This window comes from Phyllobates terribilis, unplaced genomic scaffold (assembly GCF_046119375.1).
Source record: "Phyllobates terribilis strain yellow unplaced genomic scaffold, ASM4611937v1 Scaffold_329__1_contigs__length_2103183, whole genome shotgun sequence".
NCBI lineage: Eukaryota > Metazoa > Chordata > Amphibia > Anura > Dendrobatidae > Phyllobates > Phyllobates terribilis.
The window spans coordinates 1,125,818-1,197,906 of record NW_027363089.1 but is presented as its reverse complement, the minus strand read 5'-3'; positions in this window follow the sequence as shown (position 1 = coordinate 1,197,906).

Below are 72,089 nucleotides of genomic sequence, written 5' to 3'. Positions count from 1 at the left end.
TCTGCTCCGGCTTCTGTGCTGGTCCCTGTGAGGAAGAGGAAACCCTCTGCCCTTCTGCTCTCAGTCCTCTGCGACTTTTCACAATCGCTCAGTGCACCCATTATATGTAATAAGGATCATTCTTCATCCCTTGTCCAGCTTTCATCCCCCCCAGTCTGACCAGCGGACAAGATAATAAACATGTGAGTGGAAGGTTCACAATTATTAGATGTGTTGTGAAAAGTCTCCACAGCATTATCCGGAGAAAACTGCAGGGTGACCGCTTGTGAAACCAGCACAAAATCCAGCGGACAGCGCTTCCCTGTCCCCCGCCGGTCTCCGTATCCTGGCATTCAGCTATTCCATTTGGTGCTTATTCTGGAAGGAAAACAAAAATGTGATGTTCTTACACAGACGCCTGAAGACGCAGCTTTTCATCATCCATGTTGGGCTGTTGTATGACGTGTGGATTACTCTGCTTGCTGGATTCTTGCATTACCACAAACACTGCCTTTATTTTGTGATTTATGTGCCGCTTCCCACTTCTATTGGCACTGTGATATATCAGCACGTGAGGGCTGCCACAATCATGTGTCAATAGGTTATTGCTGGAGCCTGTGATATAGAGACCATCCTGGACCAGGGAAGACTTGGTACAGAAGCACCTAGAGAGGGGGGTACAGGGGCTTCATTTCAATTTTAAACTTAGCTGGATTGTGTTTAGCTACAAGAATGGAAAGTAAAATAATAAAATCTTAATTTTTTTTTTCTATTTGGCAAAATCGTCCATCAGAGGTTTGGCCACTACCGAAAAGTTTTTGATGAACTTACAGTAGTAGCTGGCGAAACCCAAAAAACTTTGTAACGCCTTTAAGTCTTGAATATAATACCAATCCAGTACCGTCCGGACTTTGGCCAGATCCATGCAAAAACGGTGAATGATAAGAACTAACCCTGAATGGAGAATACATTTCTCTGGTTTGACAAATAATTTATTATCTTTGAGTATCTGTAAGACCTGCCTGACATGTACCTGATGTGACTGGAGGTAAATAAATTAATATGTCATCAAGATTGGTTTGCTGTGATCTACCTGCCAGATGACACTAACAATGTTGAAAGAAAGCGGGAGCATTAGTCAACCCAAATGCCATCACAAGCTTTTCATAGTGCCCCTCAGGAGTATTAAAGGCCATCTTCCACTCATCTCCTCAATGTGAATGAGATTATAAGCCCCCCTGAGGTCTAGTTTAATCAAATCGTAGGAGCCAAATTTTTTTCTAAAGAGGTCGGGGATGAGAGGGAGAGGATATGCATCCCAGACCGTGATCCGATTAAACTCGCGAAAATCAAGGCGGGGGCGCAACCCCCAGTCTTTTTTTTTGACAAATAAAAACCCCACTGCAACGGGAGATGAAGAACGTCTTATAGGGCCCAATGGTAGACTGACTGACCATTCTGTTCTGAACTGCCACCCTAAGATGGCTTCCCATTATATACCTACTGTATAAGTGCTCCCTCTAACGGCTTCCTCCACCCACACCCACTACTGGTTCCCCCTACCTTTGGGTTCCCCCCACTCCAGCCAGGGACAGGGCTCAGCAGCTGCACTCTGCATGTTGGATGCAGGTGTTTTGGGGGGTTCTGTGCAGCACTCCCATCTTACCTGAGTGAAGGGAGACACCACACCTCTGGGTGAGGTGCAGTACCACTGTGGCGACTGAACACTCAGGGGCGCCACATTCCCCCCCCGGTAAAACACAGCACGTCCGCGGGCTGGAACAGAGCAAAACCAGGCATAACTGACATGCAAAATTTTTAAGATGCATCAGCATATTTGACCATAAAACAACATTTCTTCCCTTTATGGGAGGCACATTTCTTTTAACGTTACTGGTTACATTATAAAACATCATAAGAGTATTGTCATATAAAACAATTTTCAAGACAGTTCCAGCACCAGGGTGCAACAGTAGCAGCATGAGGGACCCGTCCACAAACCCTCAACGTAGGCCCTGGGCATGGCTGCAGGGCATAGACGATCCAATCCTGGACCTCGTCTTCCGCCACGCCAAACGGGTTTTTGTTCTGAGGTATATTTGTAATTATAAAACCAATAGGATGCACTTTAAGAAGTGCTAAACTATGTACAATGTCAACGTCCAGCTTCTCACAGTCCTCAGCCTGTCAGTCTCTGTACCCTGACGGGTAACTGGGTAGCAAACATGAAGTCAACTGCACCCTTCCGGGCAACTTATGTACAGTCCAGTTAACTAAAACAGTTTAACAGTGGGGCCCCCTCCGGGGGAACCCCTGGTTTCTGCAGGCTGACCCAGCCTGGTCATCAGCCTCAGGCTGCAGGGTGACCAGGGATGGAGCAGCGCCAGCCGCATTTGGGACAGGGACATCACTCCGACTTGCTCCCGCGACTGCGTCAGCTCGGCCTGACACCTCCCGGTCTTTACGCAGCTTCTCTCCACCGCCTCTCCTCTTTCGGGGGCGGTCCCATGGCACTTTGCTGTCGGTCACTCCCTGTGTCGGCCTCCCCGCTTTGACGGACACATCTATGTGGACAGTCACTGTTGCAAGGGGCAGGGCCTGCTTTTGGAGCCATTCTGGGACCCGGCCCACGACGGGAGGTTCCATTCTGTTGTTCTTTAGCAGGCACATAATGGCGCCCGTTCTTCTGGGGCGGGCGCCACATTCAAGGCAGAAAACACTTCTTTAGGCGCACATTACCCGCAGATGGCAGGCTGGTCACGTATCCTGTTCGTGACGCCAAGTGGTGACTCGCTGCCCCCTGGGCCGCGGGGCACACGGCAGCCGGGCCGTATGGCTGCTTTGGGGAATATCACGGTGGCTGGCCCGGGGCGGTCAGTGCAAAAGGGATTATTTATAGGAATTGTCGTGAAGCCACCTGTGGTGTCTGGTGAGGATCACCAGCGCTGCAACAGTCCTCTGAGGCAGATGTTAGGGCAGCTAGAGATGGAACGGCTCCCCACAGGTGGAGCGGGCCTCAGGGCAGTGTAAATAGATGGAGGGTGCGCTGGGCGTTGTAGTGCAGGGAGGGAAATGGCACCAGTGAAGGAATAGACGGAGGCAACTCAGTGCAGTCGTCCAAGATTTTAATACACAGTTCTTCAGGAAACACAAAAGTGCAAGTTACAGGTGAAGGCCTCCCACGTTGCGCCGTGTTCACCCTGGCAGGGGTTCAATCCTTCCTCAGGAAGTTTAGGAATGCTTGGCAGAACCCCACTTTCTCGTGTTCCTACTTTGACCGTCTTCACACTAGGTCCTTCTCCCTGCTGCCCTGCGCTGCCCACTCTCAATCCCGCTCGGGTATGCTGAAGTCCTTCCTGTACGTCAGATCCGGGACCAACCTGACCCCCTGGAGATTAGAATGGGGCAACCGATCCCTCTGTCTTCTGACAGATGCGGGGCGTATGGGTGCTGTCCTGCACGCGCCGTACCCCTGGGATCCCTTCTTAGAATGGAGCCTACTCCCTTCTCCCCTCCGGGGCCTCTATCCCGGGCCCTTCTTGTGGAGCAGAGCTCCTGCTGAGCCTCTGCTCTCAGACAGTCCTCACTGACCGTCTGTACTGTACTGACTGACCATTCTGTTCTGAACTGCCACCCTAAGATTTCTTCCCATTATATACCTACTGTGTGCTCCTTCTAACTGCTTCCTCCACCCACACCCACTACTGGTTCCCCCTACCTTTGGGTTTCCCCCACTCCAGCCAGGGACAGGGCTCAGCAGCTGCGCTCTGCATGTTGCCCTTCCAGCCGGTCTGAAGCAGTGTAATGTTGGATGCAGGTGTTTTGGGGGGTTCTCTGCAGCACTCCCATCTTACCTGAGTGAAGGGAGACACCACACCTCTGGGTGAGGTGCAGTACCTCTGTGGCGACTGAACCCTCAGGGGCGCCACATGCCCACGATGCAGAAATGCTCCGGATTTTTCCTGAGTGTTTCTGCATCTCCCTGGCAGAAAAAACGCATGCAGATTTTACATGCGTTTTTCCTGCCAGGGACAAACGTAAGTGAAGCATTTTTCACATGCATGTCCGCATGCGGGTTGTCAACCGCTTTCCAAGCGATTTTAGCATCACTTGGAAAGTGCTTGACAACTTGGTCACACTATATAAATCCTTGCAACCGGCATGTATTTATATAGTGTGAACAAGTTAATAGTAGAAAAAAAGAATAAAAATGGTAAAAAAAAAAAAAATAGAATTAGACTTACCGGTAATTCTGTTTCTAAGACCCTCCACGACAGCACACCTGGAGGTAGCCTCCCCATCCTAATTAGGGACAGGAAAACAAGATGTTAAATAGCCCCTCCCTGCTACAATCCCCAGTGTTTTCAAAGGACCACACAGTATGAATGCTCTAAATATTTATTAACACTAAGGATTTTTCCAATCAAAGAAATGGAGGGAACTACCCATGCTGTTGTGGAGGGTCTTAGAAACCGAATTACTGGTAAGTCTAATTCTATTTTCTCCAATCCCCTCCATGACAGCACACCTGGAGTAATACCAAAGAATGAATTTTAGGGAGCGACAACAGCCTGAAGGACTTTCCTTCCAAATGCTAAGTCTCTATTAGATATTACATCTAGTCTATAATGTTTAGCAAAGGTATGGACAGACGACCATGTAGCTGCCCTGCAAATCTTCTCAATGGATGCACTAGCTTTTTCCGCCCAGGAGACCCACATAGCTCTAGTAGAAAGAGCTTTCAAAGATTTCAGAGGAGGCAAATCTTGAACTATGTATGTTTCACAAATTGCTTTCTTAATCCAATTTGCTAGCATATTTTTGCAATTTTCTTTCCTTTATTGGGCCTTCCATATTGGACAAATAGGTTCTGATCCTTCCTCCAGGCTTCAGTCTGCCTCAAATAGCGGATTATAGTCCTTCTTACATCCAACGCGTGGAATTCTTCTTCCTTGCTATTTGATGGATTTTGACAGAATGACGGAAGAATTATTGGCTGAGACATATGAAAATTAGACGACACTTTAGGTAGAATAGAAGGATCCAACTGGAGGATGATCCTGTCCTCCAAAATACGACAATAAGTCTCTCTGATAGACAGGGCTTGGATTTCACTCACTCTTCTGGCTGTAGTCAGAGCTATAAGCAATGCCGCTTTCCAAGACAATTTGTCTATGTGTGCCTCGGCTATTGGCTCGAAAGGATGCATAGTTAGGCCTCTAAGAACTACGTTGAGATCCCAAGGTGGAACTATTTTAGCTCTTGTTGGATTAATCCAAGAAGCAGCTATCATGAACCTCTTAATCCATCTGTTTTGGGCCAAATCAGCATCAAAATAGGAACTTAAAGGCGAGACTTGGACCTTCAGCGTGCTTGGTCTTAATCCTTTAGACAGACCGTTCTGTAGGAAATCCAAGATTCTGGCCACGTCAGGCCGAAAGGGATCTAATGGACGAGGCTCATACCATAGCTTGAAAGCTTTCTAGATTTTTCCATAGATGGAAATTGTGACTGGTTTTCTGCTTTTCTGCAGTGTATGTGACTCGCCCCCAGGGGTGTCGCGGGGCACCCGGCAGCCGGGCCTAAGACTGCCTGCGGGGATTATCGCGGTGGCTGGCCCAGGGCGGTCAGTGCCAAAAGGAATTATTTGTAGGGAATTTGTTGTGACGCCACCTGTGGTGTCTGGTGAGGATCACCAGCGCTGCAACAGTCCTCTGAGGCAGATGTCAGGACAGCTTGAGATGGAACGGCTCCCCACAGGTGGAGCAGGCCTCAGGGCAGTATAAATGATGCAGGTTGCGCTGAGCATTGTGGTGCAGGGAAAGCGATGGCACAGCAGGAGTAACGGACAGAGACAGGGGATTTGCTTCATTTCCTTTACTGGTACAGCTGTTAGGTACGGTCCAGGGTACTCCAGATGAAGGGCGCACTTTTGGACTTCTCCCCAGGGAGCAGGTATAGGGCCTCCTGATCCGTGTCTGTCCCTATGTATGCTCCTGGCCAGCCTGCAACTGGGCCTAGCTTATGTGTCCTGCTTTTACTTCACCAGATGCTCAGAAATAGGACCTCTGGTTGGTAACCACTTTCCCTGGACGTCGGGGCCTTCGTGGTTCCTGATCCTGTGTGTGTCTAGCCTTCAGGTTTGTCAGGCACTTGTAGTCCTCCTGGGATTCCGGTTATCCCCACTGGGTGTAAAGGGTCCCTGTAGGCGCGGATCCGGTGTCCGGTAGATATAATGGGGTGAGCTTATTGTGCTTCTCTGCCCCCTTGGTTTCACTCCCCTTTTTCTCCTTGCCGTCGGCCACACTCGGGGCCCTCACTACTAGGCAGCTGACGTGCTGCATCTTCACCGCTATCTGAGTGTCGGCACGCTCTCAGGCTCTCTCTCAGCCTGCCTGCTCTGCTCTGACTCTGAGCACTCACTAATCAACTGAGCTGTCTGGCTCCACCTTCCCTATATATATCCCTATCTGGGCTCCCTCTGCTGGTATGAGTTGGAAGGTAGAGGTGTTTGTATCTAGTGAGGGCCTCTTGTGGAGAAATCCATCCATGCACCCTTCTGGGTTCTGTGGCACCAATGCACAGCAGGGCGCCACATTTGGATCACCTGTACTGAGAAGCCTCTGGCTTTTCAGAGGGTGGTCTCAAAAGCCAAGCTGCTAGAGCCAAATTCTGAGGGGCCGGATGGAAAATCTGGCCCTAATGCAGCAGATCGTGGATTCGAGGAAGCATCAATGGATCATCCATTCTTAGACTGCTCAATGTTCTGAACCATGCTCTTTTTGGCCACATTGGAGCTATTAGGATAGTCTTGAGCCCTTCCGACCTGATTTTTTGTAAAGTCCTTGGTATTAACAGAATCAGGGGAAAAGCATTAGCGAGCCCAACTTTCCAAGGGTAAGCGAATGCATCTATCCCTGTTGCTGAATCCTCGGGTTTCAAAGAGAAAAAGGCTCTTACTTTTGCGTTTTCCTGGTTCGCAAACAGGTCCACATCTGGGTATTCCCACTTTTGAACAATCATCTGAAATATCTTCGAGTTCATGCTCCACTCCCCTGGATGAATGTATTTTCTGCTCAGAAGATCTGCATGATAGTTGTCGGAGCCCCTCAGATGCAGAGCCGATAAGGATAGTAGATTATGCTCCGCCCAGTGGAAGATCCTTTCGGAGATCATCTGTAACCTCCTGTTTCTTGTACTTCCCTGCTGTCTCAAGTGGGCTATAGTTGTCATATTGTCCGAGTAGACTCTGACATTCGACCCCTGAAGCACAGTAGTGGCTGCCCATAGGGTTTCTTCCACCACTTTCATTTCTTTTAAGTTTGAGTACTGCTCTGCTATTTCTTGCGACCAGACCCCTTGGAAGGCCACGTGGGAGACTACTGCTCCCCATCCTCTTTTGCTTGCGTCTGTTTTGACGGATAACAAGGGAAGTTGAATCCATGCTGAACTTTTCTCCAGATTTCCTGGACAGAGCCACCAATTTAAAGATGCTTTCACCTTCTCTGGCAGATGAATTCTGTTGGAGAGGGAACTTGGAGATCTGTCCCAACAGGAAAGGATGTAGTTTTGAAGGACCCTTGAATGCGCTTGAGCCCAAGGTACCGCCTAAATAAATGAGGTCATGGACCCGAGGACGGACATGGCGAATCTTAATGACACTCCTCTCTGGTTCTTTAGTGCATAAACTTTCGACCTCAACTGAATCTGCTTCTCTTTTGGCAGAAAAGAGGCTTGTTGCTGAGAATCCAGGAGAATTCCCAAGGAGGTCTTCCTGGTGGAGGGAATCAGATCTGACTTTTGGTAGTTTATCAACCATCCCAAGGATTCCAGGATCTGGAGGGTCATCTGGAGGTCTCTTTCCAAACTTGAAACCGAGGGAACCATCACCAAAAAATTGTCTAAATATGGGACGATGCAGATATTCAGTTTCCTTAGATAAACCTACTACCTCTGCCATGATCTTTGTAAACAGGCGGGGTGCTGACGAAATGCCGAAGGGGAGTACATTGAATTGAAAATGAAGTACCTCTCGGTTCTGAGTTACAGCAAATCTGAGAAATTTTCTGTAATCCGGATGAATTGGCACGTGGTAGTAAGCCTCTGGCTGGTCTACTGTTGCCACGACAAATCCTTTTCCAATCAATAAGCTGCCATTGAGGAAGGAAGCTCGCAATTCTGCCTCCTACCTTCTTGGTGTCATTGTCTGTCCTGCCTAGAATCTTGAAAGATATTCCTACCTCTTCCCCCTTTTGTGTAACTCCAGCGACCAGTTTTACCCTTGCCTCTGTACTGAAATGCTTGCTGCTGTTGTTGTTGAGGGAGAAGAAATGGTCTCTTTCTGAAACTTTTTGGATTCTTTGGCTCTGGCAGAGACTTCTTCTTGTCGGATGCTTTCTCCAACAACTCGTCTAGCACCGCCCCAAACATATACTCTCCTTTAAATGGAATGGAACAAAGCTTAGATTTTGATGCGTTGTCCCCACTCCACATCTTCAACCACAGAGCTCTTCTCATAGAATTTGATAATGCTGCCGATCTTGCCGCAATCTTGACCGACTCCGCCAAGGCATCCGCTAGGAATCCAGTGGCCTTCTGCAGAAAAGGAAGAGATGCTAGGAGGTCCTCTTGAGTGGTACCTTTCCAGAGATGTTCCTCTAGTTGTTGGAGCCAGAGGAACATGGAACGAGCTACACAAGTTGAAGCGATATTAGTCTTCAGTGAAGCCGCCGATGTTTCCCATGCCTTCCTTAGAAGGCTGTCCATCTTCCTATCCATAGGATTTTTGAGCTGTGACGAGTCTTCAAAGGGAAGGGTTGTTTTCTTCGCAACCCTTGCCACCTGTACATCAACCTTCGGGACTTCCATCCATAGCTTAGCCGCCTTTTCATCTAGAGGGAATCTATCCTTCATTTCTCCTGCCATACTAAGCCTTTTCTCAGGTGACTCCCATTCATCCAAAATAAGACTCCAAATGTTGTCATGCACAGGGAACACTACCTTCTTCTTGGATTTCAGACCGCCAAACATTTCACCCTGAACTGTACGGGTTTCCTTCTCCTATTCCACCTGCATCGTGTCTCTCACCTGCGACAACAATTCCTCCATATTCTCAGACGAAAAGTAATATTTCCTATCTTCCTCATGATCTTCACTTAGGACCCCTTCTTCCGGTTCCTCCATAGACCCTAATTCTGAATCAGAGGTCTCCCTAACCGTATATTTTCTCCTTTTGGGGGGAGATGGACCTTCAGCTCTGGCTTGTGAGAAGGAGGCTAGGGAAGATTGTATTTCCTGCCGAACCATTCCCCTGACTTCTTCCATAAGGGAAGGCTGTTCTTCCTTCACAATGTTGTCAGTGCATTTCCAGCATAGGGGTTTCTTATGCCCTGAAGCCAGCTTTTTTATACAGATGGCACATTTGCAAACTGTAGTGCTTTCTCCCACTGTCGATGCCGGATCCTTGTCTCCCTAAATTAAAAATAAAAAAAGGGGAGATTTAAAATATATTTAGGATCCTGCTCAAAAGAGAGTGGGGAATAACCTAGGACCTAGTACTTACTGGGGCCGGGTTAGCGCTGGGCTCTGCAGACGCAGGCTTTGGAACAGCACCCTCCATAGTAGCAGAATATTCTGTCCTACCTTAATGGAGTCTTCTCATCTGGGTCTTTTATAGGGGAGACCGAGATCCAGTGCCAAATTTTCACCTATCTGGTGAAGGATCCTCATTTTCAGGGCAAACCGCGGCTTCTCCTTTTGAATTTCCCGCCGCGGCCCCATGCGTTCCACGGTGGAACGCACCAGAAGTGACGTCCCGCTGGCCAAAAGCCTGACTTCCGGCACGCCGCCATGGAGGACAGAGGAGACTCCGGCCGGGGAGCTACAGGAGGCCCCCAGCCCCCAAAACCCTACTCGGCTTTACACGCAGGCGAGTGTGTGTGTGGGGGGTCCCGCTCTCAAGGAGACACGGGAGCTGCAAAGGAAGGAAGGTCGGAGGCGATCGCTCCCTGCAGCCCGGCAGGTAAATTTAATAGGGCCCTGCTTGCCGGCTGCAGGCATCCCAGGTAACCTCTTCATCCCATAGGGACAGGAAAACACTGGGGATTGTAGCGGGAAGGGGCTATTTAACCTCTTGTTTTCCTGTCCCTAATTAGGATGGGGAGGCTACCTCCAGGTGTGCTGTCATGGAGGGGATTGGAGAAAATAACATTATACTTACCTTCTGATGGCCCCCGGTCTTTTCTCCACTGCGTCCGGTCTCTTGTACGGCTCGCGGTGGTGTGAAAGGACCTTCCATGACATCATTTAGTTATGTGACAGGTCACGCGACCGCCGTGACCAGTTGAACATCCGCAACAAGACCACAGAGAAACAAATCAAGAAGAAACGTCACACTCACCGGAGTGTTGATCAGGTTCAGGAGATACTTCTTTCCCTCGTAAGTGTAAAACAGAGACGCAGTCAGGGCCTTCACCGTAATCCCGCGCTCCCTCTCCACCTGCAGCTTGTCCAGAACTTGCTTATTGGAGGAGGCTTTTGGAGTACACCCTGAGGGAAGGAGCGAGACACCAGAATCCACACTGTTAGCTCGTAGTGGCAGTGTCTCCCTCCATACTAGTCTGTCAAAGGTAGCTTATTTCTTTGTTTTATATATGTATTTTAGGTGTGTAAACCCTCTTCATGTGTACAGCAGCCTGGAATGAACGCTGCTTAAAAAATAAATAATAGAGTAAGGCCTCATTCAGACTTTCATCAGCTTTGTTTTGCATCCGAGAAGCTCTAAACTTTGATTTGGATCAAAGTCCGACAGGTCAACGTGTTTCGGTGAAAAATACGCGGTCCACAGAAATATGTGAACAGCCCTAGACTATAATAGATATGAGCTCTGTGAAAAACATGGATCGAGCTCGTACGAAATCCAACATTTCATTCTATAAATCTACATAAATTAAGTAACGTGCCAAATTGCTTTTTTTTTGGTTTATGTTTTGTTTATGTACGGAGGGAAAGTTCCCAGTGCTAGTGTCTAGCTCACTGATTTTCCTTGCTTGGTGCCTGACGTCCCAAAAAACTGACAGTGAGCTATCAATCAAGATAAAGAGGCTGGTGCTGGGCAGGGAAGCAACCTTGGAAGGCTAAGGCTTGGTTAGTGCTCCGTTACACCCAGAGCACTCAGAAATGCAGCAACAGATAAAAGATATAGAGGTGTCTATGGATTTAGCTTTCCAAATCCTGCATGGTCATGAATGGGAATTGGATGGAGGGGTATATCTGATGGATACCCTTAAATTGTTAATTGGCAATTGCAGTTCACATAGTTGCATATTACTTAATCATTAGAGCTACAAAAATTTGCACTTCAAGCACCAGTAAAACAGAGGCCAAAAAAGATTCCTTAGAGGCATCTGGTCACTATTAGTGATGATCGAGCGTGTTCTATCAACCCCTTCGGCGAGCACGCTCAGGTGCTCGCCGAGTATTTTGGCATGCTCGGCATTTCTTTTAAGGTCGCCGTGCCTGCAAGTGTCACGGCTGTTAGCGTGCTCGCTGAATGGGTTCATAGAACACGCTCAATCATCACTAGTCACTATACATTAGTATACAATAAAAAAACACATATCACATAGTGAATAACACAGACACTATTCAATACAGCAGGGTTGAGGTGTACTTTGTGGGACAAAATTACAGCATTTTTGAAAGACGCCATTCACTTTACTGTGCAACATATAGAAAAAAAAGGGCAATGAATTCCAAATAAAGTGAAATGGTGCAGAAGAAAACGAAAACATTTTACTGCTTTTAAAAAATTCTAAACTTTGCAAACAAATTGTTTGGCTTGTGTTTCAATTTTCTAAGACCGTTTTTAATACCATTTTGGGGTACAACTTTTTGATTGCTCCATCAAATGTATAGTCGTAAGTTACTTACCGGTAACGGGATTTTTCAGAGACAGAACCACGAGAGAGGGGATCCGCCCAGCAAGGAGAGGAAACCTACAGGCTTAAAAGGGCGCCACCTCTCTCCCGCCTCAGTTGGGATTACAGAGCATTGAGAGGACTGCCAGGTTAATAAACACAGCAAACAATCACAAAATTGCCATACCAGACGACACCTATTGAGTGTGATATTATAATTAATAAAAGGGGAGTGTTCCCACAAACGTGAAAGGAGGGAATATAAGGGTGCTGTCATGGTCTCCGAAAAATTCCATTACCGGTATGTAATTTAAGATTTTATCGGTCGACCATGACAGCACCACGAGAGAATTACAGAGATGAAGTAATCTATTGAAGGACCACAGCCTGGAACACTCTTCTCCCAAAGGTGAGGTCAGCCGATACACCCATATCTAACTTATCGTGTCTATGGAATGTAGAGGGACAGGACCAGGTAGCAGCCTTACATATGTCTTCTATCGAGACACCTGTCTTCTCAGCCCAGGAGGGGTGGGGTGGGATGAGCCTTCAGCCCTTCTGGCACTTCCTCGCCGCTAGATGTACAGACCAAAAGTTTGGACACATCTTCTCATTTAAAGATTCTTCTGTATTTTCATGACTATGAAAATTGTACATTCACACTGAAGACATCAAAACTATGAATTAACACATGTGGAATTATATACTTAACAAAAAAGTGTGAAACAACTGAAAATATGTCTTATATTCTAGGTTCTTCAAAGTAGCCACCTTTTGCTTTGATGACTGCTTTGCACACTCTTAGCATTCTCTTGATGAGCTTCAAGAGGTAGTCACCGGAAATTGTTTTCACTTCACAGGTATGCCTTGTCAGGTTTAATAAGTGGGATTTCTTGCCTTATAAATGGGGTTGGGACCATCAGTTGTGTTGTGCAGAAGTCTGGTGGATACACAGCTGATAGTCCTACTGAACAGACTGTTAGAATTTGTATTATGGCAAGAAAAAAGCAGCTAAGTAAAGAAAAACGAGTGGCCATCATTACTTTAAGAAATGAAGGTCAGTCAGTCTGAAAAATTGGGAAAACTTTGAAAGTGTCCCCAAGTGCAGTTGCAAAAACCATCAAGCGCTACAAAGAAACTGGCTCACATGAGGACCGCCCCAGGAAAGGAAGACCAAGAGTCACCTCTGCTTCTGAGGATAAGTTTATCCGAGTCACCAGCTTCAGAAATCGCAGTTTAACAGCAGCTCAGATTAGAGACCAGTTCAATGCCACACAGAGTTCTAGCAGCAGACACATCTCTTCAACAACTGTTAAGAGGAGACTTTGTGCAGCAGGCCTTCATGGTAAAATAGCTGCTAGGAAACCACTGCTAAGGACGGGCAACAAGCAGAAGAGACTTGTTTGGGCTAAAGAACACAAGGAATGGACATTAGACCAGTGGAAATCTGTGCTTTGGTCTGATGAGTCCAAATTTGAGATCTTTGGTTCCAACCACCATGTCTTTGTGCGGCGCAGAAAAGGTGAACGGATGGACTCTACATGCCTGGTTCCCACCGTGAAGCATGGAGGAGGAGGTGTGATGGTGTGGGGGTGCTTTGCTGGTGACACGGTTGGGGATTTATTCAAAATTGAAGGCATACTGAACCAGCATGGCTACCACAGCATCTTGCAGCGGCATGCTATTCCATCTGGTTTGCGTTTAGTTGGACCATCATTTATTTTTCAACAGGACAATGACCCCAAACACACCTCCAGGCTGTGTAAGGGCTATTTGACCAAGAAGGAGAGTGATGGGGTGCTACGCCAGATAACCTGGCCTTCACAGTCACCAGACCTGAACCCAGTTGTTTCACACTTTTTTGTTAAATATATAATTCCACATGTGTTAATTCATAGTTTTGATGCCTTCAGTGTGAATGTACAATTTCCATAGTCAAGAAAATACAGAAAAATCTTTAAATGCGAAGGTGTGTCCAAACTTTTGGTCTATACTGTATATGATAGAGAAATGGCCTCCTAATTCCATCTAGCTATGGTGGACTTCGTGACCTTAGACCGTTCCTAGCCCCTTGGTAGGATGCAAACAACGAGTTATCTTTCCTAACGCTTTTGGTAACTGAATGGTACCTAACCACACATCTCCTCACTTCTAACGTATGTAACTCCACCTCTTTCTGGTTACTAGGATGTGGACAAAAGGAGGGTAGGAGGACTTCCTGAAGTCTGTGGAAACGAGTAGCTACCTTAGGGAGAGAGAGTGATTTTTAGACCAGATCCTGCCTATCATCCAGAATTTGAGTAAACGGCGAGGCCATTGACAGGGTCTGGATGTCACTAATGCTCCTGGCCGAGGTTAAAGATATTAAAGCGGTCTTAAGAGAGAGGGATTTAAGGGTTGCTGACTATTAGCTCAAACGGCGAGCTAGTCAAGGCCTTTAGAACCAAATTTAAATCCCAGGGAACCAAGCTGCTTTTAATAATGAGTCTAGATCTAAAAGCTGCCTTAATGAACCGAGAAACCCAGTAGCTACCAGCTACATCACAGCTATATAGGGCACCCAAGGCAGAAATCTGTACTTTAAGGGTGCTGGTGGATAACCCTAGTTCAAGACCTTTTTGTAAAAACTCCAAAGATTTGTCCTATTGGCACCCCTTCCCCATCAACCCCAGAACCAGAGAAAGACAAAAACTTTCTCCAACTTGTGGCATAAATCTGGGTTGTAACAGGTTTTCTGCTGTGCAGGATGGTTACTAGACCTTTGGAAAAACCTTTCTGATTTGGCAGTGTCCTTTCAAGTTCCACACCGTCAAGTGGAGGCCAGTTGCTTGAGGATGGAATATCGGACCCCGGAGAAGGAGATATGGAATCTCTGGAAGAACCCAAGGATCAGAGATGGACATGTTCCTCAGGCATGAGAACCAGGGCCTCCTGGGCCAAAAGGGTGCGATCAGCAGAACCCTGGCCTTCTCCTCCCTGATCTTTCTTATTACCATGAGAAGAACAGCCAACCAGGGGGGGAGGAGTCATACGCCAGGCTGAAATACCAACGTATCAGGAAAGCGTCCACAGCTAGAGGATTTAGGGAACACAAGATCTTTGTCTTCCGATTTAGTTTTGTGGCAAACGGATCTACCTGACCGGAGGCCCCCCCATCTTCGGCTATTTGGGTAAAAATTCCTTGATTTAGTTCCCATTCCCCTTGCATCAGAGGATAGCAGCTTAGGAAATCTGCTCTCATGTTTTCTTTTTCCATTATATGGAGGGCCATCAGGGAAAGGAGGTGACTTTCTGTAATCTGGAAGAGATGATCTGTCACTCTCATCAGCGATCTTGACCATGTATCCCCCTGGTGGTTCACATATGCTACCGCAACTAGATTATCCAAGAGGATCTTTACATTCTGGCCCTGAAGGAAAGGTAAGAAATTATTCACCGCCTTGTCTACCGCCAGAAGTTCTTTTGAATTGGAGGAGAGACCCTTTTCAATATCTGACCAGGTCCCCTGGGCTACCATATCTCCCAGATGACCTCCCCACCCTCTCGGACTCGCATCTGTGGTAATTGTTCTAGTGACCCTAAGTACCCAGGGAACCCCTCGAGATAGGTTAGGCTCATCCTGCCACCACTATAAAGATTTTACTGACCGGGGTGATAAGGACATCTTCCAAGTGCCCCTTAAGAGAAACTTCATTATGTAGCACATCCCACTGTAGAACTGTGGCGCCCCTGAAGGTTCGACCGCCACAGGGATGCTGCACTTCTGTAATGGAGTGTAGTGTTCCTCCTCCGAGGTAAGAACAGCGTGATGGTCGGGACCCAACCTTTGCATCCAACACCACATTTCTCCACCAGGGGGGCTAGTATGCACCAGGTGCTGCCCTCCTGGTTACAGGGAGACTGGGGAACCAAGAGTGAGGGGAACCAGTTAGTGGGTGAGGGTTGAGGACTTACAATTTAGTGACACTTTAAATTTCATATTTAATAAAAAGCCATCTTTGGTTTTGGTCTTTGTGCTGTTAATTACTGTGAGGTATTGTGATCTCCCACCCTGAACGTGGATCCTGTGTGGACCTGCAGTGGATGGAGACACAGCCCTGATACCCCAGCCTTGAGACGGGGGGCAGGTTGCAGACGAGGAATGTCTCAACCCGGTCAAGGACCACGACCAAGAAGGCCCGGAGCTTAAGAGTGTAGCTCCACAGCTAATGGATCCCGGGGAGGATGCAGACGGAGCAGTGTACGCCACCTGTCCTCACCATCTGATATATTCAGAGGGAGTCCGGCTGCAAGAGGGGTACCGGCCCCGACACCCGACCTTGCTTCTCCATGTCCTGGTTGGTAAAGCCTGGTAGGCCCAGAGGATCCCATCGGGTATCGGAAGGAGCGGAGCTGCCACCCGTGCCCTTGTTCTGAGAGGAGTTCAGAGGGAGACCCGGCCTATCTACACACACAGACAGGAGAGGATACGGTCTGTAGTTCAGGAACACTCTGGTGCGGGGTCCCGATTGAATGCTGGACTTGCTCGGAGGTTGTTGGACCCCCATCCCTGGTGACTGCAGGACTCTGTGGGGATCAGGGAGTCGCCTTCCTTCTGCCATCTCTAATGTGAGTAAAGCCTTGGAAGTTCACCCCTATGGCCTCCGGACTGTTTATTCTGCGCTACACCGCGCGACGTGGCATCTGTTCTTCCTCCACTACTACCCCTCCATCCTTCCTGTCCCTCTGCCCTGAGGCCTTGCTCCGCCTGTGGGGAGTAGTAATAACTCTGGCCGCCGTAACACTATGCCTCAGCGGACTGCAGCGGCGCTGGTGGCCTTCACCAGGTGCCACAGGTGGCGTAGTCGTAAATCAGCCACTCAACCCGGGTAAGCCCACACCATCTCTTTTAATGTGACGGCCCTGAGCACGGGTCGGGTCCGGGCCACGGCTGCACCCCATCTCTCCATCACAGGACCCGACTCCGAGTCCCCCATCTCCCAGGGTAAAGAAAAGGGCTTTTTCGAGTAAGAGACGTCACGCTATCACTTGTGGGGGGTTTCTGCTGTTTTCGCATGTCAGGGGCTCTCCAAATGTGATATGGCATCCACTTTTTTCATATGGCATTTTGTTTTCATAATGGCATTACGGCATTCATTTTAATATGGTGATATGGCATTCAGTCTTTTTTGCGTTCAAAAAGTCGAAACGGTGCTCCTTCCCTTCCGAGCCCTGTCATGTGCCCAAACAATAGTTTTCCCCCACATATGGGGTATCAACATGCTCAGTAGAAATTACACAACAAATTTTGTGGTTCATTTTATCTTGTTACCCTTGTGAAAATAAAAAAATTGGGGCTATAGTAAAATTTTTGTGAAAAAAAGTAAAATGTTCATTTTTCTTTCCACATTGCTTTAGTTCCTTTTGGGTATTTTCTGTCATAAAGGCCCCTCAAAGTCACTTCAAATGTGATGTGGTCCCTAAAAAAATGGTTTTGTAAATTTTGTTGGAAAAATTAGAAATCGCTGGTCAACTTTTAAACCTTCTAACTTCCTAACAAAAAAAATGTTTTAAAAATTGTGCTGATGTAAAGTAAACATATGAGAAATGTTATTTATTAACTATTTTGTGTGACATAACTCTCTGGAATTAAAAGTTTGAAAATTGCAAAATTATCAAAATTTTCACCAAATTGTCGTATCAAAATTGGTTACCACTATCATGAAGTACAATATGTCACTAAACACAATCTCAGAATCAGTGGGATCCATTGTAAAATAAGAAAATAATAAAATCCTTATACTCACATGTCCTATGTGTCCCTAGCTGTAATTCTCTGACCGCTGACGCTGAGGAGCCGAGGAGAATGAGCTGCTCCGGCGAGCGGGCCCCGAAGCTGAGCTCAGGAGCGGTGTCCTGTCACTCAGTGAGCGCAGCTCCGGGGCCACTATCCGGGGAACACTTAGGACCATAGGCAGATTATATTGAGGGCAATCTGGGCTACCGCCCGGGGCCCCGGGGCTCCGGGGAGCCCCGGGGGGTCCATGGCCAAGCTTAAAGGATCCCTCACTTTACACACTTAACATCTTTTATCCATTGTTAAAAAGCGTCATAGATTTCAAGCTTTTTTCATAGTGTTTTTCACCCTTGAATTTGTTCCAGAAAATGAAGTATTGCTCCTGGAAAATTAATGTAATTACACATGTGTTGGTATAGATATGTTTATTTCATTTGTATGTAATGGAACAACACAAAAAAACAAACAAAAAAGGCAAATTGGACATAATTTCACACAAAACTCCCAAAATGGGCCAAACCAAAATGTTGGCACTTTTCCAAAGTTGTAGGTAAACAACTTTGTTTCAAGCATATGATGCTCATTCAAACTCACCTGTGGCAAGTAACAGGTTTGAGCAATATGAAATCATACCTGAAACCAGATAAAAAGGTGAGAAATTTACATATTCTTTGCATTGTATGACTGTGTGTGCCAAACTAAGCATGGAGAACACAAAGAGGAGAAGAGAACTGTCTGAGGAGTTGAGAACCAAAATTGTTGAAAAATATCAACAATCTCAAGGTTACAAATTAATCTCCAGAGATCTTGATGTTCCTTTGTCCATGGTGCGCAACATTATCAAGAAGTTTACAACCCATGGCACTGTAGCTAATCTCTCTGGATGTGTACAGCCGAGAAAAATTGATGAAAGGTTGCAACGCAGGATAGTCCAAATGGTGGATAAGCAACCCCAATCAAGTTCCAAAGATATTCAAGCTGTCCTGCATGCTCAGGGTGCATCAGTGTCAGCGTGAACTATATGTAGTCTTTTGAATGAAATGAATCACCATGGCAGGAGACCCAGGAGGACCCCACTGCTGACATAGATACATAAAAAAGCTAGACTACAATTTACCAATATGTGCGTGAGTAAGCCTAAATCCTTTTGGGAAATCATCTTGTGGACAGATGAAACCAAGATAGAGCTTTTTGGTGAAGCACATCATTCTACTGTTTACCAAAAATGGAATGAGGACTGCAAAGAAAAGAACACAGTACCTACAGTCATATATGGTGGAGGTTCAAAGATGTTTTGGGGTTGTTTTGTTGCCTCTGGCACTCATTGCTTTGACTGCGTGCAAAGCATCATGAAATCTGAAGATTACCAAAGGATTTTGGGTCACAATGTAGTGTCTATTGTCAGAAAGCTGGGTTTGCGTCCTAGGTCATGGGACTTCGAGCAGGACAATTACCCCAAACATATTTCAAGAAGCACCAAGAAATGGATGGGAACAAAGTGTTGGAGAGTTCTGAAGTGGCAGCAATGAGTCCGGATCTAAATCCTTTTGAACACCTGTGGATTTAGATCCGGACTCATTGCTTAGTCCGGATCTAAATTGCTCTTAAAATTGCTCTTGGGAGGAGACACACTTCACATATGGGAGACCTGGGACAGTTTGCAAAAGAAGAGTGGTCTACATACTTTTATATATATATATATATATATATATATATATATATATATATATGTATAATACTTGACACCTAATGGGAGCCAAAGGCCAAAGAAGGGGGCATTGTCCTAAGTAGGGGCCACAGAGGGAGACATTATTTTAATTGGGGTCCAAGGAGGGGGACATTATTTTAAATGGGGGCCCCAAGAGGGGACATTATTGTAAATTTTGTCTAAAAAGGGGGGCATCATACCATGGGAGCAAAAGGGGAACATTATGATAAATGGTGGCCAAAGAAGGGGACTTTATTCTAAATGAGGACCAAAAAGAGAGACATTGTACTACAGGGGGCCAAAGAGAGTTATATATAATAATATTTTTTATTTAATTTCTATATTTAGTAGAGACATGTACAAACTGAATAAGACAATACAGATTATCACATAATTCATGACATACTAAGAGGAGTGAAGGCCCTGCTAACAAGCTTACAGTCTATGAAGATATAGGAGTGACACAAAAGATAAAAAGGTGCTTGTCATGTATGGTCCGGCCATGATTATTATAAACAGGGGAATTCAAATACCATTACATGAACCAGTCATCAGCCAGAATCTGTATAAGTACAGATACAAGGAGCTGTAGAGTGCATGGAGGCTGTGGATACAGATGAGTGAAGGGACCAGATTCTGGAGAAAATTAAGGAAGGGAGAACAGGGCATAGTTAGATTAACCATATTCTGTGGGATAGTGCATTCCAGAGAACTGCTGCAGCACAAGAGAAGTCCTGAAGATGGGGGTAGAAGGTTTTGATTACAGAGGATGCTAGTCTTAGGTAGATAGTTGATTTTACATTTCTGGATTCTGTAGATTTGTGATTTGTATTAAACAAAAAAAAAAAAAACAAATAGGGGTATAATTCGCGCTTGGGTAGTGGGTAGAGGGAAATTGGGGAGTTACCAACGTGGGGGCGTAACTAAGGACTAGTCGTAGATTGGATAAAATAAATTAAGCTTTATTTGAAAAAATAGATAAAACCAGTTAAAAAGTGATAAAATTGATAAAATCTCTGACCAGAGGTCAGTGTATCTAGAGAATAGGAGTAACGTATTATTTTGATAGAAGATGGTCCTTAGTGTGGTCCAGAGGTGTAAGAACCTGTGGAAAAAGGGTAAGGGAGGTTAGTTTAGTGGGATATTGGATAAGGTCAGGATGAGATAGATGGTGACCAATGTACCTGTAGTAGGGTCCTTGTTCTTATTGGTGAATAAGTATCAGGGACTATCTGTTAGGTAGGTGCTCTTATTCCATGGTGGGAGAATCTACAGGACAAAATGATAGGTATAAAGGATAAATTAAGGTAGAGAGATGCGTAAAGTAAGTAAATTCTCTGTACCTACTGTAATCCGGGCGGATATTAGTTTCGGGTAAGAAGAGGTCCAGGGGCCTAGGCTTCCTGGAAACCTGGTGTCCTAGGTTGTCTTTTTAGTCTACCTGCAGCGAAAGTAGAGGGTGGGTAGAAAACGATCTTTGCCCTAGTGGGGGCTATAAATAAGTAGTGGATATTTACCTGATGATGCAGGTGTGTTCCAAAAGGTCACCTGTAGCAGTCCAGGGAAGTCCGGTGGGTCTATTACAGTGGTGACCCTGTACGTCCTGGTGGTGTGATAATTGTACCTGTGGTGAGGTGAGTCACATGGGTCAGGTGAGGCAAGATGTCAACCAACCAAGGTATGAGAATCCTACTAGGTATACCTTGTCAGGGAAGTTGGTAGCACGGTGGTTCCACTAGGTCCTAGAGCCGGTCGGTGCCAGATAGGAGAAAATATTGGTAGGGGTAGTCTAAACGTATAGATAGGCCTGGTTCTAGGAGGGAAGCGGTCGGTTAGTCAATGGAGGGTAAAGCTGTGCAAAGTAGACGGAGCGGTCGTAGCATCCAGTTACTCACAGTTGGGGAAGTCTGCGTGGATCTGAGTCAGATAGTTGTCCCAGGGACGGGTCCTACGCGTTTCGAAAGATACGTCTTTCTTCCTCAGGGATCCCTGAGGAAGAAAGACGTATCTTTCGAAACGCGTAGGACCCGCCCTATCCCAGCCCACTAGCGCTAAGAGACCGCTGCATCCTGTGTGTCACGTGTCAGCGCGTCACACTAGTCTCGCGTGCTTTCTGCAGGAAGCGCGCGCTCTCCCTATCCGAGATCACGCGAGGAGCGGAAGTCTCCGGCCGGGACTCCGCTCTCGCTCCGGATACAGTCACGGTACCTGCCGACAGGACGCCCCCGTCCCTGGGACAACTATCTGACTCAGATCCACGCAGACTTCCCCAACTGTGAGTAACTGGATGCTACGACCGCTCCGTCTACTTTGCACAGCTTTACCCTCCATTGACTAACCGACCGCTTCCCTCCTAGAACCATGCCTATCTATACGTTTAGACTACCCCTACCAATATTTTCTCCCATCTGGCACCGACCGGCTCTAGGACCTAGTGGAACCACCGTGCTACCAACTTCCCTGACAAGGTATACCTAGTAGGATTCTCATACCTTGGTTGGTTGACATCTTGCCTCACCTGACCCATGTGACTCACCTCACCACAGGTACAATTATCACACCACCAGGACGTACAGGGTCACCACTGTAATAGACCCACCGGACTTCCCTGGACTGCTACAGGTGACCTATTGGAACACACCTGCATCATCAGGTAAATATCCACTACTTATTTATAGCCCCCACTAGGGCAAAGATCGTTTTCTACCCACCCTCTACCTTCGCTGCAGGTAGACTAAAAAGACAACCTAGGACACCAGGTTTCCAGGAAGCCTAGGCCCCTGGACCTCTTCTTACCCGAAACTAATATCCGCCCGGATTACAGTAGGTACAGAGAATTTACTTACTTTACGCATCTCTCTACCTTAATTTATCCTTTATACCTATCATTTTGTCCTGTAGATTCTCCCACCATGGAATAAGAGCACCTACCTAACAGATAGTCCCTGATACTTATTCACCAATAAGAACAAGGACCCTACTACAGGTACATTGGTCACCATCTATCTCATCCCGACCTTATCCAATATCTCACTAAACTAACCTCCCTTACCCTTTTTCCACAGGTTCTTACACCTCTGGACCACACTAAGGACCATCTTCTATCAAAATAATACGTTACTCCTATTCTCTAGATACACTGACCTCTGGTCAGAGATTTTATCACTTTTATCACTTTTTAACTGGTTTTATCTATTTTTTCAAATAAAGCTTAATTTATTTTATCCAATCTACGACTAGTCCTTAGTTACGCCCCCACGTTGGTAACTCCCCAATTTCCCTCTACCCACTACCCAAGCGCGAATTATACCCCTATTTGTATTGGTACTACCCCATTGACACATTGTGGTTTGTGTCCCTTGATTCGCTGCTTATCAGTGACCAGCCTACCAGCGCCTCCTACCTTTTATTTGGATAAAAAAAAAAAAACAACAACAATCCGAGGTGTCAGTATTCTTTAATGAGGACATAGCCCTCATGGTTTGTAATTCCAGTGTGTGATGATTAAATAAATGTTGTGATTAATGTGCAGTTTGGCCCACAAAATACAGATGGTATCACCAAGCATAGAAATAAACAGATGGAATCATCAGGCATAGAGATAAACAGAATGTAAATAAAGACAATACAGCTGTCCTTACCTGCAGTTGAAAGGTTGTATTGTCTTTATTTACATTCTGTTTATCTCTATGCTTGGTGATACCATCTGTATTTTGTGGGCCATGATTGACTTTGCCCTATATTGACACTTGTCTACCACTTGTGGGCTTTATGGCTTCTCTCTATATGACCTATTGACATATTTATAGATATATACTTTCATGGCATTTTGACTACATTTATCTATGCTGGATACTTTAAGGTATGTACTTGTTATCCACTAATGCTTACTAGATGAATGAATTTTGGATACTGATCCTTTTACTTATTTATTTATTTAATTCTTCATGTATTTATCACTGGGTTCATTGATATGATCTCCTTTTGTAAGTCTTGTTAAACAGAATAAATGATTGACTACCCTTGTTACTAGCACTGCAGGCACCTTCATTGGTTCACTTCCCCTTTATGTGTGTTTTATAAATTTCTTTTAAATAATTCAATAAAAGTTCCAAATCTTTTTATCAAACTTGTGCATCTATACTTCTTTGACCTGATTGAGTGTTACTCCCATTCTAGTAGCCACAATAACAACGTACAACTGAAGCAATAAAAAAATGCCTTTATTAAAAATAAATATAAAAACATAACAAAAGTAATTTCTAAAAATACCCATTAAATACCATGGGAAACAATTGAACTCCACAACAATAAATAAAGCTCATAGGATATGATGAAGGAGTCTATATATCATCTGATGTCTATACACATAGTATAGCACCTGCAGTATACAGGATAATATATGACTGGTATATGGTATACAGTGATTACAGAAGTCAGATATCATATACAGGATAATATGTGACTGTTATCTATTGTATAATTCCCAAATTTAACAGACAGGAAAAAGGGACAAATTATTTGGCTTGCATAGTAGCAGAGTGCTTTGTGGAAAATTAATGACCATGCCTCGAACCATTTATTTCTATACAGATAAATGTACAAGGATGACCTGCATCTTCTAAAGCAGCAGAAGCCAAGGCATCCCGAAACAACTGCTGGGGTATCGGCCTGGGGGACATCCGTATACATAGCTAGTGTGACTGTGGATTAATTGATCTGTGATATACTGCAGTAACTGCACCTTAATCACAACATTTATTTAATCATCACACACTGGAATTACAAACCATGAGGGCTATGTCCTCATTAAAGAATACTGACACCTCGGATTGTTGTTGTTTTTTTTTTTTGTTTAATACAAATCACAAATCTACAGAATCCAGAAATGTAAAATCAACTATCTACCTAAGACTAGCATCCTCTGTAATCGAAACCTTCTACCCCCATCTTCAGGACTTCTCTTGTGCTGCAGCAGTTCTCTGGAATGCACTATCCCACAGAATATGGTTAATCTAACTATGCCCTGTTCTCCCTTCCTTAATTTTCTCCAGAATCTGGTCCCTTCACTCATCTGTATCCACAGCCTCCATGCACTCTACAGCTCCTTGTATCTGTACTTATACAGATTCTGGCTGATGACTGGTTCATGTAATGGTATTTGAATTCCCCTGTTTATAATAATCATGGCCGGACCATACATGACAAGCACCTTTTTATCTTTTGTGTCACTCCTATATCTTCATAGACTGTAAGCTTGTTAGCAGGGCCTTCACTCCTCTTAGTATGTCATGAATTATGTGATAATCTGTATTGTCTTATTCAGTTTGTACATGTCTCTACTAAATATAGAAATTAAATAAAAAATATTATTATATATAACTCTCTTTGGCCCCCTGTAGTACAATGTCTCTCTTTTTGGTCCTCATTTAGAATAAAGTCCCCTTCTTTGGCCACCATTTATCATAATGTTCCCCTTTTGCTCCCATGGTATGATGCCCCCCCTTTTTAGACAAAATTTACAATAATGTCCCCTCTTGGGGCCCCCATTTAAAATAATGTCCCCCTCCTTGGACCCCAATTAAAATAATGTCTCCCTCTGTGGCCCCTACTTAGGACAATGCCCCCTTCTTTGGCCTTTGGCTCCCATTAGGTGTCAAGTATTATACATATATATATATATATATATATATGTATATATATATGTATATATATATATATATATATATATATATATATATATATATATATATATATATATATATAAAAGTATGTAGACCACTCTTCTTTTGCAAACTGTCCCAGGTCTCCCATATGTGAAGTGTGTCTCCTCCCAAGAGCAATTTTAAGAGCAATTTAGATCCGGACTAAGCAATGAGTCCGGATCTAAATCCACAGGTGTTCAAAAGGATTTAGATCCGGACTCATTGCTGCCACTTCAGAATTCTCCAGCACTTTGTTCCCATCCATTTCTTGGTGCTTCTTGAAATATGTTTGGGGTAATTGTCCTGCTCGAAGTCCCATGACCTAGGACGCAAACCCAGCTTTCTGACAATAGACACTACATTGTGACCCAAAATCCTTTGGTAATCTTCAGATTTCATGATGCTTTGCACGCAGTCAAAGCAATGAGTGCCAGAGGCAACAAAACAACCCCAAAACATCTTTGAACCTCCACCATATATGACTGTAGGTACTGTGTTCTTTTCTTTGCAGTCCTCATTCCATTTTTGGTAAACAGTAGAATGATGTGCTTCACCAAAAAGCTCTATCTTGGTTTCATCTGTCCACAAGATGATTTCCCAAAAGGATTTAGGCTTACTCACGCACATATTGGTAAATTGTAGTCTAGCTTTTTTATGTATCTATGTCAGCAGTGGGGTCCTCCTGGGTCTCCTGCCATGGTGAGTCATTTCATTCAAAAGACTACATATAGTTCACGCTGACATTGATGCACCCTGAGCATGCAGGACAGCTTGAATATCTTTGGAACTTGATTGGGGTTGCTTATCCACCATTTGGACTATCCTGCGTTGCAACCTTTCATCAATTTTTCTCGGCTGTCCACATCCAGAGAGATTAGCTACAGTGCCATGGGTTGTAAACTTCTTGATAATGTTGTGCACCATGGACAAAGGAACATCAAGATCTCTGGAGATTAATTTGTAACCTTGAGATTGTTGATATTTTTCAACAATTTTGGTTCTCAACTCCTCAGACAGTTCTCTTCTCCTCTTTGTGTTCTCCATGCTTAGTTTGGCACACACAGTCATACAATGCAAAGAATATGTAAATTTCTCACCTTTTTATCTGGTTTCAGGTATGATTTCATATTGCTCAAACCTGTTACTTGCCACAGGTGAGTTTGAATGAGCATCATATGCTTGAAACAAAGTTGTTTACCTACAACTTTGGAAAAGTGCCAACATTTTGGTTTGGCCCATTTTGGGAGTTTTGTGTGAAATTATGTCCAATTTGCCTTTTTTGTTTGTTTTTTTGTGTTGTTCCATTACATACAAATGAAATAAACATATCTATACCAACACATGTGTAATTACATTAATTTTCCAGGAGCAATACTTCATTTTCTGGAACAAATTCAAGGGTGAAAAACTATGAAAAAAGCTTGAAATCTATGACGCTTTTTAACAATGAATAAAAGATGTTAAGTGTGTAAAGTGAGGGATCCTTTAAGCTTGGCCATGGACCCCCCGGGGCTCCCCGGAGCCCAGGGGCCCCGGGCGGTAGCCCAGATTGCCCTCATTATAATCTGCCTATGGTCCTAAGTGTTCCCCGGATAGTGGCCCCGGAGCTGCGCTCACTGAGTGACAGGACACCGCTCCTGAGCTCAGCTTCGGGGCCCGCTCGCCGGAGCGGCTCATTCTCCTCGGCTCCTCAGCGTCAGCGGTCAGAGAATTACAGCTAGGGACACATAGGACATGTGAGTATAAGGATTTTATTATTTTCTTCTTATTTTACAATGGATCCCACTGATTCTGAGATTGTGTTTAGTGACATATTGTACTTCATGATAGTGGTAACCAATTTTGATATGACAATTTGGTGAAAATTTTGATAATTTTGCAATTTTCAAACTTTTAATTCCAGAGAGTTATGTCACACAAAATAGTTAATAAATAACATTTCTCATATGTTTACTTTACATCAGCACAATTTTTAAAACATTTTTTTTGTCAGGAAGTTAGAAGGTTTAAAAGTTGACCAGCAATTTCTAATTTTTCCAACAAAATTTACAAAACCATTTTTTTAGGGACCACATCACATTTGAAGTGACTTTGAGGGGCCTTTATGACAGAAAATACCCAAAAGGAACTAAAGCAATGTGGAAAGAAAAATGAACATTTTACTTTTTTTCACAAAAATTTTACTATAGCCCCAATTTTTTTATTTTCACAAAGGTAACAAGATAAAATGAACCACAAAATTTGTTGTGTAATTTCTACTGAGCATGTTGATACCCCATATGTGGGGGAAAACTATTGTTTGGGCACATGACAGGGCTCGGAAGGGAAGGAGCACCGTTTCGACTTTTTGAACGCAAAAAAGACTGAATGCCATATCACCATATTAAAATGAATGCCGTAATGCCATTATGAAAACAAAATGCCATATGAAAAAAGTGGATGCCATATCACATTTGGAGAGCCCCTGACATGCGAAAACAGCAGAAACCCCCCACAAGTGATAGCGTGACGTCTCTTATTCGAAAAAGCCCTTTTCTTTACCCTGGGAGATGGGGGACTCAGGGCCGTCACATTAAAAGAGATGGTGTGGGCTTATCCGGGCTGAGTGGCTGATTTACGACTACGCCACCTGTGGCACCTGGTGAAGGCCACCAGCGCCGCTGCAGTCCGCTGAGGCATAGTGTTACGGCGGCCAGAGTTATTACTACTCCCCACAGGCGGAGCAAGGCCTCAGGGCAGAGGGACAGGAAGGATGGAGGGGGTAGTAGTGGAGGAAGAACGGATGCCACGTCGCGCGGTGTAGCGCAGAATAAACAGTCCGGAGGCCATAGGGGTGAACTTCCAAGGCTTTACTCACAATAGAGATGGCAGAAGGAAGGCGACTCCCTGATCCCCACGGAGTCCTGCAGTCACCAGGGATGGGGGTCCGACAACCTCCGAGCAAGTCCAGCATTCAATCGGGACCCCGCACCAGAGTGTTCCTGAACTACAGACCGTATCCTCTCCTGTCTGTGTGTGTAGATAGGCCGGGTCTCCCTCTGAACTCCTCTCAGAACAAGGGCACTGGTGGCAGCTCCGCTCCTTCCGATACCCGATGGGATCCTCTGGGCCTACCAGGCTTTACCAACCAGGACATGGAGAAGCAAGGTCGGGTGTCGGGGCCGGTACCCCTCTTGCAGCCGGACTCCCTCTGAATATATCAGATGGTGAGGACAGGTGGCGTACACTGCTCCGTCTGCATCCTCCCCGGGATCCATTAGCTGTGGAGCTACACTCTTAAGCTCCGGGCCTTCTTGGTCGTGGTCCTTGACCGGGTTGAGACATTCCTCGTCTGCAACCTGCCCCCCGTCCCAAGGCTGGGGTATCAGGGCTGTGTCTCCATCCACTGCAGGTCCACACAGGATCCACGTTCAGGGTGGGAGATCACAATACCTCACAGTAATTAACAGCACAAAGACCAAAACCAAAGATGGCTTTTTATTAAATATGAAATTTAAAGTGTCACTAAATTGTAAGTCCTCAACCCTCACCCACTAACTGGTTCCCCTCACTCTTGGTTCCCCAGTCTCCCTGTAACCAGGAGGGCAGCACCTGGTGCATACTAGCCCCCCTGGTGGAGAAATGTGGTGTTGGATGCAAAGGTTGGGTCCCGACCATCACGCTGTTCTTACCTCGGAGGAGGAACACTACACTCCATTACAGAAGTGCAGCATCCCTGTGGCGGTCGAACCTTCAGGGGCGCCACAGTTCTACAGTGGGATGTGCTACATAATGAAGTTTCTCTTAAGGGGCACTTGGAAGATGTCCTTATCACCCCGGTCAGTAAAATCTTTATAGTGGTGGCAGGATGAGCCTAACCTATCTCGAGGGGTTCCCTGGGTACTTAGGGTCACTAGAACAATTACCACAGATGCGAGTCCGAGAGGGTGGGGAGCCCATCTGGGAGATATGGTAGCCCAGGGGACCTGGTCAGATATTGAAAAGGGTCTCTCCTCCAATTCAAAAGAACTTCTGGCGGTAGACAAGGCGGTGAATAATTTCTTACCTTTCCTTCAGGGCCAGAATGTAAAGATCCTCTTGGATAATCTAGTTGCGGAAGCATATGTGAACCACCAGGGGGATACATGGTCAAGATCGCTGATGAGAGTGACAGATCATCTCTTCTAGATTACAGAAAGTCACCTCCTTTCCCTGATGGCCCTCCATATAATGGAAAAAGAAAACATGAGAGCAGATTTCCTAAGCTGCTATCCTCTGATGCAAGGGGAATGGGAACTAAATCAAGGAATTTTTACCCAAATAGCCAAAGATGGGGGGGCCTCCGGTCAGGTAGATCCGTTTGCCACAAAACTAAATCGGAAGACAAAGATCTTGTGTTCCCTAAATCCTCTAGCTGTGGACGCTTTCCTGATACGTTGGTATTTCAGCCTGGCGTATGACTCCTCCCCCCCTGGTTGGCTGTTCTTCTCATGGTAATAAGAAAGATCAGGGAGGAGAAGGCCAGGGTTCTGCTGATCGCACCCTTTTGGCCCAGGAGGCCCTGGTTCTCATGCCTGAGGAACATGTCCATCTCTGATCCTTGGGTTCTTCCAGAGATTCCATATCTCCTTCTCCGGGGTCCGATATTCCATCCTCAAGCAACTGGCCTCCACTTGACGGTGTGGAACTTGAAAGGACACTGCCAAATCAGAAAGGTTTTTCCAAAGGTCTAGTAACCATCCTGCACAGCAGAAAACCTGTTACAACCCAGATTTATGCCACAAGTTGGAGAAAGTTTTTGTCTTTCTCTGGTTCTGGGGTTGATGGGGAAGGGGTGTCAATAGGACAAATCTTTGGAGTTTTTACAAAAAGGTCTTGAACTAGGGTTATCCACCAGCACCCTTAAAGTACAGATTTCTGCCTTGGGTGCCCTATATAGCTGTGATGTAGCTGGTAGCTACTGGGTTTCTCGGTTCATTAAGGCAGCTTTTAGATCTAGACTCATTATTAAAAGCAGCTTGGTTCCCTGGGATTTAAATTTGGTTCTAAAGGCCTTGACTAGCTCGCCGTTTGAGCTAATAGTCAGCAACCCTTAAATCCCTCTCTCTTAAGACCGCTTTAATATCTTTAACCTCGGCCAGGAGCATTAGTGACATCCAGACCCTGTCTATGGCCTCGCCGTTTACTCAAATTCTGGATGATAGGCAGGATCTGGTCTAAAAATCACTCTCTCTCCCTAAGGTAGCTACTCGTTTCCACAGACTTCAGGAAGTCCTCCTACCCTCCTTTTGTCCACATCCTAGTAACCAGAAAGAGGTGGAGTTACATACGTTAGAAGTGAGGAGATGTGTGGTTAGGTACCATTCAGTTACCAAAAGCTTTAGGAAAGATAACTCGTTGTTTATATCCTACCAAGGGGCTAGGAACGGTCTAAGGTCACGAAGTCCACCATAGCTAGATGGAATTAGGAGGCCATTTCTCTATCATATACAGTATAGACCAAAAGTTTGGACACACCTTCGCATTTAAAGATTTTTCTGTATTTTCTTGACTATGGAAATTGTACATTCACACTGAAGGCATCAAAACTATGAATTAACACATGTGGAATTATATATTTAACAAAAAAGTGTGAAACAACTGGGTTCAGGTCTGGTGACTGTGAAGGCCAGGTTATCTGGCGTAGCACCCCATCACTCTCCTTCTTGGTCAAATAGCCCTTACACAGCCTGGAGGTGTGTTTGGGGTCATTGTCCTGTTGAAAAATAAATGATGGTCCAACTAAACGCAAACCAGATGGAATAGCATGCCGCTGCAAGATGCTGTGGTAGCCATGCTGGTTCAGTATGCCTTCAATTTTGAATAAATCCCCAACCGTGTCACCAGCAAAGCACCCCCACACCATCACACCTCCTCCTCCATGCTTCACGGTGGGAACCAGGCATGTAGAGTCCATCCGTTCACCTTTTCTGCGCCGCACAAAGACACGGTGGTTGGAACCAAAGATCTCAAATTTGGACTCATCAGACCAAAGCACAGATTTCCACTGGTCTAATGTCCATTCCTTGTGTTCTTTAGCCCAAACAAGTTTCTTCTGCTTGTTGCCCGTACTTAGCAGTGGTTTCCTAGCAGCTATTTTACCATGAAGGCCTGCTGCACAAAGTCTCCTCTTAACAGTTGTTGAAGAGATGTGTCTGCTGCTAGAACTCTGTGTGGCATTGAACTGGTCTCTAATCTGAGCTGCTGTTAAACTGCGATTTCTGAAGCTGGTGACTCGGATAAACTTATCCTCAGAAGCAGAGGTGACTCTTGGTCTTCCTTTCCTGGGGCGGTCCTCATGTGAGCCAGTTTCTTTGTAGCGCTTGATGGTTTTTGCAACTGCACTTGGGGACACTTTCAAAGTTTTCCCAATTTTTCGGACTGACTGACCTTCATTTCTTAAAGTAATGATGGCCACTCGTTTTTCTTTACTTAGCTGCTTTTTTCTTGCCATAATACAAATTCTAACAGTCTGTTCAGTAGGACTATCAGCTGTGTATCCACCAGACTTCTGCACAACACAACTGATGGTCCCAACCCCATTTATAAGGCAAGAAATCCCACTTATTAAACCTGACAAGGCATACCTGTGAAGTGAAAACAATTTCCGGTGACTACCTCTTGAAGCTCATCAAGAGAATGCTAAGAGTGTGCAAAGCAGTCATCAAAGCAAAAGGTGGCTACTTTGAAGAACCTAGAATATAAGACATATTTTCAGTTGTTTCACACTTTTTTGTTAAGTATATAATTCCACATGTGTTAATTCATAGTTTTGATGTCTTCAGTGTGAATGTACAATTTTCATAGTCATGAAAATACAGAAGAATCTTTAAATGAGAAGATGTGTCCAAACTTTTGGTCTGTACATCTAGCGGCGAGGAAGTGCCAGAAGGGCTGAAGGCTCATCCCACCCCACCCCTCCTGGGCTGAGAAGACAGGTGTCTCGATAGAAGACATATGTAAGGCTGCTACCTGGTCCTGTCCCTCTACATTCCATAGACACGATAGGTTAGATATGGGTGTATCGGCTGACCTCACCTTTGGGAGAAGAGTGTTCCAGGCTGTGGTCCTTCAATAGATTACTTCATCTCTGTAATTCTCTCGTGGTGCTGTCATGGTCGACCGATAAAATCTTAAATTACATACCGGTAATGGAATTTTTCGGAGACCATGACAGCACCCTTATATTTCCTCCTTTCACGTTTGTGGGAACACTCCCCTTTTATTAATTATAATATCACACTCAATAGGTGTCGTCTGGTATGGCAATTTTGTGATTGTTTGCTGTGTTTATTAACCTGGCAGTCCTCTCAATGCTCTGTAATCCCAACTGAGGCGGGAGAGAGGTGGCGCCCTTTTAAGCCTGTAGGTTCCTCTCCTTGGTGGGCGGATCCCCTCTCTCGTGGTGCTGTCTCTGAAAAATCCCGTTACCGGTAAGTAACTTACGACTATACATTTGATGGAGCAATCAAAAAGTTGTACCCCAAAATGGTATTAAAAACGGTCTTAGAAAATTGAAACACAAGCCAAACAATTTGTTTGCAAAGTTTAGAATTTTTTAAAAGCAGTAAAATGTTTTCGTTTTCTTCTGCACCATTTCACTTTATTTGGAATTCATTGCCCTTTTTTTTCTATATGTTGCACAGTAAAGTGAATGGCGTCTTTCAAAAATGCTGTAATTTTGTCCCACAAAGTACACCTCAACCCTGCTGTATTGAATAGTGTCTGTGTTATTCACTATGTGATATGTGTTTTTTTATTGTATACTAATGTATAGTGACTAGTGATGATTGAGCGTGTTCTATGAACCCATTCAGCGAGCACGCTAACAGCCGTGACACTTGCAGGCACGGCGACCTTAAAAGAAATGCCGAGCATGCCAAAATACTCGGCGAGCACCTGAGCGAGCTCGCCGAAGGGGTTGATAGAACACGCTCGATCATCACTAATAGTGACCAGATGCCTCTAAGGAATCTTTTTTGGCCTCTGTTTTACTGGTGCTTGAAGTGCAAATTTTTGTAGCTCTAATGATTAAGTAATATGCAACTATGTGAACTGCAATTGCCAATTAACAATTTAAGGGTATCCATCAGATATACCCCTCCCTCCAATTCCCATTCATGACCATGCAGGATTTGGAAAGCTAAATCCATAGACACCTATATATCTTTTATCTGTTGCTGCATTTCTGAGTGCTCTGGGTGTAACGGAGCACTAACCAAGCCTCAGCCTTCCAAGGTTGCTTCCCTGCCCAGCACCAGCCTCTTTATCTTGATTGATAGCTCACTGTCAGTTTTTTGGGACGTCAGGCACCAAGCAAGGAAAATCAGTGAGCTAGACACTAGCACTGGGAACTTTCCCTCCGTACATAAACAAAACATAAACCAAAAAAAAAGCAATTTGGCACGTTACTTAATTTATGTAGATTTATAGAATGAAATGTTGGATTTCGTACGAGCTCGATCCATGTTTTTCACAGAACTCATATCTATTATAGTCTAGGGCTGTTCACATATTTCTGTGGACCGCGTATTTTTCACCGAAACACGTTGACCTGTCGGACTTTGATCCAAATCAAAGTTTAGAGCTTCTCGGATGCAAAACAAAGCTGATGAAAGTCTGAATGAGGCCTTACTCTATTATTTATTTTTTAAGCAGCGTTCATTCCAGGCTGCTGTACACATGAAGAGGGTTTACACACCTAAAATACATATATAAAACACAGAAACAAGCTACCATTGACAGACTAGTATGGAGGGAGACACTGCCACTACGATCTAACAGTGTGGATTCTGGTGTCTCGCTCCTTCCCTCAGGTTGTATGCCAAAAGCCTCCTCCAATAAGCAAGTTCTGGACAAGCTGCAGGTGGAGAGGGAGTGCGGGATTACGGTGAAGGCCCTGACTGCGTCTCTGTTTTACACTTACGAGGGAAAGAAGTATCTCCTGAACCTGATCAACACTCCGGTGAGTGTGACGTTTCTTCTTGATTTGTTTCTCTGTGATCTTGTTGCGGATGTTCAACTGGTCACGGCGGTCGCGTGACCTGTCACATAACTAAATGATGTCATGGAAGGTCCTTTCACACCACCGCAAGCCGTACAAGAGACCGGACGCAGTGGAGAAAAGACCGGGGGCCATCAGAAGGTAAGTATAATGTTATTTTCTCCAATCCCCTCCATGACAGCACACCTGGAGGTAGCCTCCCCATCCTAATTAGGGACAGGAACACAAGAGGTTAAATAGCCCCTTCCCGCTACAATCCCCAGTGTTTTCCTGTCCCTATGGGATGAAGAGGTTACCTGGGGTGCCTGCAGCCGGCAAGCAGGGCCCTATTAAATTTACCTGCCGGGCTGCAGGGAGCGATCGCCTCCGACCTTCCTTCCTTTGCAGCTCCCGTGTCTCCTTGAGAGCGGGACCCCACACACACACTCGCCTGCGTGTAAAGCCGAGTAGGGTTTTGGGGGCTGGGGGCCTCCTGTAGCTCCCCGGCCGGAGTCTCCTCTGTCCTCCATGGCGGCGTGCTGGAAGTCAGGCTTTTGGCCAGCGGGACGTCACTTCTGGTGCGTTCCACCGTGGAACGCATGGGGCCGCGGCGGGAAATTCAAAAGGAGAAGCCGCGGTTTGCCCTGAAAATGAGGATCCTTCACCAGATAGGTGAAAATTTGGCACTGGATCTCGGTCTCCCCTATAAAAGACCCAGATGAGAAGACTCCATTAAGGTAGGACAGAATATTCTGCTACTATGGAGGGTGCTGTTCCAAAGCCTGCGTATGCAGAGCCCAGCTCTAACCCGGCCCCAGTAAGTACTAGGTCCTAGGTTATTCCCCACTCTCTTTTGAGCAGGATCCTAAATATATTTTAAATCTCCCCTTTTTTTATTTTTAATTTAGGGAGACAAGGATCCGGCACCGACAGTGGGAGAAAGCACTACAGTTCACAAATGTGCCATCTGTATAAAAAAGCTGGCTTCAGGGCATAAGAAACCCCTATGCTGGAAATGCACTGACAACATTGTGAAGGAAGAACAGCCTTCCCTTATGGAAGAAGTCAGGGGAATGGTTCGGCAGGAAATACAATCTTCCCTAGCCTCCTTCTCACAAGCCAGAGCTGAAGGTCCATCTCCCCCCAAAAGGAGAAAATATACGGTTAGGGAGACCTCTGATTCAGAATTAGGGTCTATGGAGGAACCGGAAGAAGGGGTCCTAAGTGAAGATCATGAGGAAGATAGGAAATATTACTTTTCGTCTGAGAATATGGAGGAATTGTTGTCGCAGGTGAGAGACACGATGCAGGTGGAAGAGGAGAAGGAAACCCGTACAGTTCAGGATGAAATGTTTGGCGGTCTGAAATCCAAGAAGAAGGTAGTGTTCCCTGTGCATGACAACATTTGGAGTCTTATTTTGGATGAATGGGAGTCACCTGAGAAAAGGCTTAGTATGGCAGGAGAAATGAAGGATAGATTCCCTCTAGATGAAAAGGCGGCTAAGCTATGGATGGAAGTCCCGAAGGTTGATGTACAGGTGGCAAGGGTTGCGAAGAAAACAACCCTTCCCTTTGAAGACTCGTCACAGCTCAAAAATCCTATGGATAGGAAGATGGACAGCCTTCTAAGGAAGGCATGGGAAACATCGGCGGCTTCACTGAAGACTAATATCGCTTCAACTTGTGTAGCTCGTTCCATGTTCCTCTGGCTCCAACAACTAGAGGAACATTTCTGGAAAGGTACCACTCAAGTGGACCTCCTAGCATCTCTTCCTTTTCTGCAGAAGGCCACTGGATTCCTAGCGGATGCCTTGGCGGAGTCGGTCAAGATTGCGGCAAGATCGGCAGCATTATCAAATTCTATGAGAAGAGCTCTGTGGTTGAAGATGTGGAGTGGGGACAACGCATCAAAATCTAAGCTTTGTTCCATTCCATTTAAAGGAGAGTATATGTTTGGGGCGGTGCTAGACGAGTTGTTGGAGAAAGCATCCGACAAGAAGAAGTCTCTGCCAGAGCCAAAGAATCCAAAAAGTTTCAGAAAGAGACCATTTCTTCTCCCTCAACAACAACAGCAGCAAGCATTTCAGTACAGAGGCAAGGGTAAAACTGGTCGCTGGAGTTACACAAAAGGGGGAAGAGGTAGGAATATCTTTCAAGGTTCTAGGCAGGACAGACAATGACGCCAAGAAGGTAGGAGGCAGAATTGCGAGCTTCCTTCCTCAATGGCAGCTTATTGATTGGAAAAGGATTTGTCGTGGCAACAGTAGACCAGCCAGAGGCTTACTACCACGTGCCAATTCATCCGGATTACAGAAAATTTCTCAGATTTGCTGTAACTCAGAACCGAGAGGTACTTCATTTTCAATTCAATGTACTCCCCTTCGGCATTTCGTCAGCACCCCGCCTGTTTACAAAGATCATGGCAGAGGTAGTAGGTTTATCTAAGGAAACTGAATATCTGCATCGTCCCATATTTAGACAATTTTTTGGTGATGGTTCCCTCGGTTTCAAGTTTGGAAAGAGACCTCCAGATGACCCTCCAGATCCTGGAATCCTTGGGATGGTTGATAAACTACCAAAAGTCAGATCTGATTCCCTCCACCAGGAAGACCTCCTTGGGAATTCTCCTGGATTCTCAGCAACAAGCCTCTTTTCTGCCAAAAGAGAAGCAGATTCAGTTGAGGTCGAAAGTTTATGCACTAAAGAACCAGATAGGAGTGTCATTAAGATTCGCCATGTCCGTCCTCGGGTCCATGACCTCATTTATTTAGGCGGTACCTTGGGCTCAAGCGCATTCAAGGGTCCTTCAAAACTACATCCTTTCCTGTTGGGACAGATCTCCAAGTTCCCTCTCCAACAGAATTCATCTGCCAGAGAAGGTGAAAGCATCTTTAAATTTGTGGCTCTGTCCAGGAAATCTGGAGAAAAGTTCAGCATGGATTCAACTTCCCTTGTTATCCGTCAAAACAGACGCAAGCAAAAGAGGATGGGGAGCAGTAGTCTCCCACGTGGCCTTCCAAGGGGTCTGGTCGCAAGAAATAGCAGAGCAGTACTCAAACTTAAGAGAAATGAAAGTGGTGGAAGAAACCCTATGGGCAGCCACTACTGTGCTTCAGGGGTCGAATGTCAGAGTCTACTCGGACAATATGACAACTATAGCCCACTTGAGACATCAGGGAAGTACAAGAAACAGGAGGTTACAGATGATCTCCGAAAGGATCTTCCCCTGGGCGGAGCATAATCTACTATCCTTATCGGCTCTGCATCTGAGGGGCTCCGACAACTATCATGCAGATCTTCTGAGCAGAAAATACATTCATCCAGGGGAGTGGAGCATGAACTCGAAGATATTTCAGATGATTGTTCAAAAGTGGGAATACCCAGATGTGGACCTGTTTGCGAACCAGGAAAACGCAAAAGTAAGAGCCTTTTTCTCTTTGAAACCCGAGGATTCAGCAACAGGGATAGATGCATTCGCTCACCCTTGGAAAGTTGGGCTCGCTAATGCTTTTCCCCTGATTCTGTTAATACCAAGGACTTTACAAAAAATCAGGTCGGAAGGGCTCAAGACTATCCTAATAGCTCCAATGTGGCCAAAAAGAGCATGGTTCGGAACATTGAGCAGTCTAAGAATGGATGATCCATTGATGCTTCCTCGAATCCACGATCTGCTGCATTAGGGCCAGATTTTCCATCCGGCCCCTCAGAATTTGGCTCTAGCAGCTTGGCTTCTGAGACCACCCTCTGAAAAGCCAGAGGCTTCTCAGTACAGGTGATCCAAATGTGGCGCCCTGCTGTGCATTGGTGCCACAGAACCCAGAAGGGTGCATGGATGGATTTCTCCACAAGAGGCCCTCACTAGATACAAACACATCTACCTTCCAACTCAGACCAGCAGAGGGAGCCCAGATAGGGATATATATAGGGAAGGTGGAGCCAGGCAGCTCAGTTGATTAGTGAGTGCTCAGAGTCAGAGCAGAGCAGGCAGGCTGAGAGAGAGCCTGAGAGCGTGCCGACACTCAGATAGCGGTGAAGACGCAGCACGTCAGCTGCCTAGTAGTGAGGGCCCCGAGTGTGGCCGACGGCAAGGAGAAAAAGGGGAGTGAAACCAAGGGGGCAGAGGAGCACAATAAGCTCACCCCATTATATCTACCGGACACCGGATCCGCGCCTACAGGGACCCTTTACACCCAGTGGGGATAACCGGAATCCCAGGAGGACTACAAGTCCCTGACAAACCTGAAGGCTAGACACACACAGGATCAGGAACCACGAAGGCCCCGACGTCCAGGGAAAGTGGTTACCAACCAGAGGTCCTATTTCTGAGCATCTGGTGAAGTAAAAGCAGGACACATAAGCTAGGCCCAGTTGCAGGCTGGCCAGGAGCATACATAGGGACAGACACGGATCAGGAGGCCCTATACCTGCTCCCTGGGGAGAAGTCCAAAAGTGCGCCCTTCATCTGGAGTACCCTGCACCGTACCTAACAGCTGTACCAGTAAAGGAAATGAAGCAAATCCCCTGTCTCTGTCCGTTACTCCTGCTGTGCCATCGCTTTCCCTGCACCACAATGCTCAGCGCAACCTGCATCATTTATACTGCCCTGAGGCCTGCTCCACCTGTGGGGAGCCGTTCCATCTCAAGCTGTCCTGACATCTGCCTCAGAGGACTGTTGCAGCGCTGGTGATCCTCACCAGACACCACAGGTGGCGTCACAACAAATTCCCTACAAATAATTCCTTTTGGCACTGACCGCCCTGGGCCAGCCACCGCGATAATCCCCGCAGGCAGTCTTAGGCCCGGCTGCCGGGTGCCCCGCGACACCCCTGGGGGCGAGTCACATACACTGCAGAAAAGCAGAAAACCAGTCACAATTTCCATCTATGGAAAAATCTAGAAAGCTTTCAAGCTATGGTATGAGCCTCGTCCATTAGATCCCTTTCGGCCTGACGTGGCCAGAATCTTGGATTTCCTACAGAACGGTCTGTCTAAAGGATTAAGACCAAGCACGCTGAAGGTCCAAGTCTCGCCTTTAAGTTCCTATTTTGATGCTGATTTGGCCCAAAACAGATGGATTAAGAGGTTCATGATAGCTGCTTCTTGGATTAATCCAACAAGAGCTAAAATAGTTCCACCTTGGGATCTCAACGTAGTTCTTAGAGGCCTAACTATGCATCCTTTCGAGCCAATAGCCGAGGCACACATAGACAAATTGTCTTGGAAAGCGGCATTGCTTATAGCTCTGACTACAGCCAGAAGAGTGAGTGAAATCCAAGCCCTGTCTATCAGAGAGACTTATTGTCGTATTTTGGAGGACAGGATCATCCTCCAGTTGGATCCTTCTTTTCTACCTAAAGTGTCGTCTAATTTTCATATGTCTCAGCCAATAATTCTTCCGTCATTCTGTCAAAATCCATCAAATAGCAAGGAAGAAGAATTCCACGCGTTGGATGTAAGAAGGACTATAATCCGCTATTTGAGGCAGACTGAAGCCTGGAGGAAGGATCAGAACCTATTTGTCCAATATGGAAGCCCCAATAAAGGAAAGAAAATTGCAAAAATATGCTAGCAAATTGGATTAAGAAATCAATTTGTGAAACATACATAGTTCAAGATTTGCCTCCTCTGAAATCTTTGAAAGCTCTTTCTACTAGAGCTATGTCGGTCTCCTGGGCGGAAAAAGCTAGTGCATCCATTGAGCAGATTTGCAGGGCAGCTACATGGTCGTCTGTCCATACCTTTGCTAAACATTATAGACTAGATGTAATATCTAATAGAGACTTAGCATTTGGAAGGAAAGTCCTTCAGGCTGTTGTCGCTCCCTAAAATTCATTCTTTGGTATTACTCCAGGTGTGCTGTCATGGACGGGATTGGAGAAAATAGAATTAGACTTACCAGTAATTCGGTTTCTAAGACCCTCCACAACAGCATGGGTAGTTCCCTCCATTTCTTTGATTGGAAAAATCCTTAGTGTTAATAAATATTTAGAGCATTCATACTGTGTGGTCCTTTGAAAACACTGGGGATTGTAGCAGGGAGGGGCTATTTAACATCTTGTTTTCCTGTCCCTAATTAGGATGGGGAGGCTACCTCCAGGTGTGCTGTCGTGGAGGGTCTTAGAAACAGAATTACCGGTAAGTCTAATTCTATTTTTTTTTTTTTACCATTTTTATTCTTTTTTTCAACTATTAACTTGTTCACACTATATAAATACATGCCGGTTGCAAGGATTTATATAGTGTGACCAAGTTGTCAAGCACTTTCCAAGTGATGCTAAAATCGCTTGGAAAGCGGTTGACAACCCGCATGCGGACATGCATGTGAAAAATGCTTCACTTACGTTTGTCCCTGGCAGGAAAAACGCATGTAAAATCTGCATGCGTTTTTTCTGCCAGGGAGATGCAGAAACACTCAGGAAAAATCCGGAGCATTTCTGCATCGTGGGCATGTGGCGCCCCTGAGGGTTCAGTCGCCACAGAGGTACTGCACCTCACCCAGAGGTGTGGTGTCTCCCTTCATTCAGGTAAGATGGGAGTGCTGCAGAGAACCCCCCAAAACACCTGCATCCAACATTACACTGCTTCAGACCGTCTGGAAGGGCAACATGCAGAGCGCAGCTGCTGAGCCCTGTCCCTGGCTGGAGTGGGGGAAACCCAAAGGTAGGGGGAACCAGTAGTGGGTGTGGGTGGAGGAAGCAGTTAGAAGGAGCACACAGTAGGTATATAATGGGAAGCAATCTTAGGGTGGCAGTTCAGAACAGAATGGTCAGTCAGTACAGTACAGACGGTCAGTGAGGACTGTCTGGGAGCAGAGGCTCAGCAGGAGCTCTGCTCCACAAGAAGGGCCCGGGATAGAGGCCCCGGAGGGGAGAAGGGAGTAGGCTCCATTCTAAGAAGGGATCCCAGGGGTACGGCACGTGCAGGACAGCACCCATACGCCCCGCATCTGTCAGAAGACAGAGGGATCGGTTGCCCCATTCTAATCTCCAGGGGGTCAGGTTGGTCCCGGATCCGACGTACAGGAAGGACTTCAGCATACCCGAGCGGGATTGAGAGTGGGCAGCGCAGGGCAGCAGGGAGAAGGACCTAGTGTGAAGACGGTCAAAGTAGGAACACGAGAAAGTGGGGTTCTGCCAAGCATTCCTAAACTTCCTGAGGAAGGATTGAACCCCTGCCAGGGTGAACACGGCGCAACGTGGGAGGCCTTCACCTGTAACTTGCACTTTTGTGTTTCCTGAAGAACTGTGAATTAAAATCTTGGACGACTGCACTGAGTTGCCTCCGTCTATTCCTTCACTGGTGCCATTTCCCTCCCTGCACTACAACGCCCAGCGCACCCTCCATCTATTTACACTGCCCTGAGGCCCGCTCCACCTGTGGGGAGCCGTTCCATCTCTAGCTGCCCTAACATCTGCCTCAGAGGACTGTTGCAGCGCTGGTGATGCTCACCAGACACCACAGGTGGCTTCACGACAAATCCTATAAATAATCCCTTTTGCACTGACCGCCCCGGGCCAGCCACCGTGATATTCCCCAAAGCAGCCATACGGCCCGGCTGCCGTGTGCCCCGCGGCCCAGGGGGCAGCGAGTCACCACTTGGCGTCACGAACAGGATACGTGACCAGCCTGCCATCTGCGGGTAATGTGCGCCTAAAGAAGTGTTTTCTGCCTTGAATGTGGCGCCCGCCCCAGAAGAACGGGCGCCATTATGTGCGTGCTAAAGAACAACAGAATGGAACCTCCCGTCGTGGGCCGGGTCCCAGAATGGCTCCAAAAGCAGGCCCTGCCCCTTGCAACAGTGACTGTCCGCATAGATGTGTCCGTCAAAGCGGGGAGGCCGACACAGGGAGTGACCGACAGCAAAGTGCCATGGGACCGCCCCCGAAAGAGGAGAGGCGGTGGAGAGAAGCTGTGTAAAGACCGGGAGGTGTCAGGCCGAGCTGACGCAGTCACGGGAGCAGGTCGGAGTGATGTCCCTGTCCCAAATGCGGCTGGCGCTGCTCCATCCCTGGTCCCCCTGCAGCCTGAGGCTGATGACCAGGCTGGGTCAGCCTGCAGAAACCAGGGGTTCCCCCGGAGGGGGCCCCACTGTTAAACTGTTTTAGTTAACTGGACTGTACATAAGTTGCCCGGAAGGGTGCAGTTGACTTCATGTTTGCTACCCAGTTACCCGTCAGGGTACAGAGACTGACAGGCTGAGGACTGTGAGAAGCCGGACGTTGACATTGTACATAGTTTAGCACTTCTTAAAGTGCATCCTATTGGTTTTATAATTACAAATATACCTCAGAACAAAAACCCGTTTGGCGTGGCGGAAGACGAGGTCCAGGATTGGATCGTCTATGCCCTGCAGCCATGCCCAGGGCCTACGTTGAGGGTTTGTGGACGGGTCCCTCATGCTGCTACTGTTGCACCCTGGTGCTGGAACTGTCTTGAAAATTGTTTTATATGACAATACTCTTATGATGTTTTATAATGTAACCAGTAACGTTAAAAGAAATGTGCCTCCCATAAAGGGAAGAAATGTTGTTTTATGGTCAAATATGCTGATGCATCTTAAAAATTTTGCATGTCAGTTATGCCTGGTTTTGCTCTGTTCCAGCCCGCGGACGTGCTGTGTTTTACCGGGGGGGGGAATGTGGCGCCCCTGAGTGTTCAGTCGCCACAGTGGTACTGCACCTCACCCAGAGGTGTGGTGTCTCCCTTCACTCAGGTAAGATGGGAGTGCTGCACAGAACCCCCCAAATCACCTGCATCCAACATGCAGAGTGCAGCTGCTGAGCCCTGTCCCTGGCTGGAGTGGGGGGAACCCAAAGGTAGGGGGAACCAGTAGTGGGTGTGGGTGGAGGAAGCCGTTAGAGGGAGCACTTATACAGTAGGTATATAATGGGAAGCCATCTTAGGGTGGCAGTTCAGAACAGAATGGTCAGTCAGTCTACCATTGGGCCCTATAAGACGTTCTTCATCTCCCGTTGCAGTGGGGTTTTTATTTGTCAAAAAAAAAGACTGGGGGTTGCGCCCCCGCCTTGATTTTCGCGAGTTTAATCGGATCACGGTCTGGGATGCATATCCTCTCCCTCTCATCCCCGACCTCTTTAGAAAAAAATTTGGCTCCTACGATTTGATTAAACTAGACCTCAGGGGGGCTTATAATCTCATTCACATTGAGGAGATGAGTGGAAGATGGCCTTCAATACTCCTGAGGGGCACTATGAAAAGCTTGTGATGGCATTTGGGTTGACTAATGCTCCCGCTTTCTTTCAACACTGTTAGTGACATTTTTAGTCATCTGGCAGGTAGATCACAACAAACCAATCTTGATGACATATTAATTTACTTACCTCCAGTCACATCAGGTACATATCAGGCAGGTCTTACAGATACTCAAAGATAATAAATTATTTGTCAAACCAGAGAAATGTATGTTCTCCATTCAGGGTTAGTTCTTATCATTCACCGTTTTTGCATGGATCTGGCCAAAGTCCGGACGGTACTGGATTGGTATTATATTCAAGACTTAAAGGCGTTACAAAGTTTTTTGGGTTTCACCAGCTACTACTGTAAGTTCATCAAAAACTTTTTGGTAGTGGCCAAACCTCTGATGGACGATTTTGCCAAATAGAAAAAAAAAATTAAGATTTTATTATTTTACTTTCCATTCTTGTAGCTAAACACAATCCAGCTAAGTTTAAAATTGAAATGAAGCCCCTGTACCCCCCTCTCTAGGTGCTTCTGTACCAAGTCTTCCCTGGTCCAGGATGGTCTCTATATCACAGGCTCCAGCAATAACCTATTGACACATGATTGTGGCAGCCCTCACGTGCTGATATATCACAGTGCCAATAGAAGTGGGAAGCGGCACAGAAATCACAAAATAAAGGCAGTGTTTGTGGTAATGCAAGAATCCAGCAAGCAGAGTAATCCACACGTCATACAACAGCCCAACATGGATGATGAAAAGCTGCGTCTTCAGGCGTCTGTGTAAGAACATCACATTTTTGTTTTCCTTCCAGAATAAGCACCAAATGGAATAGCTGAATGCCAGGATACGGAGACCGGCGGGGGACAGGGAAGCGCTGTCCGCTGGATTTTGTGCTGGTTTCACAAGCGGTCACCCTGCAGTTTTCTCCGGATAATGCTGTGGAGACTTTTCACAACACATCTAATAATTGTGAACCTTCCACTCACATGTTTATTATCTTGTCCGCTGGTCAGACTGGGGGGGATGAAAGCTGGACAAGGGATGAAGAATGATCCTTATTACATATAATGGGTGCACTGAGCGATTGTGAAAAGTCGCAGAGGACTGAGAGCAGAAGGGCAGAGGGTTTCCTCTTCCTCACAGGGACCAGCACAGAAGCCGGAGCAGAAGGGCAGAGGGTTTCCTCTTCCTCACAAGGACCAGCACAGAAGCCGGAGCAGAAGGGGAGACAAGGGCTGAGCCACTTACACAGACAGAAAGCTGAGGAGAGGAGGGCATGTTATTACTCCAGGATCCGCTCCATTCATTCCCTATGTGGCATTCAAGCGCTGAGCTCGGCTTTTCCGGAGCCCCATAGAGAATGAATGGAGCAGCAGTTGATCCCTGACTTTCCACTCCTTCCCGATCAGACGATGGCTCGCAGCGGTCAGACCCCACGATCAGTAAGTGATCACCGAGCCTGTGGATAAGTGATAACTTGTTTTCTACAGACATCCCCTTTAAGTAATGGAGCATGCCAGCAGAGAAGGTGGGAGGAGGCGCTGGTTACAGGGGAAACTTTACCTCTGGAGGCCGCATTTAGGGCATGTGAGGGGCGGACACTTCCAATATTCATCATTACTGAACCCCCGCTCTGTGCGGCTCTTATCTGAGCTGCAGGGGACGCAGCAGTTACTAATCAGCCGCTCTCTGTTCACTTGCAGCCGTCCGAGCTCTGCTGTGCCTGTTAGGGGTGAAGTTCGGGTCCTTCGAGGCATCTACTATGCAGCCTGCACAGCAGATCACAGCCCGAGCACAGCGTCTCCGGGTAAATCTCCACCTTGTGAGTTGCTTCTTGTGCAGCAGCCCCATGCAAGTTGCTCTGCTCTCCTCGGCCAGCTCCTGCTGAATACTGAGCTCCTCTGCCCAATCTAGGAGCTCAATAGCCCTGATCACGTCAGTGGCAGCCCAACGCTGCTGGATCAGATTTACAAATGGCAAACTAATCAGCCCTAGGTATTTCTAATAAGTGCAGAGCAGGCGCCATAAGTCTGACCGGTGTCCTCATAGACCTTTCCTCAGCCGGGGTCTAATAGGAGCAGTAAAATGGCCGTCATGGGGTCCATTGTTAGATCTCAGCTGCCATAGAAACTCATTGGCACCATGATCATGCCTCCCTCTCCTGTCTAAAGTGCCTAAATGCTGTGGAAGCCCCCTACTGTGTCATACAATGGATTAAGCTGCCAGGATCAAGGTTGGCTCCACTGTGGGCAGCTGAGGCAGGAGCAGGACTGTGTTACACAGCCACACTTCTGCCGCAGATCTTGTAAGGACCTGCCTGATGATAATGTGTCCTATAGAGCAGGTCTTGGTACCGGACTGCCCTGTACATATTTACCACTAGCTGGGAACCAGTTACTTACAAGGTCTAGTTTCGAATGTGTTTCCAGGATCTGTAGTTATCAGCATTTTATCCTTAAGGCCGAGTTATAATATCACTGTAACACTCTCGCCCTGTACCTGTATACCTGCCCTGTGTGCTGCACAAAAGTATATAACAAAATGTGTGTACACAGATATCTCCTGAATGGTATTACTGCTAGATCTCCTGTACATAGAAATATGAGGTTCTTAGCGCACATTTTGAGCAAATTGTGCGAGCCCATCTGCCAACGTCAAGGCGACCTCTTCAGATGGGTCCCTACACTAACATTACACTAACTTACTAACTGGGACTAGTTTTTTGTATTATTATTATTACCACCATTTTTACTATTTATTATTATTGCATTAATGCAATTAATTGTAACTGTTATAAAACGAATTAAAAAAATGTAATTCTAATTTTTTTTTATTAATCTTGTGATTCTAATAATGGTATTACTAAAATCCCTATGCCTAAAGCTGTTGATCCAGAAGAAGGCAAAAACCCCAGGACACCTTCAGCCAATTTGTGTCACAGGGGAAAAATTCCTTCTTGACCCCGGGAAAAGGCGATCAGTCCTAGGACCCTGGATCAAACCTAATAATGTTATTACAAGTTATATAATATTACACTAATTATTGTACTACTGGAGTTATTTTAATTTGTTTTTATAAATCTATTTGATATGGTTATTATTACATTGTGCTATCTTATTACAGTATTATTCTTCTTTCCTTTCACTACTAATACTGCCCTATACCTACAGTGTTGATCCAGAAGAAGGCAAAAACCCCAGGACACCTTCAGCCAATTTGTGTCACAGGGGAAAAATTCCTTCTTGACCCCGGGAAAAGGCGATCAGTCCTAGGACCCTGGATCAAACCTATTAATGTTATTACAAGTTATATAATATTACACTAATTATTGTACTACTGGAGTTATTTTAATTTGTTTTTATAAATCTATTTGATATGGTTATTATTACATTGTGCTATCTTATTACAGTATTATTCTTCTTTCCTATCACTACTAATACTGCCCTATACCTACAGTGTTGATCCAGAAGAAGGCAAAAACCCCAGGACACCTTCAGCAAATTTGTGTCACAGAGGAAAAATTCCTTCTTGACCCCGAGAAAAGGCGATCAGTCCTAGGACCCTGGATCACACTGCTATTCTACCTACTACTATTACTACTGTTATTTTATTACTTTCTTACTATTATCACTAGTATTATTACTCATATTACACTAATACGGATATACTACCACTATATTACTACCATCCCTTTCCCCCTAGGGATCTTAAGGTGCAGTTCTGTCCTCCTCCTCCTATTCTGTCCTCCTCCTCTTCCATCCTCCTCCACTTTCGTCCTCCTCCTCTTCCGTCCTCTTCCTCTTCCGTCCTCCTCCTCTTCTGTCCTCCTCCTCTTCCGTCCTCCTCCTCTTCCGTCCTCCTTCTCTTCCGTCCTCCTCCTCTTCTGTCCTCCGCCTCTTCCGTCCTCCGCCTCTTCTGTCCTCCGCCTCTTCCGTCCTCCGCCTTTTCTGTCCTCCGCCTCTTTCGTCCTCTTCCTCTTCCGTCCTCTTCCTCTTACGTCCTCCTCCTCTTCGGTCCTCCTCATCTTCCGTCCTCCTCCTCTTCCGTCCTCCTTCTCTTCCGTCCTCCGCCTCTTCCGTCCTCCGCCTCTTCTGTCCTCTGCCTCTTCCATCCTCCGCCTCTTCCGTCCTCCGCCTCTTCCGTCCTCCTTCTCTTCCATCCTCCTCCTCTTCCGTCCTCCTCCTTTTCCGTCCTCCTCCTCTTCTGTCCTCCTCCTCTTCCGTCCTCCATCTCTTCCGTCCTCCGCCTCTTCCGTCCTCTTCCTCTTCCGTCCTCCTCCTGAGACGTAATAAATAGCATTAAAGCTGCAGTAATTATTTATATTATATATACACACTGCTCAAAAAAATAAAGGGAACACTCAAATAACACATCCTAGATCTGAATGAATGAAATATTCTCATTGAATACTTTGTTCTGTACAAAGTTGAATGTGTTGACAACAAAATCACACAAAAATTATCAATGGAAATCAAATTTATTAACCAATGGAGGCCTGGATTCGGAGTCACCCCCAAAATTAAAGTGGAAAAACACACTACAGGCTGATCCAACTTTGATGTAATGTCCTTAAAACAAGTCAAAATGAGGCTCAGTATTGTGTGTGGCCTCCACGTGCCTGTATAACCTCCCTACAACGCCTGGACATGCTCCTGATGAGGTTGCGGATGGTCTCCTGTGGGATCTCCTCCCAGACCTGGACTAAAGCATCCACCAACTCCTGGACAGTCTGTGGTGCTATGTGACGTTGGTGGATGGAGTGAGACATGATGTCCCAGATGTGCTCAATGGGATTCAGGTCTGGTGAACGGGCGGGCTAGTCCATAGCTTCAATGCCTTCATCTTGCAGGAACTGCTGACATACTCCAGCCACATGAGGTCTGGCATTGGGCACAACCCCCATCTGTGGACGTCTGGCCCTCATCCCACTCTCATGGAGTCGGTTTCTAACCGTTTATGCAGACACATGCACATTTGTGGCCTGCTGGAGGTCATTTTGCATGGCTCTGGAAGTGCTCCTCCTGTTCCTCCTTGCACAAAGGCAGAGGTAGGGGTCCTGCTGCTGGGTTGTTGCCCTGCTATGGCCCCCTCCACGTCTCCTGGTGTACTGGCCTGTCTCCTGGTAGCGCCTCCAGCCTCTGGACACTACGCTGACAGACGCAGCAAACCTTCTTGCCACAGCTCGCAATGATGTGCCATCCTGGATGAGCTGCACTACCTGAGCAACTTCTGTGGGTTGTAGAGTCCGTCTCATGCTACCACGAGTGTGAAAGCACAACCAACATTCAAAAGTGACCAAAACATCAGCCAGAAAGAATTGGTACTGAGATGTGGTCTGTGGTCTCCACCTGCAGAACCACTCCTTTATTGAGTGTGTCTTGATAATTGCCAATAATTTCCATCTATTGTCTTCCATTTGCACAACAGCATGTGAAATTGATTGTCAATCAGTGTTGCTTCCTAAGTGGACAGTTTGATTTCACAGAAGTTTGATTTACTTGGAGTTATATTCTGTTGTTTAAGTGCTCCCTTTATTTTTTTGAGCAGTGTATATTTTCTCATGTCATGTATTTACTACTAAAAGTAATTTTTTACATTTAGGTTTCATTAAGTGTTTTACACCGACTATTACAGACTTATTGTTTCCCTGCACATTCAAGTTTTGTGTTTTCTTTGGGCATAGATCAGCTAATAGGCACTCAGGAAAAAAAAACAGATTAAAGATCTACAAACTCTCCCTTAAGACTAAGGAGCTCACTGATAGATTCTCAGTTAGCTAATTTTGCAGCCAGCAATAGACAGTGCAGCACAGATGCTACAGAAGGCAACATTTTTAATGAAACTCAATTACAGAAATCGATTTTAGCCCCAAATACTTGCATTAAAGTAAAAAAAATGGCCCCAAAGCTGGACAACCGCTTTAACTCCTTACCAACATCTGCCGTACATGTATGGTATAAGTCAGTAGCGGGTGTATGGAGCAGGGTCAGCTCGCCCCGTACATGGCAGATAATGGCTGTGACAAACAACCAGGACCTGCCTCTAACAGCTGCGAGTGGAGCGAAGATCTGCCCACCACTGTTAACCTGTTCAGTGCTGCTGTCAATCTCTAACAGCAGCATTAACAGCGCGCCAGCATTGGGACGCGTCGTTCCATACGCCCACCGGCGCTCCTGTGACGCGATCATAGGGCGCCGATGGACTGCTATGACATCCGGGGGTCTGCTGAAGCCTCCGTGCCTGTCATTATAAAGCTTCATTTGGGCTGTAAAGAAGACCGTGGTTTTGCTATATGGAGCATTACTGTGGTATCGCTGTATATAGCACAAGCAATCAGATGATGTATACAAATACAGTGAAAAAAAGTATATATATATTTATTAAAACCCCACAGGTTCAACTCACCTCCCACTAAAAATAAAGATAATAAAAATATACACATTTTGTGGTTTGGTCTCTTTCAGAGAAATACAATCTATCAAAATATAAAAAAAAAAAACGATCAGTGAACACAGAAAAAAATTCAAAAAGACAAAATTGCATTTTTTCGTTCGCCTCAATACTGCAGAAAATCCTGTAAGAAGCGATGACCATGACATATGTGTCCCAAAATGTTATCAATAAAGTCCTCTTGCCCTTCAAAAAATAAGCCCCCACTCAGCTCTATCAACCCGGAAACTGAAAATGTTTCGGGTCTCAGAAAAAATGGTGACAGCATCAAAAAAAAGTTTTTTTCTTTTGCCAAAACTATTGGAGAAGTTTGGTCTTGCTGTAATCACACTGAGGATAGGATCCTATTACCAGGTCATTTTTACCACACAATGTGCGCCGTTAAAACCGTTCCCAGAAAAACAATGTCAGGCTTTTTTTTTCGCACTTTTACTGCACTTGAAATGTTTTTCCCGTTTTCTAGCACTATGTGGTAAATGAATGGTGTCATTTATAAGGACAGCTCATCCTACAAAATAACAAGACCTCACACTATGTGGACAGATATCAAAAAGTTATAGCCCTTGGAAAAAGCGGAGGAAAAAACAGAAAAAAACATAAATTCGTTATGTCGGGAAGGGGTAAAGCTGAAGAAACGCATGTAAGAGCAGAATATGGAGGAAGGTCAGATATCACAGACTGGTGGATACTACCTGCTCCATCGCTGGCAGAATACTCCACCCCCATGGTGTCCGCTGATATCTTCTCTTGTAGAAACGTCTCCAAACTCTATAAAACATCGGGAACAGTCAGCAGAGGGTTTGATGATTGGCTCATATTGGCGATATACTCAGGGGCATTACTGGGGCCAGGGAAGATTGGGAATGAATAGCGTATTGACTGTTAGAGATGTGATCTCTTCCATTAAAGGGGATGTCTAGTTGACACAAGTTATCACTGATCTCTGGATAGGTGATGACCTGTCCCAGTGGGAGCACCCCTTTATTATGTGGTATATATGGAGGATGTGATATCATGCAGAGTTCTAGCAGTATTACACTTCGGTCCGTTCTGCGTGCATCTGGGCCATTCCCTATGGAGGAGCGGAGCTGGGGGGAAATATCAGGATCTCGTCGCTGGATCCATCCAGATGGGAGATGTAACGAGTGCGGCGCCCCCCACTGGTGTCTCATGTGTTGGGGAATAATAACTTATTGTCTGGTAAATGTGCTGATTCCTGTGAGTTGTGGTCGCTGAGTGCGTGTGATGGGATGTGGCTCCGTCCGTTATATTATATCACGTCTTATACCTATAATCTCTCGCTGATCGCAGGTGTCTGTCTTCACACTCAGATGAGAAGGAACAAACTGACGATATAGGACTTTTTTTTTTTCCCAAATTCAAACCGAGCAATCCTATTGGCTGAGCATGAATGCAGTTACCATGGTGACAGAAGTAGCAGCAGATTTAAAGGGACAAAACACTAATATTGTACTAAAGTGTATTTTATTATATATTTCACATAACTGACTGGGTACACCTTGGTGCGGGTGGGATGGCTTTTTTTAAATCAAAAACCATGTTTACTAAGTACCCTATATTATATATATTCACTATTGCTTTTTACTTACTTATAGCAGGGTATATGCTCATATTGTTTCTATCCTAAGTTTGTCTATTTTCTAATAGAGACATGACCAGTCCTCTTTAGAATTTTATAGTGACCCCATTGAGGTCATGGACTGATATTGGGGATTGCAGAGTTGGGGCAAGGTGACAGGTGACAGTAAGTGACATCAAATGAAGGCTATGGTGCATACACAGTAAATCAGTCGTGTTATTCCACAGAAATGCTGTTCTATAAAACACAAAATATCTTCATATGGTGAGGAGTTGTGTTGTGTTTTCATCATTTACATTCTAGCGTGGTGATCACATAAAATGTAAAATTCCTATTAAATAATTACTGAATGACAGTAGCCTGTATCCCTGGAGGACAAGTCATTTACCGCTTCACCAGGTTTGATGTTCTAATGCATTTAGATGTTTCAGTATTTGTATATATGTATATATATTTTTTCCCCTCTTAAGGGTATTCAAGCGCAGACAGTGACCAACTTCTTCCTCGCCTTTGAAGCACAGCTTTCAATTATTCCTGTCGTAAACAAGGTAAAAAGCTTAGAGCCGAACACTATCAGACTCCTTCAGTCCCGCAGCAGGTAAATCTGTGAACATCGCCGGCACTCCTGCTGTTCCTAGTACCGATCCCTCTATGAGCGGCTGTGCAGTAATGAAGGCAGGATTCACCCAAACTTGCTCGTCTTTTTTTTCGATTTCCAGTTCTGGTAATTAGTTATACACATGTGTATATCCAGTGGTCAACTCAAAACCTGTGTATGGAAAATCAATTGTTTGCTGTAGGCATCGCATTTGTAGGATGCACACTGTTCATTTCATTATGGAGCGGAGTAGGAGGAGACTTTCATTACTGTTCCCTTTACTTCCTCCCTGCTGATAGGAAATGCCATGCTGTTTGCTTGTGTCCTGTGATTACAGCAGCCTGCAACAGTTTTCAAGCGTGCACTTCCCGGCTCAGGCATCAAGCAGTAAATGATAACATTAAAACGCTGCTATCCCTTTGTTAGTCACTTTTTTATCTTCTTCCCCCTTCTACGAATGCTGTAGTCCGTTATTCTAGAACTGCTCTGAAAATGGTTCCCTCTGGAGTGTTGGGATTTGGGTTTAGGGTGGGTTAGGGAATTGAAGTTCAGATACTTTGTTCATGTTTTATACTATGGAATTACTATGTCATGTATGTTATTTGAAAGATGGAAAATTTGTATTTGGAGTTTTTCAATAAAAATAATTTGATTAAAAAAAATTATGAAATTAAAATTCCTCCCGTTCTTGAGAAAGAATAGGATTTTTACTAAGAGGTAAATTGCACGTTCCTTGTTTTCCAGGCACTTTACATTTTTGCTAGTTTTGTGCGATTACACAATCCCTTTTAAAGGCCAGTGCCAGTTGTACATCTCTCCCTAAACTCTTGTTCAGCACTATATTTTATGCCAGTTTTATTATATGGTTTCTAGATTTTGTCCAGCTTTGATAAATAATTAGTATTTATACTTTTGCTTTTAGATAGACTTGAAGAATGCAGATCCGGAGAGGGTGGAGAAACAAATTGAGAAGATGGTTGACATTCCCGCTAGTGACTGTATCCGGGTACAATGCGCTCCAGATCAAAATCATTCCTGTAGGCAAATTTAACTTCGCTGTCTGTACCTTGTCTTTTTTTTTTTTTTCTACAAAATTTGGCTGGAAAAGGGACAATGTAGCGAGGAATTCACATCAATTTTTGGTGTTAAAAAAACACGAAACTATTTTGTGACGCATCATTTTTGCGCAAAAATGTGCAGCTTCCTATTTTACAGCACTCTTGCAACTTTTAGAAATTGGGCTTGGAAAGCTACACAGGTCTAAGAACGACTGGTGACGTTAAAAGTGGATAAAGATACACGGTGGCTCAGTGGATAAAGATACACGGTGGCTCAGTGGTTAGCATTGGTGCTTTGCAGCACTGGGATCCTGGTTTCAAATCCCACCAAGGATAACATCTGCAAGAAGTTTGTATGTTCTCCCCATGTTTTCGTCGGTTTCCTCCCACACTCCAAAGACATACTGATAGGGAATGTAGATTGTGAGCCCCAATGGGGACAGCAATGATAATGTCTGTAAAGCGCATCGGAATAGGTTGATGCTATATAAGTGAGTAAAATGAATAAATAAAGATGGAAGTGCTGCATAAACATTTATCAAACATCGTGCAACTCTTTGATACATTTGGCACAAATAATGGTAACACAACCACAAGCAAAACTGACCTGAGGAAGTCGCTTTATGATACATTTTTCAGAAAGAATTTGAAAGATTTAAAGCGTTAGAAATGAACAAGATTATCCAATATCACAGAAAAAGGAAAAGTCTCCAGATGTTTTTATGCCGGATGCCGGTATGTGTCCATACCTAAAGAAGAGCTGTCAGAAGAATGGGTAAGGAATCCTTTAGTAAACATAAATATCCATAGGGGTTTTGAGTGTTAAAAAAAAAAGATCATCTGAAAGATTTTGTGATCTGCGTTTACATGTGTAGTCCTCCTGCTAGGCAGGGACGCTCTTCCCCTCACCTCTCCGCTCCGTGCCCGGCGTCTTCCTCCCGCTCTGCTGGCAGCGCGCGCTGCTTCCCGGCCACGGTGCTTAGGGCGCGCGCGGGCGCGCTCCCCCTCTCTTAAAGGGGCTGCGTGCGTCGTCCTAAGGAGTCCCAGGCCAATGGCCGGAGGACTTCACCATATATAAGGTACCTCCTCCAAAATGGAGGTGCCCGAGCAATGTTGTTGCAAAGCCTTCACTCTGCTTCAGCCCTCAGGTCCCGTTACCAGTTACCTGCCAGATTCCTGCTTGTTACCTGCCAGTCACCTGCCAGATTCCTGCTTGATACCTGCCTGATATCCGCTTACCTGCTTGCAAGACTGCGGTCCGACGGTCTGCCTTCCGACACCTGTCAGTCTGTCTATGGACCAGCCTGCCCGCTCACCTGGGAGCGCTCACCTGCTACCTGCCTGCTAGCCTACCTGGAGGCTCTGCCGTCACTTGCCGTGACCACCTGCCTGTCCAGAGATTCTTGCCCGCTCACTTGGGAGCGCTCACCTGCTACCTGCCTGCTAGCCTACCTGGAGGCTCTGCCGTCACTTGCCGTGACCACCTGCCGGTCCAGAGACTCTTGCCCGCTCAACTGGGAGCGTCCACCTGCTACCTGTCTGCTAGTCTAACTGGAGGCTCTGCCGTCACTTGCCGTGACCACCTGCCTGTCCAGAGACTCTTGTCCGCTCAACTGGGAGCGTCCACCTGCTACCTGTCTGCTAGTCTACCTGGAGGCTCTGCCGTCACTTGCCGTGACCACCTGCCCGTCCAGAGACTCTTGCCCGCTCACCTGGGAGCATCCAACTGCTACCTGTCTGCTAGTCTACCTGGAGGTTCTGCCGTCACTTGCCGTGACCACCTGCCTGTCCAGAGACTCTCGCCTGCTCACCTGTGAGCGCTCACCAGCCACCTGCCTGCTGTCCTTCTACCCAGAGACTGTCCCTGTCACTTGCCGTGACTACCTGCCCTTCTACCCAGAGACTGTCCCTGTCACTTGCCGTGACTACCTGCCCTTCTACCCAGAGACTGTCCCTGTCACTTGCCGTGACTACCTGCCCTTCTACCCAGAGACTGTCCCTGTCACTTGCTGTGACTACCTGCCCGTCTTCCCTGGGAGCCACCCGCTTCCTTACAAGGAATAGTAATAGTATAGTTGCTCAGAGGTTCCACCTCCCAGACCCGTTACAGTTTGCTCGGGCCATGGAACCCGGTGGCACCCAAGCTCCCTCGCTCTCGGACCTATGTCATGAACTTTCCCGTCAGAGGTCCCAACAGGAGTCCATCCTGAGTCACCTGCGTGGTGTTAACTCCCGCCTGGACACATTGACTACCTCTTCCGGAGCTGCCTCCACTCGCACACTTACTACCCCGGCACCGCCGCAGCCCATCAACACCATGGCATCTCTTCCCGGTCCCCGCCTCTCCGCCCCTCCTCGTTTTGGCGGAGATCCCAGCCAGGCACAGGGCTTCATTAACCAGTGCACTCTGCACTTCGAACTGTTGACACACCAGTTTTCCAGCGACCGAGCCAGAGTAGCCTTCATCATGTCCCATCTCACGGGAGAGGCACTGGCTTGGCTAAATCCCCTATGGGAGAGAGGAGACCCCCTGGTGTCCAACCTGCCAGCCTTTCTCACGGCCTTCCGGAAAGTCTTCGACGAACCAGGACGGAAGACCTCATCCGCATCATCTCTGCTACGCCTCCGTCAAGGAAATCTCTCCGTGGGCCAATACGCCATACGGTTCCGTACCCTTGCTTCGGAGCTGGCCTGGGATAACGACGCCCTGGTGTCTGTCTTTTGGGAGGGTCTGTCCGGCCGTATTAAAGATGAACTCGCCGGTCGGGACATTCCTACCACTCTCGACGACTTAATAACACTTGCCACCCGGATTGACATCCGGTTCCAGGAGCGCGCCAAAGAGGTCACCCGTGAGAGGAGGTTTCCACGTCTAGCCCCTACCTTCCAGAAACCTGTCACTTCTCCCGTTACTACCCAGGCGCACTCACCTGAGCCTATGCAGGTCGACCAGACCAAGATGGTCAAAACCCCTCAAGAGTTACGCCGAGCCGAGGGGAGCTGCTTCTACTGTGGCAGTAAGGAGCACCGGATCCGTTCCTGCCCGGAGAGGTCGGGAAACGCCTGTGTCTAGGATCGCTCAGAGAGGTCGTCCTAGACAAGAGTAAATCCTCTCCATCTCTGTTGCTGTCGGTCTCTATCATCTGCGGGGAGAACCGTTATTTTGAACTAGCCCAACTTGACTCTGGAGCTGCCGGAAATCTCATTTCTCAGTCTCTGGTAGAGAAATACCGCATTCCCACCAAACCTCTAGCTGTACCCTTATCTGTCGCTGCCGTGGATGGGGGCCTCTTACCACATCCCATCCAACTCATCACCGAATCCATAACCCTGCAGGTGGGAATGCTGCACTCTGAGAGCATCTTCTTTCATGTTCTGCCTGGACTCTCTCACGCCCTCTTATTAGGCCTACCTTGGCTTCAGAGACATGCACCCGTGCTTGATTGGCAGACCGGAGAAGTCCTTCGCTGGGGACAGGACTGCCATAAGACTTGCTTAGTTCCCGTCCATCCTGTCCGTCCTTCTCCTACTCCAGCCAATCTACCTGGTCTTCCGGCTCCTTATTGGTCGTATGCGGACGTCTTTAATAAAAAGGAGGCAGAGACATTACCCCCTCATAGACCATACGACTGCCCAATCGACCTGATGCCCGGCGCTACTCCTCCCCGTGGGCGCATTTACCCTTTGTCCGCTGCTGAGACCCGATCCATGTCAGAATATATTGAGGAGAATCTGGCCCGGGGATTCATCCGGAAATCTACTTCCCCGGCGGGAGCAGGCTTCTTCTTCATCAAAAAGGACGGCTCACTCCGTCCCTGTATAGACTATAGAGGCCTTAACCAGATCACGGTGAAGAATAAATACCCCCTTCCGCTCATTCCGGAATTATTTGACCGTCTGAGGGGGGCTAGAATCTTCACCAAGCTGGACCTCCGTGGGGCGTATAACCTGGTCCGTATCCGTCAGGGGGATGAATGGAAGACGGCATTCAACACCCGGGACGGCCACTATGAATACCTGGTAATGCCCTTCGGTCTCTGTAACGCTCCCGCCGTCTTTCAAGAGTTGGTCAATGACATCTTCCGGGACCTTCTCTACTCCTGCGTAGTGGTGTACCTGGACGACATCTTGGTCTTCTCTCTGGATCTCCCCACACACCGGAGGGATGTTCGTCAGGTTCTGCTCAGGCTCAGGCAGAACCACCTCTACGCTAAATATGAGAAGTGCCTCTTTGAGCAGACCTCGCTTCCGTTTCTGGGCTACATAATCTCTCAGACCGGCCTACGAATGGATCCTGAGAAACTGTCTGCCATCCAGAAGTAGCCCCGACCAGAGGGGTTGAAAGCTATTCAGCGGTTCCTGGGTTTCGCCAACTACTACCGCCTCTTCATACCGCACTTCTCTTCCCGGACTGCCCCAATCTCTGCGCTCACCAGTAAGGGCACTAATTACAGAAAATGGCCGCCCGAAGCAGAGGAAGCCTTTCTTTCCTTAAAACAGGCTTTCTCTTCCGCCCCGGTGCTGCATCGTCCGGACGGCAACAAACAATTCTTCCTGGAAGTTGACGCCTCCTCCTCTGGAGCCGGAGCGGTACTTACCCAAAAGTCGCCTTCCGGAAGAATGGTAACTTGCGGCTTCTTCTCCAAACTCTTCTCCTCTTCTGAGCGCAATTATTCTATAGGAGATCGAGAATTATTGGCCATTAAGCTGGCACTGGAGGAGTGGCGTTACCTGCTCGAGGGGGCTCTTCACCCATTAATTATTTACACGGACCACAAGAACTTGGCTTACCTCCAGAGTGCCCAGAGACTTAACCCGCGCTAAGCCCGGTGGTCCTTGTTTTTTGCCCGCTTTGATTTCGTTCTTCATTTTCGCCCGGCAGACAAAAACATCAAAGCTGACGCCTTGTCCCGATCCTTCCTGGTGTCTGACCTAGAGGAGGAACCGAAGCACATCATTGATCCCGCCAGAGTAATGCAGGTGGCTCCCGTGAATCTAAATCGTCTCCGTCCCGGTAAGACGTTCGTAACAGTACCTGATCGGAAGAAGGTCCTACTCTGGGGTCACTCATCTAAGCTAGCTGGCCACGCCGGTCAGAAAAAGACCCTCCAGCTTATTACCCGGCATTACTGGTGGCCTACCCTGCACAAGGATGTAATAGACTTTGTTTCAGCCTGTGTGTCCTGCGCCCGCAACAAAGTTCCGAGACACCTGCCAGCCGGTCGCCTCCTTCCTCTTCCAGTACCTGCTGCCTGGTGGCAGCATATAGCTATGGCCTTTATAACGGATCTCCCTGTCTCTGCCGGTTGTACGGTCATTTGGGTGGTCGCTGACCGCTTTTCCAAGATGGCGCACTTCATTCCCCTGCCGGGTCTCCCGTCTGCACCCGAACTGGCTAAAGACTTTATCCGCCACATCTTCCGTCTCCATGGCCTGCCCCTCCACATCGTGTCGGATCGTGGGGTTCAGTTCACCTCACGCTTCTGGAGAGCCACATGTAAGCTGCTTGACGTTACCCTGGACTTCTCCTCCACTTACCACCCACAGTCCAATGGGCAAGTGGAGCGGATCAATCAGATCCTGACCAGTTACCTCCGGCACTTCGTTAATGCCCACCATTCGGACTGGGTGGATCTCCTACCATGGGCTGAATTCTCTTACAATAATCACGAGAGCGAATCTTCCTCCAAATCCCCGCTTTTTGTAGTCTTCGGTCAGCATCCTCGGATCCCATTTCCCGTCTCCACCTCGGTGGACAATCCGGCTGCGGAATCTCTCATTAGCAAATTCTCCTCCATTTGGGAGAGTACCCGATCCGCACTCCTTCAGTCGTCCGAGCGGATGAAAAAACACGCTGACAAAAAACGACTGGATCCTCCACAATTCCGTCCTGGAGATAAAGTCTGGCTCTCGTCCAAGTATGTCCGGCTCAAGATTCCCTCCTACAAGTTAGGGCCTCGGTTCATCGGCCCACTGGAAGTTATCAAACAAATCAATCCGGTGGCCTATAAATTGAAACTCCCGGCCAACTTACGGATCCCTAACTCCTTCCATGTATCTCTCCTCAAACCCGTGGTACTTAACTCTTTTTCCAAGTCTACAGGTACGCCCCCTGCTCCGGTTTCCGCTGAGAACGAGTTTGAGGTAGAGAACATTCTGGTCACCAAATGGGTAAGAGGAAAAACCTTTTTTCTGGTAGATTGGAAGGGGTTTAGTCCTGAGGAGAGAACGTGGGAGCCCCGGGAGAACATCCATGCCCCTCTCATCCTTGATAAATTTCTCTCTGTCTTAAAAAAGGGGGGGCCTAAAGGGGGGGGTACTGTAGCGTCGGCATCCCTGCCTCCTGCTAGGCAGGGATGCTGTTCCCCTCACCTCTCCGCTCCGTGCCCGGCGTCTTCCTCCCGCTCTGCTGGCAGCGCGCGCTGCTTCCCGGCCACGGTGCTTAGGGCGCGCGCGGGCGCGCTCTCCCTCTCTTAAAGGGGCCGCGCGCGCCGTCCTAAGGAGTCCCCGGCCAATGGCCGGAGGACTTCACCATATATAAGGCACCTCCTCCAAAATGGAGGTGCCCGAGCAATGTTGTTGCAAAGCCTTCACTCTGCTTCAGCCCTCAGGTCCCGTTACCAGTTACCTGCCAGTCACCTGCCAGATTCCTGCTTGTTACCTGCCAGTCACCTGCCAGATTCCTGCTTGTTACCTGCCAGATTCCTGCTTGATACCTGCCTGATATCCGCTTACCTGCTTGCAAGCCTGCGGTCCGACGGTCTGCCTTCCGACACCTGTCAGTCTGTCTATGGACCAGCCTGCCCGCTCACCTGGGAGCGCTCACCTGCTACCTGCCTGCTAGCCTACCTGGAGGCTCTGCCGTCACTTGCCGTGACCACCTGCCTGTCCAGAGACTCTTGCCCGCTCACCTGGGAGCGCTCACCTGCTACCTGCCTGCTAGCCTACCTGGAGGCTCTGCCGTCACTTGCCGTGACCACCTGTCTGTCCAGAAACTCTTGCCCGCTCAACTGGGAGCGTCCACCTGCTACCTGTCTGCTAGTCTACCTGGAGGCTCTGCCGTCACTTGCCGTGACCACCTGCCTGTCCAGAGACTCTCGCCTGCTCACCTGGGAGCATCCACCTGCTACCTGTCTGCTAGTCTACCTGGAGGTTCTGCCGTCACTTGCCGTGACCACCTGCCTGTCCAGAGACTCTCGCCTGCTCACCTGGGAGCGCTCACCAGCCACCTGCCTGCTGTCCTTCTACCCAGAGACTGTCCCTGTCACTTGCCGTGACTACCTGCCCTTCTACCCAGAGACTGTCCCTGTCACTTGCCGTGACTACCTGCCCTTCTACCCAGAGACTGTCCCTGTCACTTGCCGTGACTACCTGCCCTTCTACCCAGAGACTGTCCCTGTCACTTGCCGTGACTACCTGCCCTTCTACCCAGGGACTGTCCCTGTCACTTGCCGTGACTACCTGCCCTTCTACCCAGAGACTGTCCCTGTCACTTGCTGTGACTACCTGCCCTTCTTCCCTGGGAGCCACCCGCTTCCTTACAAGGACCGCCCCCTTGTATAGTTGCTCAGAGGTTCCACCTCCCAAACCCCATTACAACATGATTGTTATAACATTACAGCCCCATTCAGACTTACAGGTTTTACCCATGAGAAACTGAGCAGAACGATATATAGGTTTGTGGGAGAAGATTCAGTATAAATTGTAATTCATTCATTAGATTTGAGAGTCCTCAGTGGTTGATACCTTTAATGGCTAACTGAAAAGATGGTAACAAATTGCAAGCTTTCCAAACTGCTCAGGCCTCTTCATCAGGCAGACCTGAGACCTGAGTAGTCTGGAAAGCTTGCAATTTGTTACCATCTTTTCCGTTAGCCATTAAAAGGTATCAACCACTGAGGACTCTCAAATCTAAATACTCTTCTATCTACTGGCTAACACAGTACAAAGATAGATATTTTTCCTGTATCAATTTATTCAGTGGAATCCTGCTGTTTGTATAGATGAGTCCAGTGGGCGGTCATGCTAGTGATTGACAGCTATCTTTGCCTGCATGGTCATACAGGGAACTGTCAATCACTTAGGACCGCCCACTGGACTAGTGTACATACGGCAGGACTTTCTCTGCATAAAATGCAAGTCTTACTGACTCTCTCCCCACAGATATGTCTATCAGTCTGATCAACTTCTCTGCTCTACAACATCCCCCTACAGATCTTATACCATTTCAACACGACAGGTTCCTTTAATCACCTGCAGATGACATAAGTAGCCATGTTCTGTGTGGCTTACGGAGGGGCTTGATTGCTTGTCAGCTTCAAACAGGTTTCATTTCTTGTGATTCATTGGAGCCGAGTTCTAAACTGTATTAAGAAATTAATTTCTCTGTTTATTTCTATTAGATCTCGGCAAAGCTTGGAACAAATGTGGAAAGTGTTCTTCAAGAAGTTGTCAGGAGGCTTCCACTGTGAGTATGGACTAATGCGGCTCTATCCATCTTCTCTTTATTAAAGGGAACCTGTCACCTTGAAAAATGCTATGTACCTGCAGGTATAGGGTTAATCTGCAGATAAATATTGTTACAATGTTGCCCGGCCGCCTTATTGATAATGCAGGTACCGGGAGAAAATTAACTTCTTTCCTCCCTGCAGCCGCCGGCCTTCACTCATCGTTGTGCACGGAGCGGCTACAGTCTTGGATCACAGCACCGCTCACTATATCGGAGGTGACGGCTGTAAACCTGGCCCGGATTTTGATTGACAGCTTGCTCTGCACAGATGCGCTGCAGAACCACTTACAATCTGAGTGAAGGAGAGTAGTATGTTCACAGATAGAGAATATGGCTCATCCACGTGCGGATCTGCTCCACGTCCGATTACATATTTGTGGGAGAAACCCTAGTGGCAGCCTCATATTTCTGACATGGATCCTCTAGCACTATTTGTGAAACTGCGACTCCCAGCATAACTTGATGAGAGACCGTCAGCCTGCTGGGATCTGTAGTTTCACAAGCTGCGGACCTCCGCTCACTCCAGCACTGGTCGGCATTTTCAGCACGTGAACGTACGCCATGCTTTCCGGAGACACAAGGGTGTAGATAACTTTATCAAACCCTTGACTGTAAGTTTGCTGAACCCTAAGTGGATTCGATTGTTCCCACAGTTTCAGTTTTGGACCATTTAAGGGGAATTTACAGGGTTCTGGCCACTGACCAGGGGGATCAGTATCCCTGTATGTCTTTGTATATACTTGATAAAGACCTATAACAGGTCGAAACGTTATGTGATGGCAGAATAAACTTTGTCTTTTGGAATTCATCACCCCGGACTGAACGCGGTTTACTTACCTTTATACCCCTTAACAGGATGTCTTATTTTTGTGTTTTAGTCCCAAGATTGAAAAGGGCAGCCCTCTTAAAGCCCTGCTGTTTGACTCAACATTTGATCACTACAGAGGCGTCGTAGCCAGCATCGCCCTGTGTGGAGGTGACGTGTGTAAAGGCAATAAATCGTGTCTGCCCACTCTGGCAAGTGCTATGAAGTCAATGAGGTTGGCATACTGACCCCAGAGGAAGTACCAGCTGAAAAACTAAGTTTTTTTTAATAATCTTATTAGCCTTTCCCTCTGTCTTCACCAATCAGCCCTCTGTATTGATGATCAGATCAAAGATCTAGACAGGGATTGTCTCACGCTGCATCTCCTTCCTGATTGTATCACTGAGAAGACAGAAGCTGCCCCATCCCATTCTCCAAGAAATGCAGAACCCAATGCATCTGCTGTCCGTGATCCGCTTATTGTCAGAGGACATCATTAGGGACTGCATTTTCTCATTGCTTAAGAAATTGTTGGGGGATCCTGCTAATCGCTGAATAATAAAACTGCAGCACCGCTCCATTTAAGGCAGTGTTTCCCAAACTCCAGTCCTCATGGCCCCCAACAGGTCAGGTTTTCCCCCCAACAGGTCAGGTTTTCAGGATTTTCTCAGTATTACACATGTGATGAAAGTATCATCAAGGAATCAGGAATTCTCTCACCTGTGCAATACTATAGAAATCCTGAAGACATGACCTGTGGGGGGCCGTGGGGACTGGAGTTTGGGAAACACTGATTTTAAAGGGACTGTCAGCACAGAATGACTGTTGAAACCAAGTACAAGCGCTCCATGGATCACGGCGTGGGCCAATCATTTATATACACCTTCCAACCTGCTTGTTTTACCTCTGTCTCCTTCCTTCTCTGGTTCTATGAAGCCAGAGCTGTCAATCAAAGAAGAGGAGGGTGTGGATAGAGGGAAAACAAGCAGGTGGGAAGGTGTATATAAATGATTGGCCCCGAAGCACCGAGAGTTGGGACTTAGTTTGAACAGTCATTCTGTGCTGACAGTCCCTTTAGGTGGACGAGATCCAGATGCAGCTCATTTCACCGCGTAAGGTTGTTTACCCACTATGCGCTCTCCACGGCGTCTCCAGACTCTGTCTCGTCTGTCGCATGAGCTCAGTGTGAACCTGCTTTCATCTATGAAGAGCACAGGGCGCCAGTGGCGACTTTGCCAATCCTGGTGTTCTGTGGAAAATGCCAAGTGTCCTTCACGGTGTTGGGCTGTGAGCACCACCCCCATCTGTGGACGTCAGGCCCTCATACCACCCTCATGGAGTCTGTTTCAAACCGTTGGTGCAGACACATGCACATTTGTGGTCTGCTGGAGGTCATTTTGAAGGACTCTGGCAGTGCTCCTCCTGTTCCTCCTTGCACAAAGGCGGAGGTAGCGGTCCTGCTGCTGGGTTGTTGCCCTCCTACGGCCCCCTCCACGTCTCCTGGTGTACTGGCCTGTCTCCTGGCAGCGCCTCCAGCCTCTGGACACTACGCTGACAGATGCAGCAAACCTTCTTGCCACAGCTTGCATTGATGTGCCATGTTGGATGAGCTGCACTACCTGAGCAACTTCTGTGGGTTGTAGAGTCCGTCTCATGCTACCACGAGTGTGAAAGCACAACCAACATTCAAAAGTGACCAAAACATCAGCCAGAAAGCATTGGTACTGAGATGTGATCTGTGGTCCCCACCTGCAGAACCACTCCTTTATTGAGGGTGTCTTAATAATTGCCAATAATTTCCATCTATTGTGTATTCCATTTGCACAACAGCATGTGAAATTGATTGTCAATCAGTGTTGCTTCCTAAGTGGACAGTTTGATTTCACAGAAGTTTGATTTACTTGGAGTTATATTCAGTTGTTTAAGTGCTCCCTTTATTTTTTTGAGCAGTTTACTTTTTTCCCCACTGTATATAGAGAAGATGCACAGCCCAAAAAGGGTGTTCTGTGTACCTATGTTCCCTGGAACTTGTAGGGTCTTATTTGTGGACCTAGGAAGGGGAAAATATAAAAAAAATCCCCAAATCACCTCCCAAACCAGTGCCCTCTTATACTCATTGTTGTGTATCCCGCCATTATTCTGACATCCACATCTGGCAGGGGTGTCATGTGAGCACTACTTCTTCTGGCTTAGATGAAATATGAATGCTGCAACCAATCAGAAGCTGCAACACTCATGCATTGCCCCCACTGGTTGTTAACCTTATGTAACCAGTGGGGTATGCAGCGCTGGTCTGGAGATATCAATTTCTTTTCGTTTTCTCACCTCCCTTGGCCCATCAATAGATGGTGTCTAGTAGTGGATAACCCAATTAAAGGGTTATTTCCCTCTCAGATATATCCACCGAAGAAGCCATAAATGGCTAATAGATGTTGGCTCCACCTCTGTAGCCCCCCGCAGCTATCGAGATAAGGCTGTATCTCTAGTTAATATGAACATAGAAGTGGCTGTGCATGATAGGCTTTCTCCATTCACTTCTATGGAGGTTCAGAATAATACAAAGGGTTGTAGATGTGTTAATAAAGACTACAATGGAAGTCTACTAACAATACATGGGCACTGATTCCCTGTGGGCACCGGAGATCAGCCACTGAAGCTGTAGGGGGGCAGTGTTAGCTTATATGTGCACATTTATATGGAGGGTGTTTGTACATATCCCTATGGACCTGTCCCACATCTATGGACTATTTTACATAAATGAACACTGTCCCATTGTGCAGCAAAGGTCTATACAATAAACTGTGTACACCGCAGTCTAATGAGGTGTAACGGGTCTGGGAGGCGGAACCTCTGAGCTACTATACAAGGGGGCGGTCCTTGTAAGGGAGCGGGTGGCGACCAGGCAGGCAGTCACAGCAGGTGACCGGGACAGTCTCTAGAAGAACGGGCAGGAGGTCACGGCAAGTGACCGGGGCAGTCTCTGGGGGAACGGGCAGATGGTCACGGCAAGTGACCGGGGCAGTCTCTGGGTAAAGGGTTGGTACGACCTGTGGCGGCTGATGGTAGACGTGAGCTCCCAGGTGAGCAGGCGAGAGTCTCTGGATAAACGGGTGGTCACAGCATGTGATGGCGGAGCCTCCAGGAAGACCAACAGACAGGCGGCAGATGAGCGCTCCCAGGTGAGCGGGCAGAAGTCTCTGGACAGGCGGGTGGTCACAGCACGTGACGGCGGAGCCTCCAGGTAGGCTAGCAGGCAGGTAGCAGATGTGCGCTCCCAGGTGAGCGGGCAAGCTGGTCCTTAGACAGACTGACAGGAGTTGCAAGGCAGACCGTCGGACCACAGGCTAGCAGGCAGGTAGCAGAATATCAGGCAGGAATAAGACAGCAAGCTGGCAGGAATCTGGCAGGTAACTGGCAACGGGACCTGAGGGCTGAAGCAGAGTAGTGAACAGTGCAACAACATTGCTCGGGCACCTCCATTTTGGAGGAGGTGCCTTATATATGGTGAAGTCCTCCGGCCATTGGCCGGGGACTCCTTAGGACGGCGCGCGCGGCCCCTTTAAGAGGGAGGGAGAGCGCGCGTGCGCGCCCTAAGCACAGTGGCCGGGAAGGCGCGCGCGCTGCCAGCAGAGCAGGAGGAGGACGCCGGGCACGGAGCAGAGAGGTGAGGGGAACAGCGTCCCTGCCTAGCAGAGGGCAGGGACGCCGGCGCTACAGTACCCCCCCCTTTAGGCCCCCCCTTTTTTAGGCCAGACAGAAATTTAGCAAGGATGAGCGGGGCATGGATGTTCTCCCGGGGCTCCCACGTTCTCTCCTCAGGACCAAACCCCTTCCAATCTACTAGAAAAAAGGTCTTTCCTCTTACCCTTTTGGTGGCAAGAATGTTCTCTACCTCAAACTCGTCCTCAGCAGAAACCGGAGCAGGAGGCGTACCTGTAGACTTGGAAAAAGAGTTAAGTACCACAGGTTTGAGGAGAGATACATGGAAGGAGTTAGGGATCCGTAAGTTGGCCGGGAGTTTCAATTTATAGGCCACCGGGTTGATCTGACTGATGACCTCCAGAGGACCGATGAACCGAGGCCCTAACTTGTAAGAAGGTATCTTGAGTCGGACATATTTAGATGAGAGCCAGACTTTATCTCCAGGACGAAATTGTGGAGGATCCAGGCGTTTTTTGTCAGCGTGTCTTTTCATCCGTTCGGACGACTGAAGGAGTGCGGATCGGGTACTCTCCCAAATGGAGGAAAATTTGCTAACGAGAGATTCCGCAGCCGGGTTGTCCACAGAGGTGGAGACAGGAAAAGGAATCCGAGGATGCTGACCGAAGACTACAAAAAACGGGGATTTGGAGGAGGATTCGCTCTCGTGATTGTTATAAGAGAACTCGGCCCATGGTAGGAGATCCACCCAGTCTGAATGATGGGCATTAACGAAGTGCCGGCGGTAACTGGTCAGGTTCTGATTGATCCGCTCCACTTGACCATTGGACTGTGGGTGGTAAGCGGAAGAGAAGTCCAGGGTGACGTCTAGCAGTTTACAAGTGGCTCTCCAGAAGCGTGAGGTGAACTGTACCCCACGATCCGACACGATGTGGAGGGGCAGGCCATGAAGACGAAAGATGTGACGAATAAAGTCTTTAGCTAGCTCGGGTGCAGACGGGAGGCCTGGCAGGGGAACGAAATGAGCCATCTTGGAGAAGCGGTCAGCGACCACCCAAATGACCGTACAACCGGCAGAGACTGGGAGGTCAGTTATAAAGTCCATTGCTATATGCTGCCAGGGGGCAGCAGGTACAGAAAGCGGAAGGAGGCGACCGGCTGGCAGATGTCTCGGAACCTTGTTGCGGGCGCAGGACTCACAGGCAGAAACAAAGTCTATTACGTCCTTGTGCAGGGTAGGCCACCAGTAGTGCCGGGTAATAAGCTGGAGGGTCTTTTTCTGACCGGCGTGGCCAGCCAGTTTAGACGAGTGACCCCAGTGAAGGATCTTCTCCCGATCAGGTACGGATACGAACGTCTTTCCGGGAGGGAGACGATTTAGACTCACGGGAGCCACCTGCATTACTCTGGCGGGATCGATGATGTGTTTCGGATCTTCCTCGAGATCAGACACCAGAAAGGATCGAGACAAGGCGTCCGCCTTGACGTTTTTGTCAGCCGGGCGAAAATGAAGAACAAAATCAAAGCGAGCAAAAAACAAGGACCACCGGGCTTGGCGCGGGTTAAGTCTCTGGGCATGCTGAAGGTAAGCCAAGTTCTTGTGGTCAGTGTAAATTATTACCGGGTGAAGAGCCCCCTCGAGCAGGTAACGCCACTCCTCCAATGCCAGTTTGATGGCCAATAACTCTCGGTCTCCTATGGAATAATTGCGCTCTGAGGAGGAGAAGAGTTTAGAGAAGAAGCCGCAAGTTACCATCCTCCCGGAAGATGATTTTTGAGTAAGTACCGCTCCGGCTCCAGAGGAGGAGGCGTCAACTTCCAGGAAGAACTGCTTGTTGCCGTCCGGGCGATGCAGCACCGGGGCGGAAGAGAAGGCCTGTTTTAAGGAAAGAAAGGCCTCCTCTGCTTCGGGCGGCCACTCTTTGGGATTAGTACCCTTACGGGTGAGCGCGGAAATTGGGGCAGTCCGGGAAGAGAAGTGCGGTATGAAGAGGCGGTAGTAGTTGGCGAAGCCCAGGAACCGCTGAATGGCCTTCAACCCCTCCGGTCGAGGCCATTTCTCGATGGCAGACAGTTTCTCTGGATCCATTCGTAGGCCGGTCTGAGAAATAATGTAGCCCAAAAACGGAAGCGAGGTCTGCTCAAAGAGGCACTTCTCGTATTTAGCGAAGAGGTGATTCTGCCTGAGCCTGAGCAGGACCTGACGAACGTCCCTCCGGTGAGTCTGGAGATCCGGAGAGAAGACCAAGATGTCATCCAGGTACACCACTACGCAGGAGTAGAGAAGGTCCCGGAAGATGTCATTGACCAACTCTTGAAAGACGGCAGGAGCGTTACAGAGACCAAAGGGCATTACCAGATATTCATAGTGGCCGTCCCGGGTGTTGAATGCCGTCTTCCATTCATCCCCCTGACGGATACGAACCAGGTTGTACGCCCCACGGAGGTCCAGTTTGGTGAAGATTCTAGCCCCCCTCAGACGATCAAATAACTCCGGAATGAGCGGAAGGGGGTGCTTATTCTTCACCGTGATCTGGTTAAGGCCTCTATAGTCTATACAGGGACGGAGAGATCCGTCCTTCTTTTTGACGAAAAAGAAGCCTGCTCCCGCCGGGGAGGTAGATTTCCGGATGAATCCCCTGGCCAGATTCTCCTCAATATATTCGGACAACGACCAGGTCTCAGCAGCGGATAATGGATAAATACGCCCACGGGGAGGAGTAGTACCGGGTAACAGGTCGATAGGGCAGTCGTATGGTCTATGAGGGGGTAGTGTCTCTGCCTCCTTTTTATTAAAGACATCAGCATAAGACCAATAAGGAATCGGAAGTCCAGGTAGATTGGCTGGGGTAGGAGAAGGACGGACGGGATGGACGGGAACCAGACAGGTCTTATGGCAGTCCTGTCCCCAGCGAAGGACTTCTCCGGTCTGCCAGTCAAGCACAGGTGCATGTCTCTGGAGCCAAGGTAGACCTAGCAAGAGGGCGTGAGAGAGTCCAGGCAGAACATGAAAGGAGATACTCTCAGAATGCAGCATTCCCACCTGCAGAGTAATGGATTCGGTGATGAGTTGGATGGGGCGTGGTAAGAGACCCCCATCCACGGCAGCAACAGACAAGGGTACAGCCAGAGGTTTGGTGGGGATGCGGTATTTCTCTACCAGGGACTGTGAAATAAGATTCCCGGCTGCTCCAGAGTCAAGTTGGGCTAGTTCGAAATAACGGTTCTCCCCGCAGACGATTGAGACTGACAGCAGCAGAGATGGAGAGGATTTATTCTTGTCTAGGTCGACCTCTCTGAGCGAACCTAGACACAGGCGTTTCCCGACCTCTCCGGGCAGGCACGGATCCGGTGCTCCTTACTGCCACAGTAGAAGCAGCTCCCCTCGGCACGGCGTAAGTCCTGACGGGTTTTGACCATCTTGGTCTGGTCGACCTGCATAGGCTCAGGAGAGTGTACCTGGGGAGAGACGGATTTCTGAAAAGTAGGAGCTAGACGTGGAAACCTCCTCTCACGGGTGACCTCTTTGGCACGCTCCTGGAACCGTAGGTCAATCCGGGTGGCAAGAGTTATTAGGTCATCGAGAGTGGTAGGAATGTCCCGACCGGCAAATTCATCTTTAATACGGCCAGACAGACCCTCCCAGAAGACGGATACCAGAGTGTCGTTATCCCAGGCCAGCTCCGAGGCAAGGGTACGGAACCGTATGGCATATTGGCCCACGGTGAGACTTCCCTGACGGAGGCGTAGCAGTGATGATGCGGATGAGGTCTTCCGTCCGGGTTCGTCGAAGACTTTCCGGAAAGCCATGAGAAAGGCAGGCAAGTCGGACACCAGGGGGTCTCCTCTCTCCCATAGAGGATTTAGGCAGGCCAGGGCCTCCCCGGTGAGATGGGACATGATGAAGGCAATTTTGGCCCGGTCGGAGTTAAACTGGTGGGACAGGAGTTCAAAGTGCAGGGTGCACTGGTTTATGAAGCCCCGAGCCTGGGCGGAGTCGCCTCCGAAGCGAGGAGGTGCAGAAAGCCGGGGTCCGGGGTAGAATACCATGGTATTAGTGGGCAGCGGAGCTGCCGGATTGCGAGTCATGGCACTGGCGGAGGTTGCTGGCGGAGCAGTCAGAGTGTCCAGGCGAGAATTGACATTCCGCAGGTGACCCAGGATGGACTCCTGTTGGGACCTCTGACGGGACAGTTCATGACACAGGTCCGAGAGCGAGGGAGCTTGGGTGCCACCGGGTTCCATGGCCCGAGCAAACTGTAACGGGTCTGGGAGGCGGAACCTCTGAGCTACTATACAAGGGGGCGGTCCTTGTAAGGGAGCGGGTGGCGACCAGGCAGGCAGTCACAGCAGGTGACCGGGACAGTCTCTAGAAGAACGGGCAGGAGGTCACGGCAAGTGACCGGGGCAGTCTCTGGATGAACGGGCAGATGGTCACGGCAAGTGACCGGGGCAGTCTCTGGGGGAACGGGCAGATGGTCACGGCAAGTGACCAGGGCAGTCTCTGGATGAACGGGCAGATGGTCACGGCAAGTGACCGGGGCAGTCTCTGGGGGAACGGGCAGATGGTCACGGCAAGTGACCGGGGCAGTCTCTGAGTAAAGGGTTGGTACGACCTGTGGCGGCTGATGGTAGACGTGAGCTCCCAGGTGAGCAGGCGAGAGTCTCTGGATAAACGGGTGGTCACAGCATGTGACGGCGGAGCCTCCAGGAAGACCAACAGACAGGCGGCAGATGAGCGCTCCCAGGTGAGCGGGCAGAAGTCTCTGGACAGGCGGGTGGTCACAGCACGTGACGGCGGAGCCTCCAGGTAGGCTAGCAGGCAGGTAGCAGATGTGCGCTCCCAGGTGAGCGGGCAAGCTGGTCCATAGACAGACTGACAAGAGTTGGAAGGCAGACCGTCGGACCTCAGGCAAGCAGGCAGGTAGTTGATGTGCGCTCCCAGGTGAGCGGGCAAGCTGGTCCTTAGACAGACTGACAGGAGTTGCAAGGCAGACCGTCGGACCACAGGCTAGCAGGCAGGTAGCAGAATATCAGGCAGGAATAAGACAGCAAGCTGGCAGGAATCTGGCAGGTAACTGGCAACAGGACCTGAGGGCTGAAGCAGAGTAGTGAACAGTGCAACAACATTGCTCGGGCACCTCCATTTTGGAGGAGGTGCCTTATATATGGTGAAGTCCTCCGGCCATTGGCCGGGGACTCCTTAGGACGGCGCGCGCGGCCCCTTTAAGAGGGAGGGAGAGCGCGCGCGCGCGCCCTAAGCACAGTGGCCGGGAAGGAGCGCGCGCTGCCAGCAGAGCGGGAGGAGGACGCCGGGCACGGAGCAGAGAGGTGAGGGGAACAGCGTCCCTGCCTAGCAGAGGGCAGGGACGCCGGCGCTACATGAGGATAATAGAACTGTACTGGTTATTGTATCATTATGGGATCTAATTGATGGCTGTCGTAGCGCAGTGTTTTAATAATTAATTTACTACATCTTTTTACAGAAAACCACATTGGCAGCACGGCATATACAGTAAAATGTTACATGCATATCACATCAAGTGAAAAATCCCCATGGAAATGCCTCTACTAAAGCACGCTGCTATAAGAAACACTCTGTAAAGTAAGTCCACACTGCAGCATGAATATAACGGGCCAACTAGAAAACAGGTTTGGCAAAAAAATATATCCATCAGATAGATGTCAACTGTATACTTTTATAATATAGATCTGGACAGGGGTATATATAGCATAGACAGGATTGGGTTTATTAAGAATTGCATTCATACGACAACCCTACAAGGGAACCAGTCACGTGAAAGAAAGGCTATTAACCTGCAGATATGCAGTTAATCTGCAGGTTATTGGTCAAATGTATATAGAGGTCTCAAAAAGTCAGAAATCATAAAGGGATCTAATAATAAAATGTAACCTTTATTTATACAATGCTAAAAAGTCATAAATATGATCTAGGACATAAACAAAAACTGCACCCAAAACGTGAAAATATATGAAAGAAAAATATTATTTTTAAAACCAATTCAAATAGCTGTATTTGAACCTCTCTGATGACCCTCAAATGCTCCCATGAAGGGAGGAAAAAAAGCCCCATGTTTAGGAAGTTGGTGAAATGACGTT